The 72,089-nt window shown below is 35.4% G+C and overlaps 5 protein-coding genes, 1 long non-coding RNA gene and 1 pseudogene across 7 annotated transcripts; 2 read left to right on the top strand and 5 right to left on the bottom strand.

Annotated features, from left to right (window-relative positions):
* Positions 1-7,363: 7,363 nt before the first annotated feature.
* LOC136069555 (uncharacterized) lies at positions 7,364-12,924 on the bottom strand. The gene is made up of 2 exons (XR_010630773.1): positions 12,684-12,924; positions 7,364-7,569 (listed from the first exon to the last, which is right to left on the bottom strand). It is a non-coding gene; the product is annotated as an uncharacterized LOC136069555 (long non-coding RNA).
* A 1,881-nt stretch (positions 12,925-14,805) lies between these two features.
* LOC112023591 (E3 ubiquitin-protein ligase RHA2B) lies at positions 14,806-15,633 on the top strand. Its single transcript, XM_024056208.2, has one exon. The coding sequence runs from the start codon at positions 14,945-14,947 to the stop codon at positions 15,434-15,436; it is 492 nt and encodes a 163-aa protein (XP_023911976.1). The 5' UTR covers positions 14,806-14,944; the 3' UTR covers positions 15,437-15,633.
* An 8,693-nt stretch (positions 15,634-24,326) lies between these two features.
* LOC112023663 (calmodulin-lysine N-methyltransferase) lies at positions 24,327-30,546 on the bottom strand. 2 transcript variants are annotated; one of them, XM_024056287.2, is made up of 7 exons: positions 30,382-30,546; positions 30,068-30,272; positions 29,547-29,626; positions 26,284-26,344; positions 25,988-26,103; positions 25,371-25,503; positions 24,327-24,857 (listed from the first exon to the last, which is right to left on the bottom strand). In XM_024056287.2, exons 1-7 carry the CDS (start codon positions 30,473-30,475, stop codon positions 24,578-24,580), a joined length of 969 nt encoding a protein of 322 aa, XP_023912055.1. In that variant the 5' UTR covers positions 30,476-30,546; the 3' UTR covers positions 24,327-24,577. The 2 variants fall into 2 exon arrangements, with proteins under 2 accessions (XP_023912055.1, XP_023912057.1); XM_024056289.2 differs by having other exon boundaries at positions 30,068-30,269; positions 30,382-30,545.
* A 2,237-nt stretch (positions 30,547-32,783) lies between these two features.
* Positions 32,784-56,529, bottom strand: LOC112023607 (oligopeptide transporter 7-like). The gene is given in 8 exon segments (XM_065778245.1): positions 32,784-33,515; positions 33,652-33,834; positions 34,129-34,384; positions 35,037-35,426; positions 35,603-35,734; positions 35,736-35,780; positions 55,726-56,296; positions 56,411-56,529. Coding segments are annotated over 8 exon segments (2,229 nt in total). The 5' UTR covers positions 56,445-56,529; the 3' UTR covers positions 32,784-32,897.
* On the bottom strand, positions 40,911-43,957 carry LOC136069541 (oligopeptide transporter 7-like; annotated as a pseudogene).
* Positions 44,019-44,589, top strand: LOC136069554 (E3 ubiquitin-protein ligase RHA2B-like). The gene has a single exon (XM_065778246.1). The coding sequence runs from the start codon at positions 44,021-44,023 to the stop codon at positions 44,510-44,512; it is 492 nt and encodes a 163-aa protein (XP_065634318.1). The 5' UTR covers positions 44,019-44,020; the 3' UTR covers positions 44,513-44,589.
* A 5,923-nt stretch (positions 56,530-62,452) lies between the features above and the next one.
* Positions 62,453-66,916, bottom strand: LOC112023626 (oligopeptide transporter 7). Its single transcript, XM_024056241.2, has 6 exons — positions 66,807-66,916; positions 66,106-66,676; positions 64,633-65,202; positions 63,830-64,085; positions 63,327-63,509; positions 62,453-63,191 (listed from the first exon to the last, which is right to left on the bottom strand). The coding sequence occupies exons 1-6, from the start codon at positions 66,838-66,840 to the stop codon at positions 62,577-62,579; spliced, it is 2,229 nt and encodes a 742-aa protein (XP_023912009.2). The 5' UTR covers positions 66,841-66,916; the 3' UTR covers positions 62,453-62,576.
* Positions 66,917-72,089: the final 5,173 nt, after the last annotated feature.

The raw sequence follows: 72,089 nt of genomic DNA, 5'->3' as shown, positions 1-72,089 counted from the left end.
GTTTCAATTTTTTTTTTTTAAGCTTTGGGCCAAGCCGAATCACGAACATATCTCTGATGTATAAACACATCTTTCCCACAAAAAATAAAATAAACCAGCTGGAACACATAGACAAACAAACATGTACCAAATTTGTATTGAAACCGTTAGTTGAACAAAATGGAATATCCTTGCTTCCTAGTTATCAACGCTTGCACCTTTGAAACGCTTGCTTCCCAGTTCTCAGCAAAAAAAAAAAACGCTTGCATCTTTGAAATACCAAGCGGCCATCCACGAGCCAACTAGAAGCTGCCAATGTCCATTGGGTCTTATGTCATGAACCAGCGAGTCACTTTGTTATAAGGAAGTGTCTGGTGTTCAGATGCAGTGAACCCAAACCACGTCTTATAAGAAGATGCGGCTAAAAGTACCGGGCTGGAAGAGAACAACAAAATTTGCCAGAGTCCAATACCTCAGGTTGAGATAACCTACCCATGCAGATATCCCATAATACTATCCCCGTTCAGTACTTAATAATAAATTTAAAGATCACAAAATTTTTCACAATTATCAGTGTCAAAGTTATCCTGGTTCAATTACAACAAACTATATCAAAAATTGTAAAAAATATTCTGCTCGTAATATTACCCTTAACTGAAGGTCTGAAGCTCGTTGACGTGTAAAGAAAAAAAAAAAACAATGGAAACTAGAAATTTGAAGATAAGATACAACTTTTTTTTATTATTATTAATATTTAAAAGGTGAAACAAGCATAAATTTAATATATACATCTTCTCACAACCAAGCCAAGCATTTTTACATGTTTGGATGCTCCCTAAGCTATATTATGCAGACAAGCTTTGGAAACCATTCGTTAAGACACATTCTGGCCTGCCTGATCTCCAGGTTTTCCAGCAGAATTCTGGGATGGAAAATTTCCCGGATGAACCTTTTTACTCCTTCCAAGTGTAGAACCACTGACTTTCCTCTCTTCCTCGCTGCTTTCTCCTCTCTTCTCTCTCTCTTCCTCCATTCTCTTCAATTTTTCCTTTTGGCGTTTCTTCATCACGTAAACTTCAGCACAACTAAAAGCGATGGACGACATTTCTGGAAAAAAGAAAGAAAGCTTGAAATGGTGAAATAGAGAAACTATGGGTTGTTTTTTTCTTGTAGGGATATGGTGGCTGTAAGGGGAGAATTTATAGAGTGGATTTGGATCCTCAATTCACTAGTGCTTATACAGCTTTTGCCTCACAGACCATGGGTATTATCTTATTTGACCAAAACCAAATCTACATTATCTTATTGTTTCAACATGGTTTAGAACACAGAAAGAGGAAATAGTGGGGCGGGGGACCATAATATATATTATAACATGAACAGTACGGGAAGTGGATGTCTCATTAAAAGTTGGGTCCTTTTGGGTGCTACCCTCCTCGCATCGTCATTGTTATAACAAATTTCACAATTTTTTTTTTTCATATTAATTAGTCATAATACAGAACCTTTTTTTTAACAACTTTTAACACATTGTCCTATTTGGTAAAAAGTGCATATAAGATGATCCGAATCCAACAACTAAGTTTTCCTCGTGGCCAATCATCCAATCACTCGCAAAGCAATAAAATATGGAAATTGATTTGGGCCGTCAAAGTATGTAATAAAATCAAAACTTTCAGTTGGAAAACTTGTAAAAACATACCACCTACTAAAGCTAACCTGATTAGGAGGAAAAATTTGTTTGATACTGGGTTGTGAATGTTGTGAGGATGGGGTGGAGACAACATATCATGTTCTGCTAAGTTTTCCGTATTCTAAAGAGATTTGGAGGTCCACATGCTTGAGAAATCATGACTCATTGCTCAAATCTTTCATTTGTAGAAGTGGTAGACCAAATAGTGCAAAGGTAAAATAACCTAGAGACTACAATATTTTTCACAACTTGCTAGATTATTTGAAGTAAGCAGAATGAAGCCCACTACGGTTCTCCACGTCCTAAAAGCTAATTATGGAACCCTCCCTTGAGTATTGTAGGAATATCTTCCTATTTTTTAGGCAATCTTTGACGTAAATTTGTATATAAACACTGTGTTGTTTGTTAGGAGAAGAGAAAGTTCTGTAGCTCTTCTAGCTGTTTTAGGCTTTTAGCATTGGTGGTCTAAAATGCTGGCTTGCTGTATATTGTATAGACTTGTTCTTTTCTTGAATAAATAGGGCTACCTGTCAAGCTGTCAGCCTCTAAGAGGCTTTCAACTAAATAGGGCTACCCGTTAGGGTTTGGGTCAACCCGATTCTGATATGGTATGTTGTTCAAGGTCAGATTTGGCATGGAAATGGATTATGTTGGCCAACATTATTTGGTATCTATAAGTGGGATCATGGCAGATATTCATCACAGCTTTTTTTTTTGAGAGAATATTCATCATCACTGCTTGAAGTCTAAAACCCATCATAATGTTCATGGAACTTTTTCTTAGATTTTTTTTTTCTTTCTCCCTATGTGCATGATTGATATTTTGATACATTACAAAAAAAAAAAAAAAAAAAAAAAAAAACCCCTCATCATAGATATCATCGGTATACCTTTAAATATGTGGTTATTATTATGTGATTTATTTTGTGACAACTCTCATAGGTAAAAGTCGTGTGACTCAACTAATACCTCTTTGTTTCTATAAAAAACATTTAAAGTTTAAATCTTCTTTCCTAAATATCAAATTATAAATAAGTAAATAAATAAATAAAAATACACCTACCTCCCACGTGATTTGCTTTATGAGGCATTTAGCTAACTTTAGCATAATTGGATGATATGTTAAGAGCATCCACAGCAGTGGATCTATAATTTTACTATTTAGCACCATCAAAACTTACTTTATCTATTTTACCTACATACATACTGCAGCAGTGGATCTATTTTAACTTTCAACACAATAAAATAATATAAACTTCACAATAAAATAATATAACTACTACAAAAAATAATATATCCCACTACCCAAAAAAACCAACTACAAATACCTCTACCATCGGCCACCACCAACACCACCACCACACCACCACCGGTCCACAGCAGGAATAAGTAAAAAAAAAAAAAAAAAAAACTAAATCTCCGATCTTTTTTCACAGCCACAACCACATCACCACCACCACCAGCAGTCCACTCCAAAAAACAATAATACATACTACTAGCAAAAAAACACCACAAACGGCACAATCCAATCCACAGCCACTGCCAAAGAAAAAAAAAACCACTGCCAAAGAACAACACCCAACAACAACTACACAAACGGCACAATCCACTTTTCCATTGCCAAAGAACAACCAACCACCAACAACTACACAAACCCAGACCATCATCAAACCCACCATCTGAGCTAGATCGAGAGAGAGAAGACCAGCCATCGCCATCGCCATCGCCGTCGCTGATCACGCCATCGTCGACCCACTATTTATCTTATGCTCCAGACCAATCATCGCCGATCCACTAACCCACTCCATCGCCGACCCACTAGCCCACGCCACACAAAAACCCACTGACCCAATCGCCGATCACGCCATCCACAAACCCACCGACCCAATCGCCGATCACGCGAAAAGAAGAGAGAAAGAGAGAGAAGAGGTAGAGAAGGAAGAGAGAGGCCGAGACTCTTGAGTCTGAGACGAAAACAAAGAGAAGGCAGAGAGAGAGAGAACGAATATTTTAATGGAAAAGGGGAGAGAAGTTAAATAAAATACATTATATTTTTTTAGCTTTGCGCTACAGTGCACATCTAAAGATAGATGTGCACTGTAGCTGAACATCTAAATTTTTGCTTATCCCTCCACTGCTGCAGCTGATTTTTGTGGTCAGTGGTGCTAAAAAATAGCAATATAGCTATTTAGCACCACTGCTGTGGATGCTCTAAGTCACAAGAGTCAACAACACCCAACGGGAAAAAAAATTAAAGATTTTTATTTTTATTTTTTTATCTTAAAACTTATGCCTTGTGAACAAACACATCCAAATGAGGATAGAAGGAGAGAACTAGTGGGAGAACCATAAATATGAGAGTAAAACAATTTTTTACTTTATTATCACATTATCAAATTTTGTTAAAATTAACGGAAATGTCTCATAAAACAAACAATAAATAGATAAAGTAAAAGTTATATATATTATTGTTTACTTTATCACAGTATTAATAGTTTGTATATTATCAATTAAAGTTATATAGTTTGTAAACAATAATATATATATATATATTATTGTTTACTTTTGTACTTTTTAGTACCTAAATAATTATTCATTAAAGATAATTTAATCATTTTTTTGTTAATCATATTGGATCAATTTGTCAAATTTAATAAATACAGTATATTTTTTGTAGTAGACATATTGAGTTCTAAAGTACTGCATCTTCATTTTAAATTGTTTCACAATTCTCTTTTATATTACTATACATAGTAGTACAATAAAAAAAATTAAAGTAAATTTGAGATTATCATATTTTTATTCAGCCCTCTCAAAAACAAATTTCGACCTCCACCATTGTATTTGAGGTCCGTAAAATCTTAGAGTAGGTTAAAGTGATATATTAGATTTTGTAAATAGATTGAATTAGATTGTTTAAAAGTGTGTTATGCAGGTGTACACTTTTTTTTTTTGAGAGAGTTTTAACTTATGGCATCCGCTCTTAATAACGATTCTTTATCATTAGATTAAGATATCAATCAGTTTTTGGTGTAGGCAGGGATTGAACCCAAATCTCTTATTCAACTATTAGAGACTTTATCAATTGAGCTAACTAAAATCCACTTAGTTCTAAACTAAATATGTATTAGATAGATTTGGAGTATAATAAAAAATTAATTAATGCCTAAGTAAAATTTGATTACTCTTCTTTTAGGATATAATAATGTACATGTGCCTAATGTTATTCTTGTCTCATGACATCGAGATTCAACATTAATATTGTCATTTCTAACATAACAATAAAATTTGAATTATTTTTAGATAGATTGATAATGGGAGAGTGTGAGGCCAGGTGTAGTTCAAATCATAGAACATGAGACAATACAAAAAAATGCTATTACCATTAGATGATCACAATGAAACTTGCACCAAATAAAATTAAAAAAAAAAAAAATCAAAAAGTCAAATGAACTGATGACAATCAAACACTCAATTATCATTATTCTTTTAATTTATTTCGTGGGTTCAACAAAATTGGAATCCAAAGTGCTTCGTAACAGGTAATCCTCAATAAAACAAGAATGTCTTTGACATGGAAAGGATTGATTGCACAATGCGAGAGGGATTTACTTTGTCATTGACAAGTATATTCCAACTTTCGCCACATCATTTGCCATTTGGTAAATGGCCCATTGGTACATAATTTGGTATCAGTTGCATCAACTGTAAAACTTTGATCATGACGTGAAGCAATCAAGCAAGCATAGAATAATGCAAAATAATCTTTACTTTTTCAAAATTTGTGTTACATCTGAAAGATTTGTTTACTTTTGCCACAGTAGAGATATTTCTTTTGATTTTGATGAATTATTAAAAACAAGAAAGTAAACTAGCAATGTGCTTCAAAGAGAAATCTCAACATACCCACCCAACTCTGATAATCATATAGATATTTTAGCTGTCATTTCGACCTTAGCATAGTCCAGTGCCACTCTCCATTTTCCTATTACATAAATATAAAAAGAAAACATTTGCGTCCACTGAAAAAATCTCACATTTCTAATGAATAAATAAAAAACAATGATTTTTTTCTTATTTTTTAAAATATTCCTTTAGAAGTAAACTTGGGATTATACTTCTTTTTCTTCAAATTACTTAGAGGAGAAAAAAACTAACATAGTTATTTTATTTTTATTTTTTAAGTAAAATGGAGATATAAACAGTTATCCATGTTTATTTATATCATAGTAGGGACTAGGGACACTATCTGTTTGGTAGAGATGTTCGAGTATTGTTGTTCAAAATAATGTGAAAACTGTAGTTTAAAAGATGTTTTGAAAACACGTATTTAAAGTACTCATAATGTAAAAAATGTGTTTGGTACCATATTTATAATAACGTTTTTTTCAAAAGTGAAAAAACATAATTGTTTGTTTGGAATGTGTGTGTGTGTGTGTTTTATTTTTATTTTTTTATTTTTTAAAGTGATGACATGTAGTCTAATCAATGAGACTTACAGTTTTTAAAATATTTACAAAAGTTCCATTGTGTAACGTTGTTTGAAATTTGAAAATTGGTAAGAGAGTTTTCCAAATTTAGTATTTAAATACCTTAAAATGAGCAACCTAATTCACATTCCTAAAAAAAACACACTTACCAAACGCTTTGTTTTTTAGAACTACAGTTTTCAGTATTTAAATACTGAAAACTGTTGTTTGGCATACCAAATAGGCCAAACAAGTTCACATAATCATGAATTTTCTGCAGTAGCTAGCACTTCTCAACGAAGAGCTACAAGCATATTGTAATTTTAAGGGGCCACTTCCGTGTGATAAAGGTTTTTAATGCACCAAACTAAGCGATCGTCATTCATCCTTATCCAAAACTGTCTAACGGAATAAGAGAGAAAAATGAAAAAAAGAACAAAAACTTTGATAGGACTTAGGAGGATTGAAAGAATTAAGTAGGAGTAATATTATTGATTCTTTAAAATGAAGAAAGTAGAGTCATATGTGATGCCTCAGCTCTTAGATTATGTGGACATGTCCTAGGTCAATGTAGACTTTATTAATAATTACAGGGGTCAAAATTGTGACTATATAAGTCATTTTAGTGTATATTGAAGATGTGACTAGCGTAATTCATTAGCTTCGCATAAGTTTGGAGACATAACCCCTACAAAGCGATAACACAAAATAATTTGAGTTATGAATTGTATGTTTATAGTAAATGTGGTAATGTCAGCGGAATCATTATAGCATAGTATAGACTATAGAGGTGGAGGTCATAAGCCTCTATTAAGACTTCTAATGAAAAAAAAAAATTTGAAAGAGAATGTTAAAAGACAATATTATTAGCATGCAATCTTATTTTAGTAGAAATAAGCATGGTAGATTTTGAAGTTCAAAAGAGAAATAAGAAATAACAACTAGCTACTTCTTTCAAACACGTACAAAAATGAGGAGAAGATACATTTTGTAGTAGTCAATTTGGTTCATGTTATTTTCAACTTGCAGTTAATTTGGCTTTTACCATCAAATTACAGTTTTTCTTTACTTTCTTGTTGGTAGCCAAACACAAATCAAATTTACCAATCTCTAATGCAAGTAGACACACATTTTAACTTAGCAACTAATACAAACCCATATTTTGATTCAAAATGACTGCAAATTGAAAATAACAGGAATCAAATTGACTGTAAGTTGACAATAACAATGATCAATTTAACTGTTATCAAAATATAGAACCAAATTCATACAAGATGTAGACCAAATTAACAAGAGCCTCAAATTGTTGAGAACAAAATAATATTTTGCCAAAAAAAAAAAGGTTGGCAATATAGTATATTCTATGATAATTGTTGGAACTTGGTAGGTACTTTGAAGTCCTTCCGCCACACCTTTGTGCTAGCAAACCTGGCGCCGCATTAAAGAGAGAACTTTACGAACCAAATCAATATATATTTACTAACATTGTTGGCAAGTGGCCACTAATAAAGCCCATTTGCCTCAAATTTAATAATATTGCTTCATTTTATTTTTTATTTTTAAATATCTTTGCTTAAGGTTTTCTAGATATTACGGAAGATATGTTCTTTAAAGAACATATCTTCGGTAATATCTAGAAATCCTTAAGCAAAGATATCAGCGAACCCCGGTCCGAAATTTTTTAGGAAAACGCTAATTTTATAACAAATCTTTGATGACAAATTGTTACTAGTGAACAAAAAATTAATTTTAGTGGTGGCTAAATTAGTACCACTAACAACTTGTTATATAGAATTTGGAAAATATTTTGCTACATACAGCAATAGCTGCATAATGGGTTATGTGGTAGCAATTGTTGAATAATGAGCTATGTCATATGTGGCAGCAATTACTGCATGCTAAGATGCAACAAAACCTTTTCTATATAATTTATTGTAAAAATATTATGCGTGTGTATTAGTCTTAGATTTTCTAAGCTTCAACCGCCAATGAAGGCTTAATCAATCTGGGGCTTTGCTCATGCTTGGTTGTTGTAAGCCCAGCCCAAACTGCAGAGTTCTATATCTCCCTCTTTCTCTAACCCATAAGGCCTTAAGATTTTCTCCACCATAATTGTATTAAATATTAACTATTAAATAAATAAATAAATAAGAGATGCTACCTTTACAACATTTTTACAACAAATCACAAGTGATTAGTTGTTATTGGTTCAAATTTAAACTTAACACTAAAATTATTTTTTTGCCCCAACAATAATAACCAATAACAACATGTCACTTAGGATTTGTTGTAAAAATGTTGTAGACATATCATTTCTCTAAATATAAATCTATGTATACACACTTATCTTTTACCATGTTTTTCTCCTCTAATTTAGTTTTGGCCAATAAGAGTGATTTTCTTTTTATTTGAACTCAAATCTAGTGGTGGCTCTTGGAATTTTTTTTCAAGGGATTTATTAAGAAACTTGAATTAAAAAAAAAATTTTAATAAAAAGAGAACTTGAATATATCAAGTTATTGACCATAAAAAATAAAAATAAAACCAATATGAGACTTATTTTTTAGGCTAAAATATTAAAAAAAAAATTGAACTTGAATATATATATTTAAAAAGAATTGAAGTCAGGGGTTATTTGGATACTACTTATTTTGCTGAAAACTGAAAATACTGTAACCAAATAATTTTTAAATATGTGAATAGTGCTGTGGGACCTATTTTTAATGAAAGTTTTGTTGAAAAAAGAAGTTCGTAGGTTCCGTGAACAGTGCACAGGACCTATAGAAAAACACTAAAACAAGCTTCTCAATGAAAAAAAAGCGTGAAATGCAAACTCACTGCATTTCAGCAGTATCCAAACAAATACTAAGTAGTTTAGAGTAGAAAAATAATTTTTTCAAAGTTTAGAAATGAAAAACTAAAATTTGTAAAGTTTAAGAACAAAAATAATATTTTAGCCTATATTTTTACAAGGACGGTGCTAATCACCAATTAAGTTTCCATAAATCTAATTTTAAAATACTATCCTAGTTTAAGCTAATCCCATTTTTAACTCGGGTCCGACCCAGAGCTAACCTTACCTAATTCTCCCAATCTTATCCATATCTTTCTGCCCTTTTCCTTTTTTAAAACATATGCATTATACATTGGGCTTTTCACCTTTACTTGTTTAATTACTAAAATCTTATATAGGTAATATTGAAAGTTCAAACTTTAAACCCCTTGAATGCATTCAAGAGACCAACACTTTTTCTTTTTTAATAACCTTCAATAGACCAAGACTCGCGTGCACATAATACCACTAGTATAGTACTTTAAAAATAACTATTTTTTTTTATTCCTAGTATTCTCTTCCATATTTTGCACCAAAAAGATGAAGATAAGGACATAAGGTGTAGTCGTTGGTGTACTACTTGGAACTTAGAAGTCCGTTTCCCGAGAAGCAAAATCAAGGTGAAATTGGACCATCTATAAAAATATAAAAGACTATTCCATATCAGGATGCACTAGGACAAGTGGACAACCAAATCTCTCTCAAAAATCAACGTCAACTTATCATATATTAACATCATCACGTTGATCAAAACGTCCGTGAAATCGACAAGTTAGGTATACAAACACAGTGATCTATTATATAAATTTATATCTATTAACGCTAATTTTGACACATTATTTCAATACTTAAAAAAAAATTGAAAATTTTGTACGATTAGATTTATTGAAAAATTAAACCACAATAAGCTAAGAAAGTGAATAAATTAAAATAATGCTATATCGTTGATCAAACCGATGGTGGACTCGGCAGCATTGTAACTAGCCACAGAAAAAATGATTTATCCTATTTCAGATGTATACAAATCAACTCTCTCACAGCACGTGGGATCATATGTGAATCCCACGTACTGTGAGAGATATTATATGCACTAAAAACAAGATATATCTTCTCCAGACACATACCCCGAAAACAAAAATTGAATAAATTAAAATAATGCTATATCTTTGATCAAACAAAGGGTGAAAGACAGCAAAACCGTCCTTAATGAACCAGCCACACGAAAAATGAAATATTTTATGTCGATTTTCGAATGTATACAACCAGCTTTATCACAACGCGTAGAATCACGTACTATACATAAAAAGTAAAAGTGAAATAAAATAAAATAATGCTATAACGTTGATCAAACCGATGGTGGACTCGGCAGCATTGTAACTAGCCACAGAAAAAATGTAGTAAAACTAATTCAGAGGTATACAAATCAACTCTCTCACAACACATGGGATCATATGTGAATCCCACGTACTATGAGAGATATTATATGCACTAAAAACAAGATATATCTTCTCCAGACACATACCCCGAAAACAAAAATTGAATAAATTAAAATAATGCTATATCTTTGATCAAACAAAGGGTGAAAGACAGCAAAACCGTCCTTAATGAACCAGCCACACGAAAAATGAAATATTTTATGTCGATTTTCGAATGTATACAACCAGCTTTATCACAACGCGTAGAATCACGTACTATACATAAAAAGTAAAAGTGAATTAAAATAATATAATATAACTTATAAATAATATAAAAAAATGTAGTAAAACTCATCAGGGTATATAAATCAACTCTCTCACAACACATGGGATCATATGTGGATCCCACGTATTATGAGATATATTATATGCACTAAAAACAAGATATATCTTCTCCAGACACATACCCCGAAAACAAAAATTGAATAAATTAAAATAATGCTATATCTTTGATCAAACAAAGTGTGAAAGACAGCAAAACCGTCCTTAATGAACCAGCCACACGAAAAATGAAATATTTTATGTCGATTTTTGAATGTATACAACCAGCTTTATCACAACACGTAGGATCATGTACTATAGATAAAAAGTAAAAATGGGTTAAAATAGTATAATATAACTTATAAATAATATAAAAATTGTAGTAAAACTTATAAATAATAGTAAAAATAATCTAAATAGTAAAATAAACTGATTTTTTAAGCTAATACTAAAAGCATTAGCATTAGGGAATGCTAATGCTATTCTATTTTACAATTCTAAAAATCTACAATTCTATTATACCATCTAATTTTACAATACTTCTACATCCCAAAACTTTATTTTTAATTTATTAAAATATTATTTTTTAATATTTCTTTATAACTGTCATTTTTTTTCAAACACCTATTTCCTGGGCTTTTTAACAGTTTTATTTTTCCTCTGCTTCTCCCTCAACCTCTAGCAACACACAAGCCATCAACAACCACAGCCACGACACCTCAACCCATCAGCACCTCAACCCATCAACAACCACAGTCATGACACCAAAAACCCATCAGCCCATGCTGCCGATTTGAAACCCACCGGAGCAAACCCATTCAAAAAAAAATCATCACCAAAGCCACCATCGGAGCTACTGATGATCAACCCAACCGATCCACCCACCGATCAACAGATCCACTGTTTCAAACCCACCATCAACCAATCCCAGCCCACCGATCCAACCACGACCCAAACATCGGACCCAACCCACTTCAGCCACAACCCAACCACGACCCAAACATCGGACCCAAGCATGACCCAAACACCAGACCCAACCACGACCCATAACCCCTTTAAGCACCGGTCACAGCAAAAAAAAAAAAAAACCCACAACCACCATAGTGACCCATGCTAAAAACCACAACCACCACAATGACCCACGCCAAAAAAAAAAAAAGCTACCACAGAACCAGAAATGCTGAAGAGAGGAGAATGGTGTTTGCCGTTTGGGTTTGAAGAGAGGAGAGAGCAAATGAGAAACAGAGAGGGAAGAGAGAGAAGGGAACTGAAATAAAGAGAGAGAGGAGAGAGAAATTTTTGTCTTAAAAGGGAATAAATTTTTTATTATTTTTTTAGAATACTGCTATAGTACAATTCTAACTTTAGAATTGTACTGTAGCACTATTGCAAAAAAAATTGCAATAGTTGGGTTTAGCATTGTCTGATACAATGGATTTTAAGGCATAAAATGCCAAATTGACCTTAGATATGGTATTAGCATTCTCCAATGCTAATGCTCTAAGAGCATACCCATCAAACATTCTAAAAAAATTTAGCATTTACCATCTTAAAAACCAATTTTATAACATATAACACATCACGTTACAACATTTCTAACATCAAAACTTCTATTTTTTTAACAATTTATTTAAATATTATTTCTTTATCATTTTTTATTATTTTTATTCTTCCTCTCTCTGTCTCTCTTTCTCAACCCAGCGCTGCCAGTCACAATATCCACCCACCCATATCACAACCACCACATCCACCCACCATCGCCACAACCACAAACAACAGCAACCAAAAAAAAAAAAAAAACCTCCACATCTAAAGCCACTGAATCAAAGAATCACAAAATTAAAAAAATCATCCAAATCAAAGAATCACAAAATCACAACAAAAACCCAAAACTACCCCGATCAACCCACGAACCCAGCCACCGAAATCAAGAACCCACCAAAATCAATCAAAACACTGAAATTAAAACTCACCGATATCAAATCGCAAACCCACTCACTGAACCATCGTAGAGACCTACCACGAACCACCGTAGAGACCCACGATCCATGAAAAACCACCATAGCTCAACCACACCCAGCATCACATCCCAGCCACACCCAAGACCCATGCAGAGAGAAAGGGAAACAGAGAGGCGGAGAGAAAATGAAAGAAAGAGTAAGAAGGAGTGGACGGAGAGCATGAGAGAGACAGTGAAAAGGAAAGAAGGAGTGGGTGAAATCACAAACCCAAACCCACAACCTCATCACCATTCACCACCAACAACCGGGAAAAGAAAAAAAAAAAAAAAACCCTCCAAAATCACAACCAAATCACAAACCCACACCCTCATCACCACCAACAATCGGAAAAGGAAAAAGAAAATCAACCACCGAGAAAGACCCACGCGATTAGAGACCCACCGATCAGAGACCCATGGCGAACGCTTAGCCGATGACCCACGACGATCTACCCTCAACGCAGATGCCCACGTCGGTCAAATGCAAAACGCCAAATCCATAACCCACACAACCACTGCCAATTCTACCATCAAATCACAAACTAAAAAAAAAAAAAAAAAAAAGAAACCACTGCGACAGAGATCGGCTTGCCTTGATGCTCTAGCTTGGATTTCGTCAGAGAGGAAGGCAGAATATCTAGTAGAGGGAGAGTGAGAGAGAGAGAGCAGAGAAAGGAATGGAGGTTCCCAGAGCAAAATAAAACTGAGAGACAGAGGAAAGCCAAGGAAAGGAGAAAGAAAGAAAAAAAGTAAAGCAAGCGGGCCCCACAAAATAAAAAAAATAATATAATTTTTACAATTGATGAATAGTGTGGTCTCAAATTTGAGACCGCACTGTTCATCAATGCTAAAAATTTTGGCATTTACAATGTTTGAGAAAGGTGGTTTTTTTGAGTTTGGGGTGTTAAATGCTAAATATTTGGCATTTAACACCCTTGATGAGAATGCTCTTGCTGTAGTAAGTTTCTAAATTTTTTAAAATTTAACACCTTTGATAAAGATAGATTTTTATAATTTAAAGTGTTAAAAATATTAAAAAATAGCATTTAATATTTTTAACTCTCTTAATGAGAATGCTCTCTTCGCTCAACCTAAATTACTAATGAATCCCACTTATTGTGAGACATGCCATATGGACTTAAGATGCTCCTTCTCCAGTCACACACCCCGAAAACAAAAACATCTTCTGCATGAACGTACTGTAAAAGAAACAAAAGGGTCAGCCATACCGGACCCCCAAATTGGACTTACTCATTCACGTGACAAAACGCATTATCAGATTGAAATGACCTTTCGAAATTTTTTCGTAATAACCAATTAGGAAAGCAGAAATGGGCCTACTGTTTCTGTTTTGTCCCTCGTCGGCTCATCTTTCCACTTTCGTTAATATCACGTAGCTGCCAAATACACTTTTATTTTATTTTATTTTATTTGATGTGACCAAATTCACTTTATTGGTAGCCAATTAAAATGCTGAAATGGATGAGTGAGTCAGAGTAGACCCAATATTCAAATCCAATATAGATTTGCATGCAACGACGTGAGAGAAATATTTGGTAAATGTACTTTGACTGGGGTTTGATACTTGCGCTGCTGTATTGCCCAAAGTCTCATAAATTTCGATACCTAATGCACTGAAAGAGTCAATGTTTTTTTCCTTTTTTTTTCCTTCTGTTTGACCCTTCCCTAATTTTCATTGAAAAGAAAATTTGGTTGACAATAACAATGTGATCATGTTAAGCCTATACATCAGCACCTATTTTAGTTTATTTATTGTTTTTGTTTTTTGTTTTTTACGTTGAGTATATGAAATTGTTGAGGCCAGATCACATTGAGATTTATAGTAGCTGCCATAAGAGAAAACTGAGAACCATACCCTACAGTACAAGCGTACCTCTATCTTTGGGGTCTATTTAAAAATGATAAGAAAGTTTTAATTAGTTTTAAAAACCCTAATTCATTTTAGCTTTAGATGTTTAATTTAACACGTCTACTTTGATTCCTTGACATGGAATACGACAATTTTCAATGAACCCACAATTCAAGACATCGAGTCATACAAAGTAACCTGCACCAGCCAAACATTATACTTTTCTCTCTCTCCAAAAAAAAAGAAAAAAAGAAAAAAAGAGGCCTACACCAAACATAGCAACTTCCACTAGCTAGCCACATATAAGTATATCAATAATTCATTAACCTTCGGCAATATCCTTTGCACTTTCTTCTGCAGCAGCCATGAATGCTCTCTCTGAATTCTTCTCCAACCTCAAAACCATGACCAAAGTCTTCTTCAACCTCCTACTTCTTGAAATCATATTTCTAATCCGTTCAGTCACCGGATTAAGCCCCAACTCTGATAAACGCCTAATCACCACTAACCAATACCTTAAACTCATTGAAAAAAACAATCCCACAACTCGTTTCACTCAAAGAATGAGGATTATGGCCGAGTCAACTGAATGCACGGTGTGTTTATCAGAATTCAAAGAAGGAGACAAGATTAGAAAGTTGCAATGTAAGCACACGTTCCATAAGGATTGCCTAGATTGCTGGCTACAACAATATTGTCGTGGCACATGCCCACTTTGCCGGACAAAGGTTTTGCAAGATGATATTGTGGCTAGTTATCGACGGATGCGAAATCAGGTAGAGTACGATGGGAGTGACGAGGAGCTCATTTTCTTGTTGTCTGCATTACATGGCAATAGTTTACATAGATTGTTCTAAGTTGTCTCTTTTATATAGAATACATGTCCCAAGTTTTGTACATAGAAGCGCATAGATTCTTGTCTTGTGTTTTGACACAAGAAGAAAAAAAAAATTAGGTATTTTGTATTTTGATCTTGCTTTAGATAAATGTATGTATTCACGACTAAATTCAAAATTTAATAAGATAAGTTTCTAAGCTTTCTTGTTATTAAAAAGTTGATCATTCAATGCTAATACTTTACTTTTCGCTTTAACGAAATTGCAATGGAAGCTGACAATTTTGCAGTACAACATGCTTTTTGAGAACCGCATGCTTAGTGCTGACGGCTGATTGCTGACTATGAATTTTGTAAAGAAAAGCTTAATATATACTGGCTAAATTATAAATTTTGTGGTCCCTAGTTTAAGCCTAAGCGAGTACCTGGGAGGAATTTAATTGGGTATCCTTGCTGAGGAGCCCCCTGATTACCAGCAGCTGCTAGGGTGAGGTTTATAGTTACCCCAAATCACAGTAGTTATAACTCAATTCATTATTTCCTAACGGGAGGTGCCTTTATGGTTGCACCCAGGATGAGTCACAATGGTCACCCGTCCCTCTTTTTATTCAGCAAAAAAAAAAAAAAAAAAAAATTATAAAGTTTTGATGGCTTGAAAGCAAGGTAAATATGTAAAAGATTTTGTTACCGAGTCCAAAATATGGGAATATTGGTAAATTTGTATGAACCTTTTACTACGGATAAGCTGCCCATGGAAGGGCCACCACAAGGATCGGAACTAGCTAGGTGAAGAACACCATTTACTCTCTTAATTAACTGATAACTCTCATTCATCTTTGTAAGGTAATTTATTAAACATCTTATTGGTTTTATTCCGTGTCAATTTGCTTGTAATTAGCCACTTAGTAACCCTGTATTTAGGTGGAATTCATGTAAGGGTAGTGTGTGAAGAGAGTGTGAAGAATTGCTCATCTTTGTGCAAAGAAGTAGAAACTCGCGGTTAGGACTCGCAACTGACTCGTGGCTTGCAAGACGCCAAATGCTGTGCACGTGAGAAGCATGTGGGAAGGTGAAAGGTCACGCCAGCTGTCGCACTACAGGACAAAAGTCCCAGGCTGGCCAAGTCGTTACCTCGCGACTTGAATTTGCGATTTGGACAAGCCGCAAGGCCAAGCAGCCAACCAGCCCTGTTTGGCAAAAACTGGCTTTTCGTATTCCAAACACACACCACTATATATAGAACCTTATACCCACGAAATGTAGAGAGCTTCCAAAGAGAATTTTGAGAGAGAAACCCTAGAGAAAAACAAGATTGCCCTATCCCCAATCTTCATTAAGAGACTCTTCAAATTCCTTTACTTTCTTCTTTTCCATTGATACATCTTTGAGAGGTTCTTGACCAAATCTTTTTCTCACCATACCCACGTCTGTGAGAAGGTCTTTTGGTGCTAAGAGAAGCAGTTTGGAAGGAACCAATGGTTATTGGTTGATGCTATGAGTTATAACGGAATCCGGTAAGCTAGAGAAGAAAAAGGTTTGGCACAACCTCGTTGGAGTAAGAAGGTTGGAGGGCTTAGGTACCTGCGTAGATTAAGCTTGGAGGGTCTATTGCTGTTCATGTATCCCAACTACATTTTCTAGTGGATTATTAACCGCTTGAAAGGCGGTGGAGAGGTTTTATGCTGAGGGCTTCAGTTTCCTCTTTGATAATACATCGCGTGTTGTCCTTGTGTTTGCATCTCTCTTCCCATTATCTTTGCCTATTATTTTCTACTGTGGATGTGATTTTAATTGGCTTAGATTGTTTATCAATTCTGTGTTTGGTTTATGTTCATGTTCCGCATATTAATTGTTTGATAATAAGCTTGAATTAATAATTTGTAATTTGAGGTCTAAACGGTCATAGTGGTTTCAACGCTATTTGAACGCTTAATTGGTATCAGAGCGGGTACACTTGTTGTGATTTAAATACCTTAGTGTGATTCTTGACCCGTTGTGTTTTTTTGCCATAGATAGTGTTTTGTATGCCTCTATGCATGTTTTGGATGTTGATGAATGTAGCATGCCACGTGTTTGTGAAAATGCCTCTATGAGTGATAATCCTTATGATTGTGATGCTATGCTACATAAATCCTTGGGTGTTGTTGATATTCCTAACATCAAACTCTTGAAGAAAAATGCTAAGAAGTTTCAAAAGGATTTGAGCAAGTTATTTTGTGAAAAAGACGATTTGATTGCTAAGCTCAATGAATCCAACAAATTGGTTGAAAAATATAAGAAACTTGCTAAAAATTCTCTTGAAAAGCTGAAAGAGTTTGAATGTTTGAATATGGACTTGGATGCTAAATTTGTTTTATCTAACAAACTTGTTGATGAGTTAAAATGTAAAAATGAATCTCTTAAGATGCATGCCAAGTATTTGATTGCTGAACCTATTGTTAAAAAGGGTGAAAATATTTGTTGCAATCATGTTGTGGTACTCGATTTTGTGCCTATTGTGTGTTCTATCTCAAAGAACAAATCGAAGTATATTCTTCCACACAAAAAAATCAAAAAGTGGAGAGAAATGCTGTTAAGTCAAAGCCTCCATTTAGGTCTCAACCTAAGGCTTCGAATGGATTTAAGTTTGCTCCAACTTGCTACCATTGTGTGTGGTGTGATTGGTCATATAAGACCTTAATGTCATAAGTTGAAGAGAGAACAAAACCATGTTGCTAGATCCCTTCCCAAAAAGCCTAGTAGACCTAAACGCATTGTTTGTCACCATTGTGGTGCCTTTGGTCATCTAAGACTTCAATGCTCTAAGTTTCATGTTTTTAAAAGAATCAAAAGAAAAGAGAAACTTGAACTTCTTGGAAGTTGTGCTAAAAAGGGTAAACCAGATTTGAGTGATAATAGCATGTTGTTAAAAAAGTGTTTAATGCTCTTAACTCCTTGACTATGTGTATCTCCGGTTCTCATTCTTCCAACCCTCGTCTCACTTCTCTTGAGACACTCATTCCAAACAATCGTTCTGTTTGGATGAGAAAGGGTTCCTATGTTTGAGTTTTTGCTCTTTTAGTCCTTGATCTAATTCTTTCGATCTTTGTAGGACCTTTCATGCATTGATTGTCATATTTTCATGCATTTGTGCATTTTGCATTTATTTGTATGCATTTCTTTTGTTTTGATCTTACTTTTATGTTTTAGTTTTGTACGAGTAAAAATCCAAAATCACATAAAAAGTGAAAAATTCAAAAAGTTTGATCGTATATGTTTGAGCACATATCACATGTGAGTTTTGCCTTATACCTTCGTACAAATGACTTTATGCATTTACGAGCTTAACTTGTTCTTTATTCACTTATATCTTTGTGGGAAATATCTTGACATCTTTGTGTGATTGTTGTAAATCGATCTTCAAACTTGTCATGAATGATTAGTCAATAGTCTTGTAGGTTTTGAGACATGCAAAGACTTGTGCCTATATATCTTCCCACTCTTTATTTTGTTGTTTTTGCTTAAAGAGCTCACCAAATGTAAATCTTCAAATGAAAAGAGATATTGAGCTGCAAAAACCTGTCGCATATACTAGTATTTGACTAAGAAAAAGAGAAAGCGACCAAAATAAAATGTATGATGCCCAAAAAGCCAAAGGCTTGTTCATCAAATTGAAATATCAAAAATTTCAAGCATCGATCTCAAAATGAGATGTATTTATTCAAAATGGATCAAATGTTATGATTTATTCAGAAGTCAAATGAAAAGCTTCCAAAATTTGTAATCATTTTCTTGTGGGAGGTCATATATGTTCATTTCTATAATTGAGATAGACCACTTGTCTTAGCGCTAGTTGTGTATGACTTGATTGAATTAATCATTGAAACTTCACTCTAGACTATGAACTATTCCACACTTGTTATGCACACACAACACACATGCCTAATGTTTAATGAATGCCTTATTCATTTGTTCGATTGTACTTGTTTAAATATGATGTGTGTGTGCTCATCTTTATATGGATCAATTCAAAAAGATTTTTGATCATTTTATATGTTTTTGGAAGTGATTTTTATCACTCTCTGTGTTCATGCTGAGTGCTTACATTGTTTTCAGTGTTTAAACATGTTCTGGGTTGAAAAACAAGTGTCAGAATTTTTGGTAACTCATTTTGGCGACTTGTAACCTGCCAAACCAAGTTGCGAGTTTTGGCGACTTGCCCAGCTGCGAGCCCAGTCGCGAGTTCACACAGAATGATTTTGCAGCTCACTGGCGACTCGTTCGCGACTCGCCCAGTCGCCAAATGCCCAAAAACAACTTTTTAACGGGCTTTTCGTGGGAAACCTGTTTTAAACCTTTCCCACCTTATCTTAAACCCCTCTCTCACTATTTTTTCATCAAAACTCAATCAATTTGAATAGTTTTTCATTCCATTAACATCTTTAAGGTAATTTGAAACTCTTTTCTTTGTTTTGGATTCTTGGATTATGTTTTGGTGAGTTTTGTGCTCTTGGTTGAGATTTTCATCATAGGGGTTAGGAAACTTATTTTTTTGTCAAATTTTTATATGGGATTGGTTTTTTTTTTAATGATTTGCTCTGGATGTTGGCCCCTTGTGACAAAAAGATCATGTATTAAGGGTGGATTTCATGATGTTCATGCATTGTTTTACATTGTAATTCATAGTGTGCACGTTAAGTGTTTGATAAAATGCCTATTAGGCATTTTCTCGCTTGTTTGGACTCCGATGAGTATCAAACTTTGGGGTTTCTCATATTTCCTCATTAGGAACATGTTTAGTTCATTGGTTGTGTATTTAACACACCTTATCCCACATGTGCATTTTCCATGCATTGGTCATGCATTGCACTTTGTCACCTATTGCACACACTTTGCTACCCTTGTCATGCATTGGTTTATACATTGTTTCTTCATCCTAGCATGTCATGTCTTAGGTTTGAGTTTCATTTTCTCATTCATCTTGCATCCCTCACGCATCATCTTTTATCCTTGTTCATATCTTCTTTTCTTTCCCTCCTTCCTTTTGTTTCATTTGTCTATTCGTGACAAAAAGGGAGAGAGTATCATCGATTCTATATGACTCATGTGCACACTCTTAGGGGGAGAAATTCTACCTTGTGCACATTTGTAGGGGGAGAAAGTCATAGGGGAGATGCATATTCCAAGGGGGAGAAGACATCTTTTTTGAGAAAACCTTGATTTACTTTATGCTTATTTTCTCGTTGCTTTATGGTGCTTTGATATGCTTTATTGCTCTCATTGCATTGTGCTTGTGTGTTGAACATGCATACATCCTTATGCTATTGTGTTTTGTTGAATGCATGTTCGGATGATCATTTGCTTTACTATGTGATCATTGTAGTCATTTCTATATAACTGTTTTAGTGTATGATCAAGTTGCTCACATGTTTCAAATCATGTTTACTTGATTGCAATTTACTTGTTACATTATACTTGTCTACTTATTACTTACTTTATCTTGAGGGTCTAATGTGTTTTGTGCAAGTGTTTCAGGTTACAAGCATGTATGTTCCAAGTTCATCATAGCTCCTATGATTGATGATAGGGGGAGTGATATGAAAAGGGAAGTACTTTATAGTTTGTACTTGATACCTTTGTAGGTTTTTAAGGTTCTTATTTACGTTTGTACCTGTTGCTTTTGTAAGCTTTTAAGGTTTCTAAGTACTTGCTACTAAATGTTATGCATTTTCTTTAAGTACTCTCACTCTTGTGCCCTTGTAGGATTTTATTCCTAGATGCATATACTTCATGTATTGTGTATTGGTTGAGTGTTGGTCTTTCAAGTGATTTGCATTGTGTTTATTAGCTTGAATGTCCGGATGTTCATTCCAAGTGTGAATGAGTATTGTGATCACTTGTTTGTAGTGATTGCCTGTTTTGTTCTTGCCATGGTCTATTGCTATATTCCATTTTGCTTGATCGCATTGTGTTTGCTCCATATGCATTACAAGTTTTCTGCATACAATGAACTTATTGTGTTGTTATGTTTCAAGAGATACTTGTTCTTATGGTTCAAGAGCTACATAGATTCTAGAGTTAGGTGTGAGTGAGTTTTCCAACTGTTCCCAACTCACGTGTTAAGTCTAGAGTTTGTTATAGGGTTTTGTCACGGAATAGCCAAAGGGAGAGATTGTAAGGTTAAAATTTATCAACCATCTTGTTGGCTTTATTCCGTGCCAATTTGCTTGTAATTTAGCACTTAATAACCTTATATTTAGGTGGAATTCATGTAAGGATAGTGTGTGAAGAGAGTGTGAAGAATTGCTCATCTTTGTGCAAAGAAGTAGAGACTTGTGGCTAGGACTTGCGATTGACTCGCGGCTTGCAAGCCGCCAAATGCTATGTACGTGAGAAGCATGCGGGAAGGTGAAGGGTCACGCCAGCTGTCACACTACAGGATAAAAGTCGCAGGTTGGCCAGGCCGTTACCTCGCGACTTGGACAGGCCGCGAGGCCAAGCCACCAACCAGCCCTGTTTGGCAAAAACTGACTCTTCGTATTCCAAACACACACTACTATATATAGAACCTTATACCCACGAAATGTAGAGAGCTTCCAGAGAGAATTTTGAGAGAGAAACCCTAGAAAAAAAATAAGATTGCCTCATCCCTAATCTTCACTAAGAGACTCTTCAAATTTCTCTACTCTTTTCCTCTCTATTGATACATCTTTGAGAGGTTCTTGACCAAATCTTTTTCTCACCACACCCATGTTTGTAAGAAGGTCTTTTGGTGCTAAGGGAAGCAGTTTGGAAGGAATCAATGGTTATTGGTTGATGCTATGGGTTATAGCGAAATTCGATAAGCTAGAGAAGAAAAAGATTCGGCGCAACCTCGTTGGAGCAGGAAGCTTGGAAGGCTTAGGTACCTGGGTAGATTAGGCTTGGAGGGTCTATTGCTGTTCATGTATCCCAACTACATTTTTTAGTGGATTATTAACCGCTTGGAGGGCGGCGAAGAGGTTTTACGTCGAGGGCTTCGGTTTCCTCTTCGATAACACATCGCGTGTTGTTTTATGTTTGCATCTCTCTTCCCTTTATCTTTACCTTTTATTTTTTACTGTGGATATGATTTTAATTGGTTTAGATTGTTTATCAATTCTGTATTTGGCTTATATTCATGTTCTGCACATTAATTGTTTGATAATAAGCTTGAATTAATAATTTGTAATTTGAAGTCTAAACAGTCATAGTGGTTTCAATGCTATTTGAACTCTCAATCTTCCACTCCACCACCAAGTCATTGTCACTAACAATTCCACACACCACTCTAGTGGCTTGAGTTGGGTCCATTTTGCGTTGGCATCTCCACTCTATACTTTTATATCCAGTCCCATCCACTATTCACACTCACACATGAGTCAAATTAACAGAGATATGGGTCTTAATCTATCTCTCTCTCTCTCTCTCTCCAATAATCTATATTCTCTCTCTTTGCAATGTGTTGTGATAACTAATAAGGAAATTTGTTCTCTTTTTTAAGTTGTTACATTAAGGTTCTCTGCTCTGTCGTCTCTCTCCAGTAATCTATATTCTCTCTCTTTACAATGTGTTGTGATAACTAATAAGGAAATTTGTTCTCTTTTTTAAGTTGTTACATCAAGGTTCTCTGCTCTCTTGATATCGATCTCCTCTTTGCCAAATTTGAACACCTTTTTTTATTATTTATAAATATCTGAGTGCCAAAATACTTTCTTAATAAGTAAAATATCTATAAGTATTCAGTTTCTAAATATTAAAACCCAATACATTATTGGTCCTTAAAATTTGACTATTAAACCCATTTGATTCATAAAATTTCAAGTGAATTTTAGTCATTTTCCTTCCTCATCAACTTTCATTTATTTCTTTTAGTCATTTTCCTTCTCCGTTAACTTACATTTATTTCTTTGCCTATGTATCTAACTAATCAATACCACATTATTTGAAGACGTGGCAACTCTTTTAATATTAGAAAGTTACACATTACCCCGTACAAACCTAGACCAACCATTTTTTTAATATACCCAATTCAAACTACGAGTCTCTCTTTCTCCAAACTCGTATCACGAAACTCTTGATTAACCAATCTTGTAGTATTTGCCAATAGTACAGCATTACTCTAAAAAAGAAATCATTCATTTTTAATAAATCTTCACGTATATTTGCATATAACGACCGATAAGAGCATAAAACCAAACCCCGTAAATCCACTTAACTGGGTGGACATATAAATTGCTGGTATAGTTAATGCTCCAGGAGTTCGAGTTCAAGAAATTCTTTACAATAGGTTCGAGTTCAACACCTATTGTTGTAATTATTTTTATCAACTTCAGTGCAAAAATAGAACCAGGCAAGAATCACCTGATATTTTACATAAAGCAACCGTTTTCTCACAGAAAACACTACCACTTTGTTCCAATTATTTTCTTACTTCCGAATTTTAAGCAACGTACCCACGCACCACAAAGAAAATATTGTGTTTCAACTTTTAAGCAAGGAAACTAGCTAAGTGCCCATAAATAGAAGTTTAAGACAACTAACCAGAAGGAAATGTTCACTTTCGTGAGAGCAAAGAATCTAAGCCACAACCTCTTAATTTCGCTCTGCAAACAAGGCATGTTCACTGCTGCAACATATATAAATTTTTTTAAAAGCTAACAGCAAGTCTTCCACTTTCAATTAACTCTATTATAACTGATCCACTGAGCATCTGATAGCTTTTGACACTGTTGTGCTCCTTAGTTGGAAGACTTTAAATAGGAGGGGATCTTCTCCCCATTGGTTACTCATGGACGATGACATCTAAATAATATGCTTTTGATTTGTAACTTTCATGCTATATGAACATAAGGAATATTCTTCTGTCAAAAAGTTTCGGTGCACTCAACTATATTATGTTTAAAATAACACGCTAAAAAGAAACAGTACCACTGTATGCTTTTCTTTATAATTGGCAAACCATAATCAGTAAGGACCTACATAAAGGAGCAGGCAACAACAGTCTATTTAGCATGCATCTGTACATGGAAAATTTCCCGCATCCTACAAATAATTATACAATCAATGCCTACCATATGGCTCAACCAGCAATGGAAAAAATTAACCAAGAACTTCAACAGCCTAGGATAGATGTAGAAATTAAAGGGCAATAGCATCCCAAATTTCATATTGTTATTCTAACCAATAATGGATAGCAATGATCTTTTTCGTAGCTGGGCCAGGAGTCTTTGCCATGCATGAATGCCTGATGATGCTTCCAAACTTCTGCATTATAATTCTCTGTTACACTGAAAGACAAGGCATTTTGTTTGATTGTCTCAAGAAACTTATCCAATGAATTGCCTCTTTTAGGACTTAAAAAAAAAGCTTCAGAAGGTCCCTCTTTTTTCAACAAGAACCTGATGATTTGAGCAAGGCCATTGTGGAATTCCTTAAAGAAAGTGCTGTCAAAATGTCATAACAAAGAACATAATTTTAAAAAGATATATATATTTTTTTAATACAAACACAGAAATTATAAAGATACACTTGGCATGCACATGAGAAATCGTCCAGGTGCTTTTCAGCCGACTAGTGAAGAAAACTTAGCCATTTAGAAATATCTGGGTTTGTAAAAAATGTAAGCAACAAAAAATTCTTAACCCAATCACCTCACAAAGTCAATTATAAAACATAACGTGTACAATGGAAAGAGGCATCTGCCAGATAGATTTGAGGCTGAGTGCCGTGTACACTCAAAAGGTTGGACCCATAAATGACTAACGCCCAGCATCAGAAACTCAAACCCTTGTCTTTGTCACTGGGCATCAGAAAGCACCTAGGAAACAATTTCAATCAATGAAGGAAAAATCACCTGATTCACGTTTGATGATTTTCCTCACTCTATAAAATGATGACAGCGGTAAGGCAAGACATAAATTGTAGCAACCTAAACACTTTAGAAAAATCAGACTTACCAGTCACTTGCAATAATGACATCAAAAGCATTAGAGATATTTGATATTTCTCCTTGATCCCAATGCAATGTCATAGAGCTCACTCTGGTAGCATCAAATGCTCCAGAATTGGCATCTATATTACGCTGAATATCTGGATGTCAAGGAACTCTCAATCTGAATCCAAAAAAAGTCAGGAAGGAAAAAAGGAGAAGGAGGAAGGGGGCGGTTGCTTGTTGCTATAAATAATCTATAACATGCATGTTGGCAATTGGGAAAAAAAAAAGAGAGGAGGAAATGACGGTACGGGTACCCAACAGTTGCTTTGATAACAGAAAGTGTGCAAATAAAGACTATTAGAAAACTGGATATATTATAATAACGGGGGGGAAAAAAAAAATAGAGGACAGAATGAGCAGGGATTGGTCCAGATTGAGAAAGCCCAATGCCATCCATAAACTTTGACAACAATTTCACATATCAACCAACACATACCATCACAAGATATAATAGACTTACCAAGAACATAACTGCTCACTTGACTAAATCAAAAGGGAACTATCAACTAACCTATGGTTGAGAATGCACCTGTCACAAAAAATAGAAAAAAAGAAAAAAAGAAAAAGAAAAAAGGATACAATCAACAACTTGAGGATTTCCATCTGATATTACAACTTCTACTGCCTCCGTGATTGCAGCAATTACTAAACCAGCTAAGCCGTAACCTGATCCAAGCTCAATAACTCTTTTAGATCTGGAAAAATTAGGAAAATGCAGAGAAATCTTTTAAAAAAAAAACAGATAATGTTCCAGAGAAATGCCAGCAACTGATACAAAACATGCATGACTGACAGATGCAAGTGTAATATTTGAGACAGACACGTACCATTACTTGAAAAAACTGACAGACCAAAATAATAACAGTTTTACTAACCTGAACATGTCTGCATGTGACAAGCAAAAATAAGCAAGGACTTCTTCTGAAGGCCAATGACCTGTACAAGAATTTATTAACTATTAATTACAATTTTAAGAGAGAGTGACAAATACAATGACCAAGTATATCAGCAGTTTTTTTTTTGATAAGTAACCAAGTATATCAGCAGTTATATAGCCAAAATCTGTGCTAGCAAATAAAGCACCAAAACTTGTAACATCAAACATAACTGGAATGGCTGTGAAGAAAGAAAAGCAGGAAGATTTTCAAGGTCAAAATTCATACATCATTACAGTTTAGTTTACAATGTTATTCCCCGAAAATTCCTTCAGGTACAAAACATTTGAGACAAAACCCAATCGATTTTATTCATTTGCTCTCTTTTAACCTCAAATAGAAGTAAAGCAAATAAGCACCTATCACACATCAACACATGATGAAACAAAAAGCATTTCCAGAATTTAAGAGCAAGAAGGCATTGTTGAATACATTTTTTCTTTTTAGTGGTAAGTTACACACACAATGGTTTTGAACCCAAAACTTCACCCTCCACCCTTTCTTATGGAAGGAGGAAGTGTGATGCAAAACAGGATTGCAAAATAAGAAGAAAATGTAAAAGGAAAAACCTATGCTTCACCACCTTAGAGTGCTTGGAATCACCACCAAGCTGATGAGAAAATTTCTCATCGAAATTTTTTTATTCAAAAGCACTATCTCAAACTATTCTTGGAGCCTTTATTTTTTAATAGGTTTCAAGGATTACATCAAGCCTTATAAAATCCTCAACTACAATAAAGCCCAACTTCAAAATTCAGAAATTTAAATTCCAAATATAGATTAGGTATCCCATATAAGTAAAAAAACAAAATTCTGAAATAGTTTTGATTGTGCTCCTTGCATCAATTTCCCCTAGTTTGGGAAAACTCGGCCTCAAGTTTTTAAGTGCTTGAGGTTAAGAACTTTTAAGTTTGACACTTGCACTCGTGTAGCAAGTTCAGCAGTATTAAGAAGAAATAAGCCTTCTGCTCCATCATATAATTAAAGTCATCTGAAATGATAAAATCAATTGTTGCAATCCGTATTGCAAATGTCACAGCCTCGTCAAGATCCTCGGGAAGTCATATCAGGCCTTTTCATTTCATGTACTGTGGAGGGTTGATAAGTAGCAGATATATCAAACTCATTCTTCACAACATGTGCACTCTTCTTGACTCTCTTTAAGTTTCTCCTCCTCAAGTAGTGATTCTTCAACAAATTGTATCAAATCTAAATCTGTTGGCACTTGTATTACTCTTTTAGCAGTAGGTTTTGATGACTATTAATATTTCATCAGCAAGATCTCATTGCCAACACTATTGTCTCTTGCGTGTGAAGTTGTGGTTTCATTGCAAATGCAACCGATCATCCAGGAAGAAGCCATTAACTTGATCTACACAGATAAGTCATGGAAGACTTTCAAAATAGCTTCAATTGATACTAGAGTAGGCTTAGGACTAGAAACTGCATGAACACTCATCTTGTCTTTTTTAAATTGTGCCATGTAATCAGTAGTAGGTCTATTCCCCTGTCTCAGACTATTTGTTTGTACTATAAAGTCACCCTAATAGGGTTGGATCACAGCTTTTAGTGGCGACTTATGATGGTGGACGGGTAGCTTCGTGTCGGTCTATCATGAGCTATGTACATAGTTCAGGGCACAGGTTGGGGGGTTTAGGCTTTGGGTTCTCGGTTTAACTTTTAGGGGTTTTAACTCAATGATGGTGATGTGGGTTCAATGGTGGCTTTGATGGTTTTGGGCAGTGACATAGGGATTGGAGTATGCTTCCATACCAAGTTGATGTAGAACAGGGTTGCAAAAATAAGAGGAAAAAGAAAAATGGGAAAACCCTACTCTTCACCAACTACGGGTGCTTGGAATCACCACCAAGATAAAGTAAAAATTAATCATCAAAATTTTTTTATATAAAAATTCATTGGGGCTCAATCTTGTAAGTCTCCCCAATTCCAGTCATGTCTCTACCATCAGTTTCTCCCAACTTGTTCGTAAAGCCTCCTTTTAATAGGCTTCAAGGATTACATCAAGCCAAAATTTCATCCCATAAAATCCTAAACTACAATAAAGTCCAAATTCAAAAACTGAAGCCTAAATTCAAATTCCAAAATTCAAATATGGATTAGGTATCCCAAATAAGTAAAAGAACTGAGATAATAAACTCTGAAATAGTTTTTTTGAGCTCCTTCAATCAAAGTATCATAACCAGCTTTCAAGATGTTGAGTTGGGAAGCTGACTACAAAACATGAACTTGGGCTTAACATTCTATGATATGTTGCCTCAAATATGAGAGAAGGACTAAAGAGGAGTTTTGTCCATTTATTTAAAAAAAAAAAAGTTAAAAAAAAAAGTCTACCAACATAACTATTAACTGCAACTTGAAAAAGGATAAAGCCAAGAAAAGTGAAACTATAATAGAAATCTTGTTTTACAAGCCTCATCAACTCAATGCTTCCTTGCAGTTCCTTTCCGCAAACATAGCATATAAAGCTTTGTGTAGCTAATGCCTTGGAAAATAGCATATGCACTGAAACTCCAAAACCAATTTTCAACAAGTCATAACAGAATAATGGATTACTTTATCAAGCGACAAACAAAACCATTAACTTGAAATAGATATAAAACAATGACTAACTGCTCTTCATGGTTGTTCACACCAACCGGCCTTAAGGATTTAATTTCTCAAATAATCACACAACCATTTTGAAACTAAAGATTCTCAAGAGACATTTAATCAATGAGACTATGAGAGAAGCATACACCAAATGATCACATGTGAAGAAGGGAGGTCATGATCGGTGAAATCAAAATATCTGAGTTCCTCATCCAATATGAATCATGCAAGATCTTGCGTCAAAATCGAAGTCATGTTTCTATTGCCAAAGCTCCCCCTCTATACAAATGAAATCAACCTCTCTGACATTTTTTCAGCAGGGTCTAATGAAAACAGTCAAAGGTGAATCCTATCCTATATTCACCAAATAATCTCTCAATTTAGCAATTTCAAAACATGCGAGAATCCATACTTCCCTACAATGAACCAGAGCTATTTCTCACCCCTTTCTAGCAACTATAGAAGAATATTGAAAAAAGATAATAGTGTCGAACTAAACAATTTAACAATAAAATACCAAAGTTTTTAAAGACACCCTTCTTTAAGCACAAAGCCTCCAAGAACAAGTTCGTGTACAACGAAAAGAAACTTACAGACAAGCCCAGTGTTGTCAACATTGTATCTATTGCAGATCTCAAAATCACCCAGGTCAGCACGTTCGTACACTCTTTGGCTGTATAAAATCCAGACATTAGCAACATTTCACACCCAAAACATGCAAATTTTATGTTAGCACATTGTAATTATACCTTAAACTAGAGCTACAACATTAAACCAAAATGATAACCGTGCGCCAATACATATTACGAATTACATGCGTCGATCACTTCTTTCCATTATTTTCAATTAAAAAAAAAAAAATACAACAAACCCACTTTTGATCTATCCTTCACTATGCACCGAGTAAGCGAAATGTGTGTATTTAAAGCAAAATAATGGCTGTGATCAATCAATCTCAAAGTAACTTTTACATATAATCACAAATTAAAATTACAAAACACAATGTAATATGAAAAGGCCTAAGAGCACAGAGTTCAGAAACCAAAAACACAAATAGAGGGAACCAAAAAAAAAAAGTGGAAATTGATAAGCAGAAATAGCAAGAGAAACTCACGTGAGAAATAGTGTGGGAGCTCCTTCAATGGGCAACGTGTAGCACAAGCGAGCTTCTCTAGGTCTAGGGTGATCGTCTGAGCCGGAGAGATTCGTTTCTTCAACGGCAACGGCGTCGTTTTGTTCCACTAATTGACAGGGAATCAAGTTGAAGCCGCGCGTGGTCTTCCTTGAAATGCTCTTGATGCTCGTTTCGGATTGGTCTTCTTGTGCAAGCGAAACCAATAATCACAAGGAAGATTAGGATTTGTAAGTTGTAGTTACTAACTAACATAACGAGAAAATTAATTAATTTAATAATTAAAAAAATGATACCAGGAGTATGAGGAGGGGGCCGACGAAGAAGGGCTTGGCGAAGGATTTGCCATCTGCGGGACGAGGCCTTGCCAGTGGTTCTACGAGTTTCCATGGCAGAAAGCTCAACCCAAGCTTTTTCCTATTCGCTTTATTATTATTATTATTATTATGTTCATGCAATTTGTCTTTTTTTTTTGACAGGAATGTTCATGTAACGTTTGAACTAACCCAAAAGGAAGGCAAAATTTACTGAACAGTATAATATTGGGAAAATTTTAGGCGGATGGCATGGCTGAAAGTTTATTAGTTAAATGGACTGTTTTTTGAAAATCGAATAAAGCAAAATCAATTTCTAGGCAAAATCGAGTTTACTATACTTGACTTCTTTTTTTATCCATCTCAGAGCTAATTTGCAGTAGGGAGTCGAGTATATTAAACTCGATTTTGACAATTTTGGCTGGAAGTCGATTTTGCTATACTCGATTTCCAAAAAACAGTACAACTAACTAATAAACTTTGAATGCATACCATTCGCCTAAATTTTTTTCAAAATCATACTGTTTGGCAAATTTTGCCCAAAAGAGCATGTTGAGAGAGAGAGAGAGAGAGAGAGAGAGAGTATAGCAAAATTTGGGAACGGAGATTAAGCCTCCGTTTGGATATCAATAAAAAATAAAAATTATTTCACTATTTAACTTATTTTTGCTACTATTCATGAATCTCACTGTACTTTTTGGTATTATTCATGAGTCCTACTGTACTATTTAAGTTAACTTTTATCTTTATCTACAATATTTTCAGTAATAAATTTTCAATTTCAGCAAAATAAGTGGTATTCAAACAGAACCTAAGATTATGTTCGAAATAGCAATTTTATTATTGAAAATAAAAAATTTTGTAATGAAATGAAATAATAATTTATATTCATAAATTTGGTTATTACAATTGAAAATATTGTAAATAATTATGTATATATAAAGTTTGTAATTTTTTAAAAATATATTAATTTTTAAAAGTTGCTGATAGAATTTATTATAGAGTAGCTAATTCAACTATTTTAGAAATAAATGACTATTCTCAATTTGAGAAATAGCTATTGTCAAAGAATGACTATTTATAACCCGTAAACAGCCTATTTTGCAATTTATATTTAACCTGATCTAAAGCTAAAATGAGAATTTTCATATCCTAAGGGTAAAATCATAATTTAAACTACTAGGTTTCTAACTACTTCACATAAAACAAATTTTGAAGTCACAATGATATGTTGTGAACTCCAATCGAACTATTGGATAAAACCTTACAACTAAATCAAATTTCAACGGATAAGATGCATTTGTACGATTAAGTAATCACATGTGATTATGAACAATTAATTGATGGGTGACATGAGGAATTAATTTAAATTAATGACATATCATAATTATACTAGAATAAATTCAAAACTATTAAGAGGGTACATATCAGATAGGTAAGGTTATAAAATATTAAGGCTAAATTTCAAACTACACCGAACTTGGTCTATAATTCAATTAATTTCTCTAGCATCACTTTTGTTCGATTCAATTCTTTAACTTTTAGTGGGTTTCAGTTAGTTCAACTGGTAAAGTCTCTGATGGTTGTATAAGAGATCTGGAGTTCAATTCCCGCCTACACAAAAACTAATTGGTGTCTTGGTCTGATGATAAGGAACTATTATCAGAAGCGGATTTCATAAGTTAAAACTATCTTTAAAAAAAAAAATCTTTAACTTTTAAGTTTATTCAATTCAAGTCTTTTGTCCAAATTTCATTAGATTGGCTGCTGTTAGTTTTCCATTAAAAAAAAAGCTAATCCTTTTCAATCTTGTTCGGTCACATGTGCACATTGTTATTTTATGTTTGAATGCATGATTAAGGTAGTCTATTAGGGATATCCTTAATAGAATTAGGCTATAGAATATGGTGAGTGGAGGTTGGCCCATCCATTTTGTTGGGAAGGCTTGTGGGCCCAACATCTTTTTAAGTGTATACTCTAACTCTGGACCAATGTCTAGTATGTAGATTTTGAGTAATACTACCATTATAAACTAATTTATAATATTTTTATAAATTTTTAATGTAGCTAACTTTTTATTAGTTTTTATTTAACCCTATCATTAACATCATTTTTTTAATTTACCAATAATTACTTATCACATAAGCAGTTTGTAAATTTTTTTGTAAAAAAGTTTGTACCTCGAGCATTACTCGAATTTTGTGTGTTTGTTTTTTTGGACCAAAAGCAGGGGCAACTCCTAATCTTTCTCCACCTAGTCCATGTCTAAGATGGGAAGCAAGTTCAAGGTCCCAATCACTAGCTATAAAAAAAACACAATCATATAAAAGAATTTTCATATTAATTAACAATAAAGTATTTCCAATATCATTGATTCATTATTATACAGTCGCTTTACAGATATACGACGATGAAGAATCGAAAAGAGAAGGAATACAATATCTTCTCTTCTTCTCTTTTTTTCTCCAATCAACATACAATTAATCCAAATGCTTTGCTTAGAGAACCGGTAACCAGCCATTGATTACAACTCCTTGCTCTGTTGGACAAGAAGCCAATGGACATCCATCTGAGTCACTACCCCACCAATTGAGGCTAACATTTTCCATCCCCAAAAACAAGTATAGTAGTACTCCCATGAAGGCTAATCCAGCATCAAGTGCCCCAGAGAGTACATAATTGTAAAGACTCCACAAGTTGCGATAGTACCTGTAAGCAATAAAGCCTGAGGCGAAACCAATAAGAATCCAACTGGTGTAGTTGACAGCGGTGGCTGGGGGCATTTCAATTATTGCCCCTAAGAGCACAGGAATAGTGATAAGCCAAATCCATTGCCTATCTGGTGAGGCTTTGTGTGCCAACCAAACTAGGACAGGAGTTATCGCACCAACTAAGAAAAACCAGTTAATGCCAGAGTAGTAGACAAGATCTCCAAAAATTCTTTGAGGCCCAATTAGACCCCAGATGACAGAAGCATCATAGAATACATGATCAGAAGGGCAAGTCCATGGGCTACCTGCTGGAAGTAATGCCATATCGCATATGTTTGGAATGTTGTCCATTAGCCACCAAGCTGTTCCCAAATGCGCAAATGCTGCTATTATTGTACCTAAGACCTGAAAAGAATCATTGTTGTGATAATCAAGGGTCAAGAATAAATAAATTGGTGATTGTCATTTTACTGATCAGATAGTGACAAATGCACATTTCCATTAATTCGTAGTTGTGAAAAAGAATGAATAGGATACTAACCTGTGCCATGAACATTGCTCTTGGGGGAATCTTCATGTAATGACCAAGCTTGAAGTCTTGCAGAAAGGCGATCCCCTGTTTCAAACTTATGTACCCATACACTTTAAAGCATATGTTGGCAACAGGATATCCTGTATACAAATACCCGATAATATACTCTGTGATTACATTCAAGGTTGGCGTCTGCTCATGAGTGAAAGATTTACTTCTGTTAAAGTTAGAAGACTAATAACTGCATGCTGTAGATGTAGTGGTCATGCACAGGCAATAAAACAATGCTTGTTGAATTTAAAATTTACATATAGAATGAAAAGATAGACACCATTGTAACTTTTCCATGAGCTCCAGCAAGAATTGATAATAGCGAGTGAAAAGAAAAATGAAAACGTCCCAAATCTCCACTCAAATATGAATATGGTTGTGGCAGAATACCAGTAAATGTATATGTAGAATTTGTAAAATAGTGCAGAGACATACCTGATTTGTTGTGGCAGTGATGACTCCAACGGGAAGAGTGTAAAATAAGGCAAGACTGCATGCAAGCAAGATGCCCCACCATGGCAATTGGAGTTGATCATTGTAGAACTGGAAGGCACATATGGTAGCCACAATGTTAACCAAAAGTAGGCACATGAACCACCATTGAGGAACTTGCTTATATTTTCTCATGAGCTTTGAGTGCACATCCATCTTCTTCTCTTGGAGGGCAGACTTGCTTAGTTGCCATATTTCACTACACCCTTGAAAGTATGAGTAATTTGCTGAATAAAATACAATGTATAAGGCTATAACCTAGTTCACCCTGACCTTGTTGCCTCTCTTTGATTGCACCGGCTTGATGTACAAATTAGAGGAGTTTGAGATACAAGCAGAAAACTTCAAATTCACTTTTTTTTGTGAGGACTGAATTTCATAATGAAAGGTGATTAACATGACATGCCCATCAAGTTTTCTTGATGATAATTATGCGGTGAAAACTAATATATAAAGGTACTAACTAAATCTTTGTCACTTTAAGGAGAGCCATTCCATATTGCACGTACATGTACAAACACACAAAGGCATATAGTCAGACACTAATGCAAAATAGTATCAGCCTTATAAATTGTTGTCCTATATGAAAAGTAACATTTGAATTCATCCAACACTCCATTTTCTTTGGATGCTATAACTACAGAGACATCCTAAGGCTTTACCATATAGTCAGTATTGGCAAAAGAGTTAAAAAGTCATTAGTAGGTGCATGTCTTAGGATATTATATGACCAACGCAAAAATTATCCATAATCTATGATGAGCAACCAAGTGAAGCCCACCTAACAACAATCAGGAAACGATTTATTGCAAATTTCAAATGAACTATTCAAGCAGAGACATGTGGCTTACCTTCCATGGAAGAGAAACACATGAACAATAGTGGCAGCAAGGCAGGCGAAGTTGATACCATAAGTTATAGCAAAGAAGGTGCTCATATAAAGAGGACCTTCACGGTTGTATGCCTCCGTGTCAATGTGAAAGTTGGGGTCTATTATAGCTGAAACATCATAGCTTTGGCCTGTAGAAGTGAATAGCCCATCTGAGTATATGGGGAACGTCTTAGCCTTGTAGATATTGAACCAATAAGCTGTGGGGATAATGACATACATGACAAGTGCAAAACCAACAGCAACATTGGCTGTAGCAAACCATGGACTGGCCAGTGGGCTTCCAAGGTAAGAGGAAACACTAGACCAATCAAACCCCAAAGCACCAATTCCAAGACCATGAAGCCCATATTGAACCAATAAGCTGTGGGGATAATGACATACATGACAAGTGCAAAACCAACAGCAACATTGGCTGTAGCAAACCATGGACTGGCCAGTGGGCTTCCAAGGTAAGAGGAAACACTAGACCAATCAAACCCCAAAGCACCAATTCCAAGACCATGAAGCCCATATTGAACCAATAATCCTAGTTGTTGGGCAAGAACAGAAGTAGGAAAAATCCAGCAAATCCAGGAAAAGGAAGTCAACATTGGGAATAGGTAACCCGGAAAAACATAGTAAGCGAAGCTGCAAATAAAGGCAATGAGGAAAAACTGGTTGTGTTAATCCACCCTTGGGCCTCTCTTCCTTCTCGTGTAGTGCCCTGTGAATTTATAATTAAGCTTTTTAATTCGATGGCACTAACAAAATTATAATGGGTCCGGTTAAGCCATCTATTTTTTAAAATATTTTCTCGAAAATTAAAAATACTGTTAATACTTTTTTAATTTCTAAATTTTTTTTCAAAAATGAAAATTATTGTAAGACCTTAGAGCACACATTAGCAAAATTCAATTATAATAGTAGTAAGTAGTTAAACTTTGTTGTTATAGCTTGACTTCTTAAAGTAGCAATTCTCTGGTGCAAAAGGAGATTCCAAGGGTTTGATAATTAGTTTTTTTGCAACATTTGAGTCTCCTATAAGGCTATACCACGCTCATTCTAGGAGAGTATTATGAAAAATTTTAATTTATAAGAGAGAGAGAGAGAGAGAGAGAGAGAGAGAAACAGTCTCTCATAATATAACTTGCCTACTGGTAGTGATTCTAGTAAACATAACATCTAAATTACAAGTTATGATTTGTTACATTTTTTTTTTTGATGAAATTTGTTACATATTATATTCTCAAAAAAAAAAAATTTGTTGCATATTACTATATTAGGTACACTGTACAAGCACCTTTTTACCGAGTCATTTGGGTAAATATTGTTTTTTTTTAAAACTAATTTGCGTTCTAGTTACTGTTAGAAGTTATTTAGGAGAGTGAGGAGAGAGATTGAATTTCGGCAACAGTATTGCCGAAATTCAAGAAAAAGTAGGAGAGAGAATGAGAAAATTGGAGGAGAGAGAAAAACTCGAATTACGGCAATGGTATTGCCGTAATTCCTCTGCCCAATCTGGCCGGGTTTGTGCGTGTGAGGTGTGAAAAATCCCACAATTTCGGCAATACCATTGCCGAAATTGTGGGGAAATTTTTTTTTTTTCATTTTATTTGTGGCAATGGTATTTTGGCAATACCATTGCCACAATTGTGGGGAAATTTTTTTTTTTTTTTTTTAATTTGTGGCAATGGTATTTCAGCAATACCATTGCCACAATTGTGGGGTAATTTTTTTTTTTCAATTGTGGGTTTTTTTTTTTCAATTGTGGCAATCGCATTGCCGAAATTGTTTCAATTGCCACAATTAAAAAAAAAAAAAAAAAAATTTTTTCCAAACAGTATTAGGGAAATTTTTTTTTTTTCAAATGGGACAATGACATTGCCAAAAGAAAAACTTATTTTTTCCTATTGCCGAAATTCGGCAACGCCATTGCCACAATTGTGGGGAAATTTTTTTTTTTTTTATTTGTGGCAATGGTATTTCGGCAATGGTATTGCGTGTGAGGTATTGCCGAAATACCATTGCCACAAATTTAAAAAAAAAAAAAAAAATTCCCCACAATTGTGGCAATGGTATTGCTGAAATACCATTGCCACAAATTAAAAAAAAAAAAAAAAAATTTCCCCACAATTGTGGCAATGGCGTTGCTGAATTTCGGCAATAGGAAAAAATAAGTTTTTCTTTTGGCAATGTCATTGTCCCATTTGAAAAAAAAAAAAAAAATTCCCTAATACTGTTTGGAAAAAAAATTTTTATTTTTATTTTTTTTAATTGTGGCAATTGAAACAATTTCGACAATACGATTGCCACAATTGAAAAAAAAAAACCCACAATTGAAAAAAAAAAAAAAATTTCCCCATAATTGTGGCAATGGTATTGCCGAAATACCATTGCCACAAATAAAATAAAATAAAATAAAAATTCCCCACAATTTCGGCAATGGTATTGCCGAAATTGTGGGATTTTTTTTTTTTTGGGGCACTCACACATTACACTCCTCACACGCACAAACCCGGGCAGATTGGGCAGAGGAATTATGGCAATACCATTGCCGTAATTCGAGTTTTTCTCTCTCCTCCAATTTTCTCATTCTCTCTCCTACTTTTCTTGAATTTCAGCAACACTATTGCCGAAATTCAATCTCTCTCCTCACTCTCCTAAATAACTTCTAACAGTAACTATAACGCAAATTAGTTAAAAAAAAAAGCAATATTTACCCAAATGACTCCCTTTTTACCCACAGGAGCCCACCCAAAAAAAAAAAAAAAAAATGTTGCATATTACTATATTAGGTACAACTGTACAAGCACCTTTTTAACAATGGGAGCCCACCCCCCAAAAAAAAAAAAAAAAAAAAATTTACTATTGGCTCTCTCTTCCCGCTAGAAAAGTACAATAGTCTAGTATTTTACTACCATAAATAGTAGGAGTATTTTTTTTTCTTTTTTTCTTTTTTTGCATTGCTTTCCCGTTTCCAGTTCAGTGAGTAAATTAAATTTTATTAGAATTTTAGAATTTTCTTTGTATAAACCTGTAAGTGTGAGGCAAAATTTGCTTAATAGTACATTTTTAGGAAAATTTTAGGCGGATAGCCCAAAGGCAGAGTTATTTAGTAATGTAGACCTTTTTTGGAACTTGATTTTGTCAAACTCGAGTTCCAACCCAAAAACAAGTTTATCAATCTTAAGTTTCAATTAGTTTAGGTTGCGTGACAATCTGACATTATATAACAAATTGGAACTTGAGTTTGCTAAACTCGATTTTGGGTTGAAATTCAAGTTTGTCAAACTCGAGTTCTAAAAAGAGTCTATATAACTAAATAATTTTCCTAAAATTTTCCTTAAAAAATACTATTCAGCAAATTTTGCCGTAAGTGTGAAGTGCATTTTCGTTTTACATAAGCCGACAAGTCTCAAGTGGATTTAAATAATCTTAGAAATTCTTAGATTAAGCAGTCATACAAATACGGCAAAAAAAGAATTAATAAACTAACCCACTAACCCTCAAGTAAAATTTTTTAGTTATTCTTAGAGTACAATTTTTTTTTTCTCTCATATTTATAATAGAGAGTACTATTAATTTAATGAATGAATTCGTTATAAATATGAAATATGAGAGAAAGAAGAACTATTCATCGTAATCCAAAAATATCTCTATCGGGGTTGAACTTGAGTCTATAGGTGTGTCCAAAAGTTGGCGAGCTGCTAAGCTCGTATGGGTGCTTGACAGTTGGTAGTGACTAGGGGTGGCAATTTTTATCCAAACCCACAAACTTGCCCAAAACCCACTTAATTTGGATAAGTCTTGACCCAACCCAATTAAATATTTGGGTTAAATGGATAAGACCCAAATGAATAATTCAATTAAATGGGTTTTGATGGTTAAACCACTGGGTACCCAATTACCCATTTAAAATTTAAAGTTTAATACTTTAAAAAAAAAAAAAAAAACTAAAACTAAAAACTGAAAACCCTAACAAACAAGAATACATCACAGTAGCTACAGCCAACCGCCTCTTCCTCCATCTAATGTAAAAATTTTCTCCTCCATTTTCTAGGCATTTTCTCAGCTACCAAACTAGAAAAAATGTAAGAATCTTTCCCTCTTCCTCTATCTAAAGTTTGTCGTAGCCCAATCGTGATACCCACATCGAGAACGACTCTCTTCCACGTGCATTTCGATTCCGACATCGACAGGAGTGGGAACGGTGACCGGGTACTAAAATGGGTCATCGTCTGCGACCCGATCGGGGCATCGGATCTTGATACCGAATCCAAATTTGGTTTCAGAATGGCAGTCGGCGTCGGCGGCGAGATAAAACCCGAAACGCTGGAGCAAATGGTGGACATTTGTGATTTAGTTTGTATTCCGACGACACCTCGTTTGTATTCCAGTGAGGGCCAGGCCTCGATCTGAAGCTCGAAGGCGGTGATTCGTTTCCACCACGACTAAAACGGTTCACCGGAGACCTTGCTGGCTTCATTACGACGATCGGAGACTCACCGTTCTGATGGCTCATTTGGTTTTTAGTGCTTTGCATCTTATGTCTAATGTTTCTTGTTTGGTTGGCCAGAAAAGTGCAAGAAGAAAATTTGTCACTTGTTAAATTACTGAAAATAAATTTTATAATATGATTTTTATAATGGGTTAAATGAGTGGGTTACTAATTAAATGGGTTGGGTTGGTAATTGATAATTAATTTATATATAAATGGGTCATAAATGGTTAAATGGATAAATAAACACCAAACTCATTTATGACCCAACCCACCCATTTGCCACCCCTAGTAGTGACAATGCTAAAACCAAAGGCGAGGCCATGACATATTTATAAAATGGTAAATATTTGTTCATACTCAATTTTCACACTTGTGCACATTATAGAGCCATAATTGCACACGTAATGTACACATTTAAAATACGAAAATGTGAAGTCACACATTTAAAATGTAGAAAGGAATGTGTACAAGTAATACGAAATAAGTTATGTGATAAAATCTTTACCTTTTATAAAAAGCCATAGCTGACAAAAGCTAAGTAGAGGGCTAACTTAGTCCTTTTTCAAGTTTGGGCAAATTATAGCATGCGGGTTTAGAAGAGCAACATGTAGGCTTTTGAGAAAAACATGTAGAAAAAATTTAGGACTTGGAGAACTCAACTTGATGATTTGTCACCGAGGAAACTCTTAAAAAGCATTGGTTATATCTTAGAAAGCATTGCTTTCTGTTACATATTTTTTAGTTAGCCTTTCTCACTTGATTAGATGGAGTTTCACATATATTTAGTATTTTGAATAGGAAAGCAAGATCATAGTCCCAAGAACTAGCATAAGGCATTGCTTCAAATCAATCGCAGTTGTTTGGACCATTTGGTTAACAACTCACTAGGTAATAGCTATTACCTATAAGAGAGCACCATAATGAAAGGATTTTCGTATTGGTAAACAGTACAATATTTCCAATATTGCTAGAAAAAGACTACAAACACAACAAATTTGATAAAAAATTTGACCCTTGATAATGTGGTAGATTGTTAGTAGTAGGTTAAAAATGATGTTAATGGTAAGGTCAAATGAGAATTAGTAAAAATTTATTAACTCATATCACTAATATACAGTTTCTTTACAAATATATATCTATGAAAAATAGTAAAGAGTCTAAATCTTCTGTCCCACTTTTCCTGGTCCACTCTATACTCTACCAATAAATATTTACCACGTGTTCACCTAATTAATTAAATACTATTATTAATTAATAATTGTAGTATTAATAAGTCAATAATAACTGTAATATTAAAAGAAAAGGTGTTGTATTTATTTACTCTTTGAGTAAATAAATACAATATATTTTCTTTTTCCCCCTAATCAACATACAACTAATCCTAATGTTTTGCTTAGAAAACCGGGCAGCCTTCGACTACAACTCCTTGCGCTGTTGGACATGAAGCCAATGGACATCCATCGGAGTCACTACCCCACCAATTGAGGTTAACATGCTCCATCCCCAAACACAAGTACAACAGTACTCCCATGAAGGCTAATCCAGCATCAAGTGCCCTAGAGAGCACATAATTGTGACGACTCCACCAATCACGATAGTACCTATAAGCAATAAAGCCCGAGGCAAATCCAATAAGAATCCAACTGATGTAGTTGACAGATGTGGCTGAAGGCATGTTGATCATTCCCCCTAAGAGCACAGGAAGAGTGATAAGTCTAATCCATTGCCTGTCTAGTAAGGCTTTGTGTGCTAGCCAAACTAGGACAGGAGCTATAGCACCAGCTAAGAAAAACCAGTTAATGGCAGAGTAGTAGCCAAGATCTCCAAAATTTCTTTGAGGCCCCAATTAGACCCCAAATGACAGAAGCATCATAGAATACATGATCACCAGGGCAAGTCCATGGGCTGCCTGTTGGAAGCAATGCCCTGTCACATATGTTTGGAATTGTGTCCATTAGCCACCATGCTGTTCCCAAATGCACAAGTGCAATTAGGGGCGGAGCCACCTTATGCATTGGGGGGCCATGGCCCCTCCAAATTTTTTTAAAACCTCTCTAATTATAGGTAAAACTAGGCTAGAATCATTTTGAGTTAAGAGTTGGCCCCCACAAGATTAAAAGATTGGCCCCCCTCCAACATGTCACTCATAAAATTCTTCCCACCCCAAATCCAAACTGTGCAATCATAAAAATTAATTCTTTTTTCTTTTCCTTTCTTCTCTAAAGCGTGATAGCCACATCTGTATTTTTTTAGTTTTTAGTTATTCAATTTTTGTGAAGGGATAAAACTGAAGTATAGTACATTAGATTACCTGATTAAAATCATATGTATTGAATTTAATTGTCCTTAAAAATAATAACATTATTTGTATTTTATTGGTCATGATAAACATGTGCTTGAATTTAATTGAAAAACCTAATGTATTACACTTACGATATTGTACTTAAGTTTTGCACTTTCTCAAAACTATTACAATGAGGCCGTTTGGATTCGGCGTCTCGCGTCAGCATTTTGATGAAAGCGCGTTTCTGAAAAAAAAAAAAAAAAAAAAAAAAAGGTTTTCAAGCATTTCAGGTGTAGTGCGACTACTGTTCATTGAACAGTAGCCGCATTATTTGACTTTCAACCAGTGAACAGTGCACTGAGCACTGTTCGTGGGTCCCACAATTCTCAATTTTTATCAACTTTTTCATTAAAAATGGGTCCCACGGTACTATTCACACATTTTAAAATTATTTTGCTACAATGTTTTCAGTTTTCAATTTTCAATTTTCAGCTGAATCCAAACGGACCCAATATCCCTTTCCACTTAAAAACTACTGAAAAGACTCTCCTCATCACTTGGTGCTCTCTCTTCAGTTACTCTTCATTAAATCTTCCATGAGATGCTCTCATATAATCACATTTTCATTAGTTTCTCCATCTTCCTTAACGAAGGGTTTTCTTATTTAAAGCTAAGCAAATGTTGAGAAATACCAACTTCTTCTTTGTCTTCTTCTTTTGTAGTTTTGTTGTATACTTATATTTGATTTCAATGAATGTTATGGACTTATGGTTTTTCAAAAGAATAGGAGAAACTCAAGAAAAAAAAAAACTTAAGATGCTCAATTGGTCGATTAACTTGTTAGTATTTTGATATCTTAGTGCTATAGAATTACACCGACAAAAAAATTCTATCAATAATCTTATGTTATAAATATACGGTACTTTGAGTTTTTCGTTGAATTGCAAATCAAAATGATAGTTTTGCCTTGGCCTCCCCAGCAAAAATTCCTGACTACGCCCCTGCAAGTGCTGCTACTATGGTCCAGCCACCTGAAAAGAATCATTGCTATGGAAATCAAGGGACGGTAATAAATAAATATAAAACAGAACTTGAAAAATTCATTTCCATAATATTTTTAGTTGTGAAGAGGAATGCATAAGATACTAACCTGTGCCATGAACATTGCTTTTGGAGGAATCTTCATGTAATGACCAAGCTTGAAGTCTTGCAAAAAGGTGATCCCCTGTTTCATACTTATGAAGCCATAAACTTTGAAGCATATGTTGGCAACAGGATATCCTAGATACAAATACCCAATAATATACTCGGTGATTACATTTAAGGTTGGCATCTGCTCACGAGAGAGAGATTAATTTACACATGTTAGAAGTAAGAAGACTAATACCTGCATGTAGTAGATGTAGCACTCAATGCACAAGTTGATAAACAATGCTGGTTGAATTTAAAATCAACATATAGGATGAATAAATAGATGCCATTTTAGGTTTTACATGAACTTCAGCTAGAATTGATTATAGTGAGTGAATAGAAAGATAGAAAACAAGAAAAAAACCCCAAATTTATAGTCAAATGTGCATATGGTTGTGGAAGAATTTACCGCACATTGATAAAACTTAATGCAAAACTTGTAATGTAGAGCAGAGACATACCTGATTTGTTGTGGCAGTGATGACTCCAACAGGAAGAGTGAAAAATAAGGCAAGATGCCCCACCATGGTAATTGAAGCTGATCAATGTAGTACTCACAGCCGACGCCTACATTTCCAGCCCACTCTTTTGCTTAGCTCATTAAATGAGCTTGTTGGACAAGTGCTGAGAAGTCAGCAAAGTTGCATTGAAGTTGGGCCTCTCTTTTAGCAAAGTTGGTTCCGTGTTAATCCACCCTTGGGCCTCTCTTTCTTCTCGTGTGGTGCCCTGTGAATTCACAATAATTGTATTGAAGTTGACAACACTTGACTACAAAAACTACAAGGAAATGACAACAACCACAACAACCGCAGTAATAGTAAGTAGTTGAAATGTGTCGTCTATAGCTAAACTGCTTAAAATATCAATTCGTTGGTGCAAAGAAAGGCCTGCACCAAAAATAGCAACTTCCACTAGCTAGCCACATTTAAGTATATCAATAATTCATTAACTTTCAGCAATATCCTTTGCACTTTCTTCTGCAGCAGCCATGAAAGCTCTCTCTGAATTCTTCTCCAACCTCGAAACCATGACCAAAGTCTTCTTCAACCTCCTACTTCTTGAAATCATATTTCTAATCCGTTCAGTCACCGGATTAAGCCCTAACTCTGATAAACGCCTAATCACCACTAACCAATACCTTAAACTCATTGAAAAAAACAAACCCACAACTCGTTTCACTCAAAGAATGAGGATTATGGCCAAGTCAACTGAATGCACAGTGTGTTTATCTGAATTCAAAGAAGGAGACAAGATTAGAAAGTTGCAATGTAAGCACACGTTCCATAAGGATTGCCTAGATTGCTGGCTACAACAATATTGTCGTGGCACATGCCCACTTTGCCGGACTAAGGTTTTGCAAGATGATATTGTGGCTAGTTGTCGTCGGATGCGAAATCAGGTAGAGTACGATGGGAGTGATGAGGAGCTCATTTTCTTGTTGTCTGCATTACGTGGAAATAGTTTACATAGATTGTTCTAAGTTGTCTCTTTTATATAGAATACATGTCCCAAGTTTTGTACATAGAAGCGCATAGATTCTTGTCTTGTGTTTTGACACAAGAAAAAAAAGTAGGTATTTCGTATTTTAATCTTGTTTTAGATTAATGCATGTATTCACGACTATATTCAAAATTTAATAAGATAAGTTTCTAAGCTTTCTTGTTATTAAAAAGTTGACCATTCAATGCTAGAGCTCTGTTTTGTTTTAGCATTAACATTTTTTGGAATATAGTTCATTTTCTAAAGAGTATTTTCTAGAAAACTATTTTATTTTTTGGTGTTTGGTAATGATAAGTGTAATTTTTACATGATTTTTATTATCCTCTTATTTATTAAAATTGTTAGTTTTCTTTTATTTCTTTTGATTTGATTTGATTTTTGAAGGAATGAGAAGAGCAAGGAATCAAAGGAATTTTGTACAAAATTCAAGTCCAATTCGGATTAGGATTCCAGCCTGCACATCAGTTAGTATTTTCAGCATAACTTTGGGCTCAGATATCCAATCGAGATAATTCAAGTTGGGCTGGAAAGTTAACTTAAAGGGCTACAACTTTGTAGTTTACCAAAAGTCCGAATTCTGACGTTAAATGGGCCAAAATCGTCGGTTAATTGAAGCCTAAAAATCTGGGATTTTCTCCAAACGGGAATAGGATTCCTTGACCTATTTAAAGGCTCTTTAGGGTAAAAAGAAAAAAAAGGAGAGAAAACCTGAGAGGAAAAGGGGGCTGCCGCATTGAAGATTTTTCTTTTAGGAGTCTTTCTGAAGAGGAGGATCTGAGGGCAAAGGCGAGAGCTTCATGTTGATCAACCATCAGATGAAAGACATAAGTTTTATTTGTTTTCTTTTCAGTTTTATTATGAACTAAATTTTATTTTCTAGAGCGTTGATGTAGTCTAGCAATGAACACACAATTTATATTCTGAATTATTTTATTTTTAATATTTCCATGATTGAGTGTTTAATTCNTTTTTTTTAAAATCATCTTTAAATACTCCATAGAAAATGCCACAATTTTAGTTTTTGCCTTAGGCCCCAAATACATTAAGCCACTCCTGCATACATAACGCAAAAGCAATGGGTTTCGTCCTTATATGGGTATCTACGTAATGTATAATGTATCTACATAGTATATCATCACTTCACAATATTTGCATAATGTATCTGCCAACAAATGCAATTTCCTAAATAATTATCATTCATTATATGACGTAAAGATTGTCCCATGAAAAAGCAATTTAGAGGAATATAGGCACTATGTTTAAATTTTGTCTTTTACTTCATTCATTCTTTCTACTTCTTCTTTTTTTTTGCACCTTTATGTGCGAAAAGATGTAACTTTTGCCTAGAAGAAGGAATTGGAGCAATGGCCAGTTCTGTCTTGGTTAATATCAAATGCAAGAAACAAAATTTATTTTGAGAATATTCAAACACAGCCACATGTGATTCTAGAAGGAGCCCATTTAGTTTTGGAGGCATATCATAGAGTTTCGCCTACTCAGGTTTAAAGGATAAGCATGTTTTTGTGTTCTAGAAAGTCATTGTTCTTTTTATAATTTTTTTGAAGTTTCTGTGGTTGGTTTGGTACTATAATATGCATAGTGTTGGCATGTCTTACTCTGTATATATTTTCCTTTACATCAATAAAGTATTTGTTTTTAATTAAAAAAAAAAAGAGCAATTTCTACCTAAAATCCATCAAATCGAAAATTTCTTAGAGAAAAAAAAAATCAAGCTTGAAACTCGAAGCAAAGAATATATGATTAGAGAAAAAGTAAAGAGAAGAGAGAAAAAGTGAGAGAGCTTACCGTGAGAGAGAGAAAGCGCCAAAAAATTATGTTTCCCATGGCTATAGAAGAATATAATATTTATAGGAGATGCAATGAGTGAGAGAGATTGTTTTCCATTTTTTTTTTTTTTTTTTTGGAAAACAACCTATAAAAAATAAGCCTTATTTTTATTAGGCTTTTCCGTTGACTAAAGATTGTTTTCCGTTGACCGGTTTTTTTTTTGTGCTACCAAACACTAAAAAATGCGGAAAACTATCTTCACAGAAAGTTTCCATCAAAACAAACAGAGCGTAATACTTTACTTTTGGCTTTAACGAAATTCCAATGGAAAATTATGCTGACAATATTGCAGTACAACATGCTTTTTGAGAACCGCATGCTTAGTGCTAACGGTTGACTATGAATTTTGTAAAGAAAAGCTATATACTGGCTAAATTATAAAGTTTTGATGGCTTGAAAGCAAGGTAAAAATGTAAAAGATTTTGTTACCAAGTCCCAAATATGGGAATATTGGTAAATTTGTATGAACCTTTTACTATGGATAAGTTGCCCATGGAAGGGCCACCACAAGGATCGGAACTGGCTAGGTGAAGAACACCATTTACTCTCTTAACTCTCATTCATCTTCCACTCCACCACCAAGTCATTGTCACTAACAATTCCACACACCACTCTAGTGGCTTGGGTTGGGTCCATTTTGCGTTGGCGTCTCCACCTTTATATCCAGTCCCATCCACTATTCACACTCACACAGAGATATTGATCTTAATCTCTCTCTCTCTCTCTCTCTCTCTCTCTCTCCAGTAATCTATATTCTCTCTCTTTGCATTGTGTTGTGATAACTAATAAGGAAATTTGTTCTCTTTTTAAAGTTGTTACATCAAGGTTCTCTACTCTTTCGATATCTCTCTCCTCTTTGCCAAACTTGAACACCTTTTTATTATGAGTCCAGTTAATATGTGCTCTTAGGGCACACATTAACGATTTATTTTGGGAAAGTTTTTATGGAAAATTGAAAAAGCTGTTAAAACAGTGAATTATTTTTTCGTTTTTCCATAAAAAATTTTTTTAAAATGGATTACTAATATATGTCCTAAGGGTACACGTTAGTAAATTTCTTTTATTATTATAAATATTTGAGTGCCAAAATACTTTTTTAGTAAGTAAAGTATCTATAAGTATGACTTCAATGTCTAAATATTAAAACTGAATACATTATTGGTCCTTAAAATTTACGTATTAGACCCATTTGATTCATAAAATTCAAAGTGAATTCTATTAGTCATTTTCCTTTTTCGTCAACTTTCATTTATTTCTTTGCCTATGTATCTAAACTAAACAATACCGCATTATTTGAAGACGTGGCAACTCTTTTAATGTTAAAAAGTTACACATTACCCCGCACAAACCTAGACCAACCATTTTTTTAATATACCCAATTCAAACTTGTTAGAGTTTCTAACGAGTCTCTCTTTTTCTAAACTCGTATCACGAAACTCTTGATTAACCAATCTTGTAGTATTTGCCAATAGTACAGCATTACTCTAAAAAGGAAATCATTCATTTTTAATAAATCTTCACGTATATTTGCATATAATGACCGATAAAAGCATAAAACCAAACCCCAGAAATCCACTTAACTGGGTGAACATATATATTGCTGGTATAGCTCATGCTCCAGGAGTTCGAGTTCAAGAAATTCTTTACAATAGGTTCGCGTTCAACACCTATTGTTGTAATTATTTTTATCAACTTCAGTACAAAAATGGAACCAGGCAAGAATCACCTGATATTTTACAGAAGCAACCGTTTTCTCACAGAAAACACCACTTTGTTCCAATCATTTTCTTACTTCCCAATTTTCAGCAACGTACCCATGCACCACAAAGAAAATATTGTGTTTCAACTTTTAAGCAAGGAAACTAGCCAAGTACCCATAAATAGAGACAACTAACCAGAAGGAAATGTTCACTTTCGTAATAGCAAAGAATCTAAGCCACAACCTCTTAATTTCACTTTGCAAACAAGCTTGTTCACTGCTGCAACATATATTTAAAAAGCTAACAGCAAGTCTTCCACTTTCAATAAACTCTATTATAACTGATCCACTTTGCATCTGATAGCTTTTGACATTGTTGTGCATAATCCTTAGTTGGAAGACTTTAGCTAGGAGGGGATCTTCTCCCCATTGGTTACTCATGGACGATATCTAAATAATATGCTATTGATTTGTAACTTTCATGCTATATATATATGAACATAAGGAATATTCTTCTGTCAAAAAGTTTCAGTGCACTCACCTATATTATGTTCAAAATAATACACTACAAAGAAACAGTAGCACTGTATGCTTTTCTTTCCAATTGGCAAACCATAATCAGTCAGGACCTACATAATGGAGCAGGCAACAATAGTGTATTTAGCATGCATCTGTACATTGAAAATTTCCTGCATCCTACAAATAATTATACAATCAATGCCTACCATATGGGTCAACCAGCAATGGAAAAAATTAACCAAGAACTTCAACAGCCTAGGATAGATGTAGAAAATAAAGGGCAATAGCATCCAAAATCTCATATTGTTATTCTACCAATAATGGATAGCAATGATCTTTTTCGTAGCTGGGCCAGGAGTCTTTGCCATGCATGAATGCCTCATGATGCATGGGCCTCTCTTCCTTCTCGTGTAGTGCCCTGGAATTCAGTAGTAAGTAGTACAATAGTAACAGTAGTAAGTAGTTAAACTTTGTAGTTATAGCTTGATCAAGTAGTTAAACAGTAGTAAGTCATGACTTCTTAAAGTTGCAATTCTTTGGTGCAAAAGGAGATTCCAAGGGTTTGATAATGAATTTTTTTGCAACATTTAAGTCTCCTATAAGGCTATACCACGCTCATTCTAGCAGAGTATTATGAAAAATTTTAATTTATAAGAGAGAGAGAGAGAGAGAGAGAGAGAGAGTCTCTCATAGGTACAACTGTACCTAATATATTCCCCTGAGACAACACTGTTGTCTGTAGGGCTAGTGGGTCTATCCTTCAGGGGATTCGGGAAACAGTTTGGTTTATTTTCCTATCAATATCTCCTACCTTCTTCTCTCTCAAATATTCTCTATTCTTGCCATAGTGTCATGGAAGACCTTTCAAAACAATGGACTAAGCTTTCGTTGTTAGATAGAGAGACAAAATCACATTGGGAAAAAACAGAGAATCTAATGATCATATCATTGCTGCTAAGTTCTTAACCCGCAGAGCGTTGAATGTTGATGTTGTTGGTAGAACCTTCAAACCTTTATGGAGAGCGATGAACGGCTTCACAATAAAATATATGGACAATCACACTCTGTTGTTTGTTTTTGAAAATCAGGAAGATGTCAACCGGGTCCTGCTCAGTGAGCCTTGGACTTTTGACAAACACCTGGTGATGGTTCAAAAGTATGAAAGAAATACTCCCTTACAGGATGTAAGTTTTAACAAAACCTCTCTTTGGGTGCAAGTTTTTGATATTCCAGTAAGATACATGACCAAGGAGGTGGCAGAAGATATATGTAGTTCTGTTGGAGAGGTATGCCCCTCTGAAACTCACCCAACGGAAGTAGGAGGTTGTTTTGTGCGGGTTAGGGTCAGAGTGGATGTGACACAACCATTATGCCGTGGAAGAGTTGTAGACATGGAAGTGGGTGGCCAGGTCTGGGTATCCTTCAAATACGAAAGGTTACCCATTATATGCTACTGGTGGGGGCGCCTTGATCATGATGAGAGAGATTGCCCGTTGTGGATTGAAAGCAAGGGCACTCTTAAGCCTCAGGATAAGCAATTTGGACCTTTTATGCCTGCCTCTCTGTCTGTAAACCTAAGGAAAACTGTTTTGCATGTTTCGGGCTTCTTTGAAGATAGAAAGGGTCTTCAACCTGGTCTGATGAAGACCAAGGCGAGCTCATGTAGTCAATTGGAGACGGTACCTCCACCGAAAAACACTGGCCTTCCTCTCTCTGGTGAAAAAGTAGACATGGAAACCTCGTTTATGGCGGTGAATGCAATAAATGAGGATGTACTTCCGGTTGCCTCGAGTTTGCAGATTGATGTAGATATGACGACAGACACTCAGGATGAAGCTGCTTTATCCTCACCACCAGCTATTTTTCACCATCCCAACGAAGGTGACGTGAACATAAAGGGAGGCGGATCCTTAATGGGTGCTGCACAACTCCTTCCAAAGATCTTAAAGCCTGTACTTGATCCACAAATCACGGGTACATACGCTGAGGGTGACCCTTTCCTTGCTAAACTCCAAGAAATTGACCGTGACCTACAAAAGTTTGATCATGTCCCATATGAGAAAAAGGAGTGCGCAAGAAACCAACAAAGTGCTCAGTTATCACAAATTGAGGGCTGCCAGATTGGGGAGTTGGGCTCGTTGGGATTCGAAACAGATGAATATTTAAAGTGCACGGATTCAGAAATAACAAAAGTATCAAATGGACCAGAAGGGAAAGGAAAAATAGGACTTGGGCCCGGCCCACAAAAAGATATGAAGAAAGGGCAATGGACAAGAATAACAAAAAGGCTCAATTATGATTTAGGGGTGGAAGTCTCATACGGGGCTGATGGCCTAAAACGTAAAGACAGGGAGAATCAGGCCCGTGAGGAACTCAATACAGAGAAGGAAAAAAAAAACAAAAGTTAAGGGAGGAAAATATGAAACAAAGTGTGCGGTTTGCCACACATTTGGGATCGGCGGAGGTTGCGGAGCAACCCCGCCGGGTGCAATGAGTATCCTTAGTTGGAACTGTCGGGGGCTTGAAAACCGGCAGACAATTTAAGAGCTTGGTGATATAGTCCGGGCACAAGATCTCACAGTGGTGTTTTTAGTCAAAACATGGCTGGATGAGTCAAGGCTAGCTGGTTTACGTGATTCACTTCATTTCGGTCATCACCATGGGGTTTCAAGATTAACTCGTGGTGGTGGCTTGGTGTTGTTTTGGAAGAATGACTTTGATGTAAAAGTTATGTCTTCCTCAAAAAATCATATAGATGTCCTGATCAATAGAGGAAAGGAAAATGTGTGGCGCTTTACGGGTTTTTACGGAGCACCAGAAACTCAGCTTCGTATGGAATCTTGGGATTTACTATGAGATTTAAACAATCGCTTCTCTATTCCGTGGTTGTGTGGGGTGGATTTTAATGAACTTTTGAAGTCACACGAAATATTGGGAGGCCGTTTATGACCTTATGGACAAATGTAGAAATTTCGCGAAGCCCTTGACGAGTGTGGTTTGTTTGATCTTGGTTTTGTGGGTAATAAGTTCACGTGGCACAAAACTCATCTGGGTGGTGGAGTGGTGTGGGAAAGGTTGGACAGAGCACTCAGTACATTTGATTGGTTTAACTTGTTCCCAGCTACTAAGGTAAAAACTTTGGTTTGTGCCTCTTCTGACCATTGTCCTATCATGATCCTACCCGAAGGGATCAATTTAAATCCCTAACGCCCTTAGCGTTTTGAGCATATGTGGCTTGAAGAACAGGGCTGCCACAACACTGTTCAAAATGCTTGGAAAGCCATCTCCTCGGACCCACCTATGACAAAAGTTATGTTGAATGTTGATACGTGTAAAACCCAGCTGAAAGTTTGGAGTAAGAAGTCCTTTTGTAATGTAGTAAACACACTATTGGAGAAAAAAAAGAATCTGAAAGAAGCGAAAGAGTCTGCTACGAAAGGAGGGAGTGTTGATTTTTTTCTCCAGTTAAAAGCTGAGGTGGCCGAGCTTCTTAGAGTGGAAGAAAAAATGTGGCAGCAGCGAAGCCACGAGCAGTGGATGATTTCTGGTGACAAAAACTCTAGCTATTTTCATAACTGTGCTTCACAACGGTTCCGACGAAACAGTATTACTAAACTCAAAGATTCATAGGGCAGAATGGCCTCATGTGATGATGAGGTTTCAGTAATGTTTGTTGAGTATTATAAACATTTGTTCACCACCTCAAACCCGCAAGACATCGAGGAAGTAGTTCAATTTACTAAACAGGTGGTGTCCGAAGATATGAACAACTGTTTGGTCAGAAACTTCACAAAGGACGAGGTGGAAATGGCCTTGAAACAAATGGCTCCATTGAAAGCCCCGAGGCCTGATGGAATGTCGCCAGTCTTCTTCCAACATTATTGGGAAAGCATTGGGAACAATATTGTAAAAGCTATGATCTCATGCCTAAATTTAAACTCAATAGAGACAGGTTTGAATCATACTTTTATTACTCTTATTCCCAAGGTGAAGAGTCCTGAATTTGTTACTGAATTTTGCCCCGTTGCCCTCTGTAATATTTTATATAAACTTGTTTCAAAAGTGTTGGCAAATAGGCTGAAGAAAATTTTACCCCATGTTATTTCTGAATCTCAGAGTGCATTTCAATCGGACAAAGCCATTTCCGATAATATCTTGGTAGCCTTTGAGACTTTGCACCATATGAAGAGGAAAAGAACAAGAAAAATGGGACATATGGCTTTAAAATTGGATATGAGTAAAGCCTATGATCGGTTGGAATGGGTCTTCCTTCAAAGGATTATGGAGAAGATGGGCTTTCATTCGAAGTGGATAGGCTGGATTATGGAGTGTGTAAAATCTGTGTCCTATTCGATTTTAGTCAACGGTGAACCAAAAGGTCATATTGTTCCCTTACGAGGTATTCGTCAGGGTGATCCTCTCTCTTTATCTTTTTTTGTTATGTTCTGAAGTTCTAAATGGGTTAATTGAGCATGTAGTGGACTGTAAACATATAGAGGGTGTCTCTCTTTGTAGAAATGGACCAAAGATCTCTCACATCTTTTTTGCAGATGATAGCCTGCTATTTTGCCGTGCAAGAGTGGGAGATGTGGAAAAAATTCAGGAGATGTAGGGAAAATATGAACGGGCGTTAGGACAAAAAAATTAACTCGAACAAGACTACCCTCTTTTTTAGCAATAATACCTCAGTTGGTACAAAAGAAGAATTAAAAGTTTTGCTTGGAGTGGTCGAATTAAAGGAGTATGAAAGGTATTTGGGTTTACCAACGATAGTTGGTAGGAAAAAAAAGGCGAGCTTAAATTTCATAAAAGATAAAGTGTGGGGTAAACTCCAAGGGTGGAAGGAGAAATTATTATCGCAAGCCGGTAAAGAAGTTCTTCTGAAGGCGGTGGTTCAAGCCATTCCTACGTTTGCAATGAGTTGTTTTCGTTTGCCAATCGGTCTTTGTCAAGACATTGAGATGCTCACTCGAAAATTTTGGTGGAGTCAAAGGGGTGATAGAAGAAAAATTCATTGGGCAAAATGGAAGGTATTATGTCAACCAAAGAGTGAGGGGGGTTTAGGCTTTAAAGATCTTTGCAAATTCAATAAAGCTATGTTGGCAAAGCAGGTGTGGAGATTGATTCATGATAAGGAGTCCCTATTTTATAGAGTTTTTAAGGCGAAGTATTTTCCAAACTGCTCAATTTTTGAAGCTAAAACTTCTTCTGGCTCTTTCGCATGGAAGAGTATTCTGTGGTCCAGGGATTTAATTGAAAAGGGATCCTTTTGGAGAACTGGAAATGGTAAATCGGTTCAGATATATAAAGACGCCTGGTTACCAAGTCTTGATGGCCGTTTAAATTCCCCGGTGATGCAGCTTGCTCCGGAATCTACTGTGGACTCTCTGATTAATTCTAAATCGGGTTTGTGGGATACCAATCTCATTGATTTGTGCTTTTATCCACTTGATGCTTTGTTGATCAAGTCTCTGCCTCTATGTTCTAGTCCGCAACCCGACACTTTGGTTTGGAGATCTGAACTTTCGGGTTGCTATTCTGTGAAGTCGGGTTATAAGCTCCTGTGTGAGCTTCTCCTTCCTGACATGAATCGTCCACCTGTCTTGGATTCTATAAGAAGTTTCTAGAAAAGCATCTGGAAGTTGAAAGTTCCTGGTAAGATTAAGCATTTTCTTTGGAGGGCCTGCACAAATTTGCTGCCCTCTAAAGAAAATCTACTGAAGCGAAAAATCCTCAAAGATTCAAGTTGTCCTCGATGCTTTGGTGTTTTGGAGTCTGTTGTGCATGCTTTATGGAGCTGTACCTGTATCGAAGCTGTGTGGAGGGCGGATTTTGAATGGGTGGATCAGTTCATCGGCTTCTGAGTCCTTTACGGACGTTTTGGAAAAAATCTGTACCAAACTTGCCTTGTTACCTCTATTTGCTACTACGGCCTGGTCATTCTGGTATCAAAGAAATAAATCTCGACACCAAGACAATCCCCTGCCCCTTCACAATATTGCTGGTTTTGCAAAAAACTACCTCCACGAATTCAGGGGGTTGGTTTGCCCCCATCCTCACAGACGTCGAGCTGTTTCTCGCAGATGGGTTCCTCCTGTAGTTGGTGTGGTGTATGATGGTGCTTGGTATAGAGAGTCGGATATGGCGGGAATTGGTGTGGTTATCCGAAATGATGTGGGCCAGGTGTTGGCTGCTCTATCCGAGCAGATAGTAAAACCCCCAACTGTGGAAATCCTAGAACTTCTTACTGCCTGGCGTGCTGTCACTCTTGCTGCAGAATCGGGCTTTGCTCGGATGGTTTGTGAAGGCGACTCTGAATCGGTGGTTAACTTACTAAGGTGTCCCGGCATGGAAAACTCTTGGGGAGGGCATATAATTATGGACATTAAATCCCATTCAAACTCATTTATGAGTATTTTTTTCGTTCACGTAGGTCGGCAAGGCAATGTAATTGCACATGCCTTAGCCCAGCGAGCAAGACAATCTTTTTCTTCTCAAATCTAGTTGGAGTGTGTTCCAACGGATGTTATGTCTTTTGTATGGGATGATTTTCCTCTTTCTTGATTAATATTAGTAAGTATTCACTTCTCAAAAAAAAAAAATGTACAACTGTACAAGTACCTTTTTACCCATAGGAGCCCACTCCCAAAAAAATTAGAAAAATACAATAGTCTAGTATTTTACTAGCAGTATTTTTTTTTTTTACCTTTTTTTTTTGCATTGCTTTCCAGTTTCCAGTTCAGGGAGCAAATTAAAATTTATAATAATTTTAGAATTTTCTTTGTATAAACCGGCAAGTCTGAAGTGCAATTTCGTTGTACATAAACCGAAAAGCCTCAAGTGGATTTAAATAATCTTAGAAAATCCTAGATTATATTAATCAGTCATACAAATACAGTAATAAAAAAATTATTACACAGACCGACCATATCAGATAAAAATTTTACTTACTTTTCTCTTACATTCATGATTAAACCTACCATATATTTAACGAGGGTACCCACGCTATTCTCCGTGGTTTTTTCAGTTAAATTTTTTTTGAACCGAGTGTAATATTCATTTTCCAAAAGAAAAAAAAGACCCAAGTATATAACTGACGCGAAACCTAACAGTAACGCCAAAATAACCTGAAGAGCGAGACTTGGACGAGATTTTGGGGCCACCACATGGCAGCCGGGTCAACCAAATACCTCCGGAACAACCCGGCCCACCCGAAACCCATCACCTGCGACGTTATAACGACGACCAACGCCACCATGAACGTCAACTCCTTCTTGCAGAACAACTTCACGGCGTTAACCAGGTATATCGAGAACACGTTACCCGCGCCCGAGTTTGCGAAGATGGTAATCAGCACGTGCTCTTTCACGTTGAAAGGACCTGGATTCAACGTGAACTCGAACTTTCGCCCCTTGAAGAACACTCGCTCCGTTATCGTCGACGCCATGAGGTGTCCGAGCGGGACCATCGCGATCTGAGCTGAGATTGATGTTAGCGAGAGAGACTCTTTGCGGTACCAGAAGAATTGGTTGAGAAATGAGAGGACCACACACGCTAGGCTCCCTAGAATCCATGTTCGGAATGTGAAGCACGGGAGAGAAGGGTCGTCGGTGGTCGGAACCGTTAGAGCTACTTGCTCGATCGGATATTTCTCTGCGTCGGTGGAATTTTCCGAATTTGATGCTCGAGAGTTCTGGACTGTGTATGAATGAGAAGATTTTGAAGCTTAGCTTAGTGTTTGGGGAGGTGGAAATTTGAAGAGAAAAAGAAAAAAGTGAATTGAAACGAGGAAAGAGATTATGAAAATCTTACTGAGAGGAGCTTTGATTTCTTCGTTACTGTTCATCTTCTCTCTCCCTCTCCCTCACTCCGTCTGGCTCAAACAGTACTGTGTATCACATAATCTAAAACTTGGACCCAAAAAAAAAAAAAAAAAAGCTTTTTTAACTTTTAATAATAGCCCCTTTTTACTTTATGCGAAACAGTATCTAAAATTAATGAAATTTACAAAGCTGGCTTCAAGAATAATAGCCCATGGCCATGAGCCATGAGCGCTTTATAAAATTGAGGGGGAATTAATATTTGATTGTTCCCATCAAATTAAAAAAAAAAAAAAAATATTGATTGTCAGTCTTTTGTTATATGATTCTTGATGCAGTGTTCAAATACTGACCATTTGATTGAGTAAATGATGGATTAGGATTAGGAATGGGTTGAGTCGGATTGAGATCAAGTCCAATACTATGAATGATTGAGATTGATAATTGTAAAAAGCAACATTCAACCTTAACCATTGATTAAAAGAAGTTAAGAAAAATTTTATGAGAAGTAAAAAGTAAGGCAAATGTTAACAAGCTCCGCATCAATGCTTGTTAAGATTGTACTAAAGTGAGTCTTATTTAATAAAAAAAAATTAGATAAAAAAAAAGCATAAAACTAGTCCTATAAATTATTTTATTATTTTTTTTCTCTCTATAAAGTTGGTCCCACATTAAAAATATGACCTAAAGTGATAAACTTGATGAAAATGTTTGTCCAACACAACTAAGGACAAGGGTAGAGCAATAAATGCTAACATTATTGCCAAAATCGTTACCCAGAATTAAAACCACCATTAATGGTGGCTCCAACAGCTAGATTGATGATGACCTATAAATACAAAGCTCCACAAAAGATAAATGGTACAGAAACTGAGTTATTCTTACCAGTCAAAGATATTCAAACTCTCTTTCTTTCTCATTTTGACTTTACCATTGGAGGCTCACCGGCAAACACCCCACCGGTGACCCATCATTGTTGTCTTTTCTTGTGTTCTTGCAGGTTGCACCGGGGCTATCTGGACAACCTGAACGACTAACAACTGACAATTGACGACTTTAGCTTCATCATAAAGCTATAAAATAAAATAAAAAACTGTAAAAAAAACAAAGGTTAAAAAGTTGCTATTAACGGGCATTTTATGATGCCCATTAATACAACCCTAATTGAAAAATTAAAAAGTAAAAAAAAAAAAAAAGGCCCCTTAGCTATAAAATTATTTATTAAAAAAAGAAAAGGAAAGGCTATTAGACTATGGCTATATACAAGGCAACTCTCTAGTTATTACTTTAATAATATACAAACATACATGCAGATTGCAGTTTTTTGTAGATTACCTCTTTTTCACTTAATTTTTGAGGCAACACAATTTGAAAACTCACCGTCCTGGTTCGTCTCTATCAACCTACCAGCCAGTTAGTTCTATACTTACTTTGCTATCTCTTCATGTACCATTAGTCATACGTGTATACCCTTAATAATCTATTTTAGAAAATTATTTATGAAAATTTTTTTAAAAAAAAAGTAAAAAAGTTAGTCATTTTTTTCATTTTAACATAAAATTTCTTAAAATAGTTTACTAATATATGTTTTAAGGGCATTCGTTAATAATTAAAACTCTTTATTTTTTATATTAGTAATCAATTGGGCATTGATTTGAACACATAGAGAGATAGATATTTGTTCAGAAAAATCAGGATTTTGAGTGAGGGGTGTCGGAGCATGTCTCAAAAACTCATGCCGTATACTTCTAGCTTTATAAATTTATTTTTTTTTAATTTATTAATTTCTTTGTTCTCATTTTATTATGTCTAGCACTAATACTTAGTAACCCTGACCAACTAAATTTAATAGTTCAAAATTAATTAAAAGTTACGTTAATGAGTGCACTTAGGACAATTTTTAATAAATCATTTAAGGAAAGTTTTTACATCACTTTTATGAGACATATAAAAAGTTGTCAAAATTTTGATTTTTTTTTTTAATTTTCCCATAAAAATTTGTAAAAATATACTCTAAACTAATGTTTTCAGGGCATCCATTAATTTTTCTCTTCATTAATATAGTTGTTCTCAAAGTGATCAATTCTAACACTTTAGCATGTGTGATATTTTTATTATGTTAAGTTTGTTGCACATTTTTATCTCATTATGAGATTCTCATTCTGTCTTTGTTTTTCTTTGATAACAAATTTTAAATTAATAGACAAATGTCACCTAACTTTATAAATTATGCAAACACATGGTGCACACTCACACCCATTGCTTTGCTAGCCTGCCAGCCAGTATTAACTAATCATATGCTCCAAAATGTCCTCTTCCATTTCTCCTTTTAAAATATGAAAATGTTTTTCTTTAAACTAGTTTGGAGAAAAACCCTTCAAATTTATCCTCTATCTTTTTATTATATGTAAATTTTGAAAATCTAACTATTGGATTGCATGTTCTTATTATATATATCCTCCATGCTTGCAAAATTTCAAGAAGATCAAAGAATAGTATATATGTTATCAATTAAATGTTTAAATTTTAAGTTTTTGTAATCTAAAATTATGCATAAAAAATAATTTTGTTGATTGAATAATAAATAACATTCGAATTGAATGAAATTTTGCATTTGTGTTAATAACGGTTAGATTTTCAAAATTCACATCAAATAAAAAAAAAATATAGGAGAAGTTTGAGAAATTTGAAAAGTTTCTCTCCAAACTAATCCGGACAGAAACCTTACCATTAAAATAATGACAAAGAAATAACTTTACTAATATAACTATTATAGCAAATCATAGCCATTAAAATAGTATGCGACAAAGATCATATAAATGTATGGAGAGAGAGAGAGAGAGAGAGAGAGAGAGAGAGAGAGAGAGAGAGAGAGAGAGAGAGAGAGAGAGAGGTAACAAATAAAAAATCATTAAGACAATGTCTGAATTAGAGACTCACAGTCACAAATAAAAATTCACAATCATGAGAAAAAACGATCACATAAATGTATGAAAAGAGAGAAATATCATATCACACAGAGTTAGGTTCCAAAGAGAAAATGAATATATCATAGTCAATACAACCATGTGGATGAATTCAATTATTAATGTGGACCTATAATGTAAATTTAAGGCACATAACGTAGGTCACTATTTATATTTGCACATGAAGATGTTTATTTTTGCATTTTTAGACGAGTAACCCTAACGGGTAATTTCTAGTTCAGCTTAAGCCCCACATCCCTTGGACACCATCAAAACCTCTAATTCTAAAAGGCTTCCATAGGAAACAACTTGGGAAAACATAGTTTTTTTAGGTTTTTATACAAACAACTTTAAAGTCATTTGGTTCCTAAAAATTTACATAAAACCCAAGCACACAACAAAGTATTGCACTAAAACAAAACCAACCCATTTCCCAAAACGATGGTATATCGTTGTTGTCATTTGTTTGTTTGGTTTATATATTATATATATATATATTTGTGTAGTGATAATGATGGTATATCGTTGTTGGTATCAAACTAAGTATGCCAAAGAGCCGAAAAACAATGATCCTATATTAAGATCAAGCGACTAGAAAATGATATCAAATGAAGTAAAAGTACGATAATAAAACAAAGTTTTAAATAAAAATTCATGCAGTGCGGGCCACTAATGAAAAAATAAGATGCGGGAAATTAGGGACTTACTACTTAGAGAAGAGTACTCGAGCAAATAAAGAACTAGGTTGGGCCAGGATTTTGATTTGGAGGGGGGGGGGGGGAGATTAATTTATAAGGGATAGGGCTAAGTTCTAATTTCTTTTAGGTCCAAATTTTGGTTAAATCATAATATATACACAATTTTTAAAAATAAATAAAAAATGTCAAGGGGGCCTGAGTTTCCTAGGCCCTAAATTGGGTCCATCCCTGCTTTGCAATGAGTACAAACAAAAGAGAACAATACAATTGAATCATTGTTATGACAAAATAAGGAACTCCTATGACAAAGATGGCTTCCTCCCTTTTATGAAAACTCCTTCTCTCCCTTTCCTTGGAAGCTCCAATTCATTTGTTACTCCACTTTTCTCTTCTTCACTTGTTAAATCTTTCTCTTTTTTCATGTATGTCCCCTTCTTGTAGCTTCCCATAATTGGGGGATAGGTAGTACTAGTGGGTTATTTTCCCAGCAGATATCTCTTAGCCCATGTCTAGTGCATTAGTAGGCCTGTTAAAGACTGGTTTATTGTTTAGACGGTCTTTTATCATTTAAGGTTGAATGGATGCTAGTAGGTAAGAGTAATTAATGCGTAGCTCACTTTTACCTCTCTTACATGTCTTTTCCTCCCCGACTGAGCCTTTCTCCTCTACTACTTCTCAAACTCTTCTAATTTTATTTTATTTTTGGTCTTAGACCTAGGGACTAATCACCATCCTTATGACTGTGCAAAGACATCATCTGGATATAATGGTTTACATGCTCTACCAGATCCGTTTTCCTGTCATAAGAGTTAAATGGAGGTTTAGTAAATCTGCTTGGCATCGGTGCCCGTTCGATATCTCCTGAGAACGGTGACTGAGCAACTCTATGCAATGCTCAACTCATGGCATCCATGGCAGCATTCTGGGGTCGTCGCCCCTCCATGGAAATTAAGTCCCAGTCTCCATTCTCCCAAGACCGATCTCGGTGTCAATGGGAACCGAATTGATGAGACGTCTCTCCATAGCCACCCCCCACACTAGCTGACCCCTCTGCACGCTCCTCGCGGTCTCTTCTCTGATGCCTACCCCTTGCTTCCAACTCCTAATCTCTTGCCAATCTACGCAAGCATTCGAGTTCCTTGTCCCTCCAATCAAAACGCTCATACTATGAGGTGCCTGATAACGTTCGGTGTGTTTGAAACGACACTTCTCCAAGACTAGACTACTCTTCCCCCTGCTCATACTCCTTGTCTTCACGGCGCCTCTTCTGCCTTCTTTCCCGCCAATTGGATCCCCGAGAAGTCTCTTAAAGTCACTTTCAGCATAACTCCCCGATTGTCTTTCGGACATTTTCCCCACATGAATCTCAGTAGAATCACAACTATGTAGGAGATTCCCACAGATGACGCTAATTGTGCATACCCCTATTCTACTTAATGGACCGGGTTTAGAATTGGGCTCACAATTTACTTGTATAGTGGGTTTAGTGTTTCCTACTAAGGGTAGTTCCTTGCTAAGCAATCTAATGACACCCCTTAGCTCTCATGAACTCCTTTACTTTTTTCTCTGTGTTGCTCTCCCCCTTAGTGGTACTTGCTCTATCTCTCTCTTTTACTCCCTTTTTTCTCTTCAAAATTGCCCCCCTTCTACTCTTCACCCAATTCTGCTATTTATAACTTGAGGTTGGTGGAGGTTTTATGATTACAATCTAGTCTCACTCATGTAGGTAGGGCCCAATGTGATTATTCCTGACAATAAATATGCCCCATTGGAAACATTGGTAATGGCATTGGAACTGATTTCCAACTCCAAAAGATCACCTGGTAGCGATACTCCCCAAGGCAATACCAAGCTGTCAGGGACGTGAGGAGTTCCGAGCAAACACACTCCCTAGCAAGTCATAATGAACTGGACATGGGCTTGTTATGAGGTTTGGGCTCAATTTTGGTCTTTGAGAATGTTCGGGCCAAGGCCCAATGGGCTCAGGGTCCCACCCTATACATTTAGTATTTTGAATAAGAGAGCAAGATCATGGTCCCAAGAACTAGCATAAGGCATTTCTTCAAATCAATCACAGTTGTTTGGACCATTTGGTTAACAACTCACTAGGTAATAGCTATTAACCTATAAGAGAGCACCATAATGAAAGAATTTTTGTATTGGTAAACAGTACAATATTTCAAATATTGCTAGAAAAAGTCTACAAAGACAACAAATTTGATAAAAAAATTGACACTTGATGATGTGGTAGATTGTTAGTAGTAGGTTAAAAAATGATGTTAATGGTAAGCCCAAATGAGAACTAGTAAAAACTTATTAACTGATATCACTAATATACGTTTTCAAAAAAAAAAAAAAAAAAGATATCACTAATATACAGTTTCTTTACATATATATATATATATATATATATATGAAGAATAGTAAAGAGTAAATAAATACAATACTTTTTCTTTTTCCCCTAATCAACATATAACTAATCCTAATGTTTTGCTTAGAAAACCGGGCAGCCTTCGACTACAACTCCTTGCGCTGTTGGACATGAAGCCAATGGACATCCATCGGAGTCACTACCCCACCAATTGAGGTTAACATGCTCCATCCCCAAACACAAGTACAATAGTACTCCCATGAAGGCTAATCCAGCATCAAGTGCCCCAGAGAGCACATAATTGTGACGACTCCACCAACCACGATAGTACCTGTAAGCAATAAAGCCCGAGGCAAATCCAATAAGAATCCAACTGATGTAGTTGACAGATGTGGCTGGAGGCATGTTCATCATTCCCCCTAACAGCACAGGAAGAGTGATAAGTCTAATCCATTGCCTGTCTGGTAAGGCTTTGTGTGCCAGCCAAACTAGGACAGGAGCTATAGCTCCAGCTAAGAAAAACCAGTTGATGGCAGAGTAGTAGCCAAGATCTCCAAAAATTCTTTTAGGCCCAATCAAACCCCAAATGACAGAAGCATCATAGAATACATGATCACCAGGGCAAGTCCATGGGCTGCCTGTTGGAAGCAATGCTCTGTCACATATGTTTGGAATTGTGTCCATTAGCCACCATGCTGTTCCCAAATGCACAAGTGCTGCTACTATGGTACCGGCCACCTGAAAAGAATCATTGCTATGGAAATCAAGGGACGGTAATAAATTAATATATTATTATCATTTATTAAAACAGAACTTGAAAAATTCATTTCCATAATATCTTTAGTTGTGAAGAGGAATGCATAAGATACTAACCTGTGCCACGAACATTGCTCTTGGAGGAATCTTCATGTAATGACCAAGCTTGAAGTCTTGCAAAAAGGTGATCCCCTGTTTCATACTTATGTAGCCATAAACTTTGAAGCACATGTTGGCAACAGGATATCCTGGATACAAATACCCAATAATATACTCGGTGATTACATTTAAGGTTGGCATCTGCTCACGAGAGAAAGATTTACTCATGTTAGAAGTAAGAAGACTACTACCTGCATGTAGTAGATGTAGTACTCAATGCACAAGTTGATAAACAATGCTGGTTAAATTTAAAATCGACATATAGGATGAATAAATAGATGCCATTTTAGGTTTTACATGAACTTCAGCTAGAATTGATTATAGTGAGTGCATAGAAAGATAGAAAACTGAAAAAAAAAAAAAACCCAAATTTATAGTCAAATGTGCTTATGGTTGTGGAAGAATTTACTGCACATTGATAAAACTTAATGCAAAATTTGTAATATAGTGCAGAGACATACCTGATTTGTTGTGGCAGTGATGACTCCAACAGGAAGAGTGAAAAATAAGGCAAGACTGCATGCTAGCAAGATGCCCCACCATGGTAATTGAAGCTGATCAATGTAGTACTCGCAGGCAAATATGGTTGCCACAATGTTAACCACAAGTAGGCACATAAACCACCATTGAGGAACTTGCTTATATTTTCTCATGAGCTTTGTGTGCACATCCGTCTTCTTCTCTTGGAGGGCAGACTTACTGAGCTGCCATATTTCACTACAACGTTGAAAGTATGAGTGACTTATTGATTATATACAATGTACAAGGCTATAAGCTAGTTCACCCCTGCCTTGTTGCCTTCTTTGACTGCACAAGCTTGATGTACAATTTGAGACGTTTGAGTTACTAGCAAAAAACTTCAAATTTACTTTCTGTGAGGACTAGATTTTATAATTAAAGGTGCTTAAATGACATATGCACTTCTTCTGAAGATAGTTATGTGATACATACATATACATATATATATATATATATATATGTTTGACTTAATCATTTTCAATTTAAAGAGGGCTACTCCATATCGCACATACATGTACAAACACAAAGAGGCATGTCACATGTGGTCAGACACTCTAGCAAAACAATATCTATTTTATGTTCTTTTGTCCTATATGAAAAATTGCCTATTTAATTCATCCAAGTCTCCATTTCCTATAGAATATACAATTACAGGGATATTCTAAGTTACCCACATCTAACAACAATCAGGAAATGATTCATTGCAAATTTCAAACAAACAATTCAAGTAGAGAAGTGTGTTTACCTTCCATGGAAGAGGAGCACATGAACAATAGTGGCAGAAAGGCAGGCAAAATTGAAACCATAAGTTATAGCAAAGAAGGTGCTCATATAGAGAGGGCCTTTACGGTCATATGCCTCATTGTCAAAGCTGAAGTTGGGGTCTATTATAGCTGAAACATTATATTTTTGGCCAGTAGACGTGAATAGCCCATCTGAGAATATAGGAAACGTCTTGGCCTCGTAGATATTGAGCCAGTATGATATAGGGGTAACGACATACATGAAAAGTGCAAAACCAACAGCAACATTGGCTGTAGCAAACCACGGACTGGCCAATGGGCTCCCAAGGTAAGCGGAAACACTAGACCAATCAAACCCCAATGCACCAATTCCAAGACCATGAAGCCCTGAACCTAGCTGTTGGGCAAGCACAGAAGTAGGGAATATCCAACAAATCCAGGAAAAGGAAGTCAACATTGGGAATAGGTAACCTGGAAAGACATAGTAACCAAAGCTGCAAACAAAGGCAATGAGGAAAAACTGGTTCCTTGTTAATCCACCCTTGGGCCTCTCCTCCTTCTCGTGTAGTGCCCTGTGAATTCACATAATTGTATTGAAGTTGACAACATCTATGGCTACAAAAACTACAGGGAAATGACAACAACAGCTACTGCAATAGTAGTAAGTAGTTGAAATTTGTTGTCTATAGCTTGACTGCTTAAAATAGCAATTCATTGCTGCAAAAGGAGATTCCAAAAGTTTGATAATGGATTTTTTTCAACATTGTAGTCCATGACATGCCAAGTAGATATGCAAGTCTCATTTACAACGCTTATTCTAACCGAGTATTATGTTTTTTTTTTTTTTTTTTTTTAAAAAAAGAAAAAAACAGTCTCTATCATAGTAAAGTAAGTTCCTAAATTGCAAGTTAGAATTTGTTAGCAATGAAGATACAACAACTGTACAAGTACAAAACCTTTTTAAACCCCCCGCCCAAAAGAAGAAAAAAAAAAAAAAAGTACAATAGTCTCTTCCCGCTAGAAAAGTACAATACAATTTTCATATTTTAATATCGCTAGCTAGGCCTAACGGTCATTTTAAGGTTTACTTAGTAAAATTAAATTTGAGCTAATTTAGCATTTTCTTTATGACCGTTGATTTTATTGGATTTATACAGTATTGAAAAGCTAAAAAAACAAATAACCAAATAATATTTTAACTAATTTAATTGCATTTAAATAATGAAGATCACAGATTCAATAAAAGATTCAACTTTAACCACAAGCATTGGTTAACACGACTCTTTCAGTTTCTTTATACAAAGACAAGTCTCAAGTGGATTTAGAAAAGTAGTAGATTCCAACAGAATCTAATCGAAATCTCTTACACACAAACTCAACATTCAACGCCGAACCGGCCACTTGTTATCAAGACCGTTGAATTAAACTTAAACCATAACGAAACATGATCGAACGATAAGGAGGAGAGTGAGTACCTGAAGAGCGAGACTTGGACGAGATTTTGGGGCCACCACATGGCGGCCGGGTCCACCAAGTACCGCCGGAACAACCCGGCCCACCCGAAACCCATCACCTGCGACGTTATAACGACGACTAACGCCACCACGAACGTCAACTCCTTCTTGTAGAACAGCTTCACGGCGCTAACGACGTGAATCGAGTACACGTTACCCGCACCTGAGTTCGCGAAGATCGTGATCAGCACGTGCTCTTTCACGTTGAACGGACCTGGATTCAGCGTGAACTCGTGCTTTCGTCCTTTGAAGAACGCTCGCTTCGTTATCGTCGAGGCCATGAGATGGCCCAGTGGAACCACCGCAATCTGAGCCGAGATCGACGTTAGCGTGAGAGGCTCCTTGCGGTACCAGAAGAATTGGTTGAGAAAGGAGAGGAGGCCACACGCTAGGGTTCCTAGAATCCATGTTCGGAATGTGAAGCTCGGGAGAGAAGTGTCGTCGGTGATCGGAACCGTCAGAGCTACTTGCTCGATCGGAGAGTTCTCGATGTCAGAGAGAATTTCCGGTGAGCTCGAATCGGAAACTCGGACTGTGCATTATGAGTGAAAAAAAAGTTTTGATGCTTAGCTTACTGTTTGGAGAAGTGGAAAGTTGAAGAGAAAAACAAAAAAAAAAAAAAAAAGGTTAAGGAAAAAGAAAAATGAAAATGAAAAACTTACTGAGTGGAGCTTTGATTTCTTCGTTAATGGTCATCTTCTCTCTCTCCCCTCCTCAAACAGCTACCAAATTGTTAAAACTTGGACCCAAAAAGAATGTAACTTTTTACTTTTGGGCCGTGGGCCCGAATATATGCTACGTGATTCTTGATGCAGTGTTCAATCTTGACCGTTGGATTGAGACATAAGGAGTTAGAGTGTGGGATCCATTCTCTGGTTGATGTCACGGGTGACGCCACTCAGACAGAGGAACAAAAACTGGCGTGGCACTCTTATAAGGGTCCCATTGATTTTTCCTTGCATTTGTCACGTGAACATTTTGATGTATCTGTATCATATTCGAAGTAGATTCATTTTCTTTCAGGCTTAGGTAGTAGTTATTAAAAGGTAAAAATGCAAAATAGACCTTTTAATTTTCAGCATTTTTTATTTTAGTCCTTTAACTTTCAGTTTTGTCATTTCAGTCATCTAATTTTCAATTATTGTCAATTCGGTATTTTGTTAACTATCTGTTAAATATCTCCGTTAAATGAGTAAAACGACGCCGTTTTGGCTTTTTTTTTTCCGTAATTAAAAGAAATTAAAAAAACTGATATTAAAAAAAAAAAAAAAAAACAAAAGTTGAAGAAAGGAAAACTGTGTCTGTCTGGGCAGAACAGAGCAAAGAGAACATGAAGAAAGGAAAAGAACCCACGTGCTTGATCGATTTCTGGATGCAAGAGACTGTGAAGGAGTTAACAGCGTGCGTGTACTTCATTTGCGCTATATAGTCGCCGGAGCTCTGTACCTCAGAATCTCACGCGCCATCGTGTGCGTGTACATTTGCGCTATCTGGTCGCCAGTTATCAAAGAATTTGACTCTGGCAACCATATCGACTCGACTTCTTCACGCACTTTCGCCAAAACCTCTGGATGCGAGTCGAGGAGAGTCACTGCCCAGAGGAGCGATGAAGTGGAAGCGTCCTGCGCATCGAAGAGGTAGCTTCCGATTTCAACGTTGCTGGTGTTTGTCGCCGCCGCCGCCGTGGTTTCGCCGGATTCAGATAAAGCTGTTAACTTCTTCACAATCTCTTGCATCCAGAAATCGATCAAGCACGTGGGTTGTTTTCCTTTCTTCATGTTCTCTTTACTCTGTTCTACGCAGACAGATTCTTCAACTTCGTTCATGTTTTTTTTTTTTTTTTTTTTTAATAACAGTTTTTTTTAATTTCTTTTAATTACAAAAATTTTTTAAAAATTAAAAAAAAAAAAAGAAAAAAAAAGGGGGCCAAAACGGCGTTGTTTTGCTCATTTAACGGAGACACTTAACAGATGGTTAACAAAATACTGAATTGACAACAATTAAAAGTTAGAAGACTGAAATGACAAAACTGAAAGTTAGAGGACTAAAATGAAAAATGTTGAAAATTAGAGGGTCAGTTTTACATTTTTGCCTAAAATAAATTAAGGACTTTTAACCATAAAACAATTTAGGACTAAGAGTTCTATTTTAACTAACATCTTTGATCTCATTAGATCTTTTAGTTAGATAATGATTAATAAATGTCCTTAACTTTTAAGGACTATAAAATTAATCACATAGCCTTACTTTTATTTATGTGAAAAACATGTGCCAGAATTTTTTTGGCGACTCACTCTAGTTGCCAGTTTTGGCGACTCGCCCAGTCGCGAGTTCATCCAGAAGCTCTAGCGACTCACCCGCGACTCGCCAGTCGTGAAAACGCCCAGAAACAGCCGTTTTTCTGTTTAACCATTTTTTACGTTTTTCATTATTCTTCCATCAAAAACACTTTTTGATTTTATCAACAAATATTTATATATCAAACATTAAGGTTTTCAAGATCAAGATGAAGAACCCTAATACATTAAGAACACTATAAATCATAAAATCTTAATCTCAAAAATAACATCATGCCAATATTAATATATGTAATCATGAACCGATATCACAACACCAATGGTTTATATACCCGGACATGAATCTATACATATATTCTTTCAATCCAATGATGTCAAGCACACAATTCCATAAGAAAAGTTCTAGTGCTTCAACTTTTATATGATTAAGCATAACAGTTCTATTATTAAACTGACACATCGCATAGCACCGACACTATAAATCATGGCACATTAATTCCAACGCTTGATCACAAATGGATCAATTGGAATTAAAACATGTTTATACGATGGCCAAGGAAACAAATATAACATAAGGATTCATTCTTGATAACACATAAATCATATCAACCTTTTATCTATAATATACTGATTCAATAGATGTAAGGTACTTCAATCCTTATGACATACGGATTCCATATTATCAATATATATATATATATATACCGATTCAATATGAAATAAAGTATTTGAATTCTTGATGCATACAAACTCCATGAACACGGCACATTTAAAGCAAATACTATCAATACATGGAATATATAAAGCGCAATAATCATGACCACTTCGAATAACATGAACCTATTATTCGAACGAATGTATATCTCATATATGTGAATGGCATCAGAAACAGTTATTGAATAAAATTCAACTGCCAATTATATCCAAGCAGTGCAAAACAAAATGCTCATACTTGACCGATATACAGTTTCATTTACATTCTTTAAACCTTAATCCATGTCTTTCACTAAAAAGTACAATCAAGGACACAATTATGCAAAAAAGTTTATTGCAGAAAATTAAATCATCAAGAGAACAGTTTTTCTTTAATTCTAAAACTCAATCACATGTTATACAAGCATGATATTGAAGACCGCTCTGATACTATTTGTTGGAAAATCTGGTTTTTGTATCTCATACAAAACACACAGCGGAAGCAACAATCACGGATCTACTTCAATTATGAAAGATAACATATAACCATGAATTCTAGAATAAAGAACAAAAAGCGTACCTTGATGCAGTGAATTCCAAAATATGACTTGAGAATACTTTCAATCTTCATCTCAATTTCACATGGTGCCCCAGATGTGTGGTCTCTCAATCAGTCTTTTGTACATAGACTCTAAAAGAAAAAATCCTTCTTTTTCTCCTTGTGGAGAAAAACTGGTTTCTTTTATTTTCATCATACATACATTAAAACTATTCTGATAATTTCTTTATTTAATAACTCTTATTAAATAATGACTGATTATCCAATTGGGTTAGCCTTTTGCGCCTACCTAATTGGGTTTTAGTTTGTGGTTTGAGATAGGACCAAAGGGAACAAATAAGACTTTAGCTCCAATGGGCTTTGGGCTTTTCTGTCAATTCTTGACAAGTTCAAAGTTACCATTAATTATATTCAATACCACTATAAGAATATAATTGCACTCTAGGCCTTATTAATAAATTATATCCCAAGATTTTATTATACATACAACCCATTCATTAAAATATTCGTAGTAATACAAAGTCATGAATGTAGACTGCCACTTTGAAGATGATTACATCTTAATCCTTGAGTACTCAGTTTAATCTTTTATGTTATTGATCATATATTTATGAAATCCAATTTCATAAATATATATACTTTTGTAACTCCTTACTAAAGTGGTTGGGCCCAACATTCTGAATAACCAAATCCATTAAACTTATCTCAAAAGAATATTTTATATCTCCGTTAAGAAATTATGAATTCCATCTTGAGAATATATGTTCCATGAACATTAAATGCGGCTGCCTAACATACTGAGGTTTTGATCGTAACTTATAGATCTCACTCTTGATATATCAAAGCAACCTACATCTCATGATCGGGTCCATTATTCTCTCAGGATTTAGAGTTGATGTAAATAGAAGTCGTGAGATTTATTATTCATTTAACAGTCGTTAGGAGAATAATAAATCTCACAGCGGTCTAGTTCAATATGTCTTAACTCTTAAGACACATCAACACATTAACTAAAAGTCTCAACTTCCATGATTAAGACAAATCATCTTAGTTGATGTGTTATAATCTTTGCAGATGAAATGCCCAATTTCATGACCGACTATGAACTAAAATTCTGAGTTTACAAAGAACTTGCAATTTATATCTTCTGTGACTAAATCACATACTATGCATCTCATAGATTAAGATAATGTCTCATTAGTTCATTTATAAATAGTCTCATATAATTAAACAATTTAATTATTTATGATATGCCAATAAATTGAATTTTATGGCACAAACCCCAACAAGCTTTAGGCTCTTGACTGAATGAGTTGAAGGAGAAAGAAGTGACAGTCGGCTGAAGCTTTCTCAGCTTTCTGTCACATCACCTTTAGCTTTATGTCACTAGAGAAATTATGAGATTTCAGCTTGTGGAGAAAGGATTCACTTCCTGGTGGACACATGTCTGTTTCTTGATCTGATTGGACAAGTTGGGACCTGATAGGAAGGGGCTCCAGCTGTTCAATTGTTGCTGAAATTTGGCTGACCAGTTCACGTGTTTTCCAATTGCTGAGATTTGTGTGTGGGCTAGCCTGATCTAGCTGGGCTTTGTAGATAAGCTTGCTTGGGCTTGGTTAACCCTACAAAGTGAGTAGTTTTGCCATGAGTGATATTCATGGGCTTTGTAGTTAGTTGATTATGGAAATAATAGACATAGTTCCCATAAATTTTGTGAAAGCAATATTTTTTGAAGGATGAGTAATTTATATTTCCCATGAGTGGGATTTTAGCATATGTAAAATAGGTGTCAAAATAATATTTTGACTTTGTAAATATGTGCCAAAATAGCATTTGGGCTTTATGAAATAGTTGTAAAATTAATAACGGTGCCAAATATTAATGTTTGGGCTTTGAGCATAAAGTAATTGTTTTTGCCAAAATAGCATTTTGGGCTTTGGAAAATAAGTGCCAAATTAACATTTGGGCTTTTGGAAAATAAGTGTCAAATTAGCATTTGGGCTTTATAAGATAGTTGCCAAAATAATATTTGGACTTTATGAGATAGTGTAAAGATAGTTGTCAAGTTGGTATTTGGGCTTTGTAAAAATAGTGCCAAATTAGTATTTGGGCTTTGAAAAGATAGTTGCCAAATTAATATTTGGGCTTTGTGAAAATAGTTGACAAATTAGTACTTGGGCTTTGTAAAAATAGTTTGAGATTTTGTAAAAGATATTGCGGTGTAGCAACGGGCTTTTAGAGATGCCGGATTGTACTGGGCTTTAGAGGTGCCGTGTAGCAATGGGTTTTAGAGATGCCGGATCGTACCAGACTTTAGAGATGCCAGATCGTACCGGGCTTTAGAGGTGTCGTGTAGCAATAAGTTTTAGAGGTGTCGAATCGTATCGGACTTTAGA

Source organism: Quercus suber, unplaced genomic scaffold (assembly GCF_002906115.3).
Source record: "Quercus suber isolate HL8 unplaced genomic scaffold, Cork oak 2.0 scaffold_176, whole genome shotgun sequence".
In the NCBI taxonomy this organism is placed as follows: Eukaryota; Viridiplantae; Streptophyta; class Magnoliopsida; order Fagales; family Fagaceae; genus Quercus; species Quercus suber.
Note: the sequence above shows the minus strand (reverse complement) of the source record. Positions and strands in the feature narration are given on the sequence as shown.

Bases quoted from the DNA above. Each gene is read 5' to 3' on its own strand.
- LOC112023591 (XM_024056208.2), top strand. From the start codon at position 14,945: ATGAATGCTCTCTCTGAATTCTTCTCCAACCTCAAAACCATGACCAAA.
- LOC112023663 (XM_024056287.2), bottom strand. From the start codon at position 30,475: ATGGAAACTCGTAGAACCACTGGCAAGGCCTCGTCCCGCAGATGGCAA. The intron at 26,345-29,546 runs GTAAGTTTCTTT...ATTCTTGTACAG, and splicing joins TGACAACACTGGGCTTGTCT to GTCATTGGCCTTCAGAAGAA. The intron at 24,858-25,370 runs GTAAGTCTGATT...ACATTTTGACAG, and splicing joins GTCATTATTGCAAGTGACTG to CACTTTCTTTAAGGAATTCC.
- LOC136069554 (XM_065778246.1), top strand. From the start codon at position 44,021: ATGAAAGCTCTCTCTGAATTCTTCTCCAACCTCGAAACCATGACCAAA.
- LOC112023626 (XM_024056241.2), bottom strand. From the start codon at position 66,840: ATGACCATTAACGAAGAAATCAAAGCTCCACTCA. The intron at 65,203-66,105 runs GTACTCACTCTC...GTGAATTCACAG, and splicing joins GTCCAAGTCTCGCTCTTCAG to GGCACTACACGAGAAGGAGG. The intron at 63,192-63,326 runs GTTAGTATCTTA...GATTCTTTTCAG, and splicing joins GAGCAATGTTCGTGGCACAG to GTGGCCGGTACCATAGTAGC.